The 72,089-nt window shown below is 39.1% G+C and overlaps 1 protein-coding gene across 1 annotated transcript; it reads left to right on the forward strand.

The window, feature by feature from the left end:
* Positions 1-6,043: 6,043 nt before the first annotated feature.
* STMN2 (stathmin 2) lies at positions 6,044-55,850 on the forward strand. The gene is made up of 5 exons (XM_025478067.3): positions 6,044-6,324; positions 31,802-31,897; positions 34,837-35,009; positions 45,470-45,661; positions 54,484-55,850. The coding sequence occupies exons 1-5, from the start codon at positions 6,306-6,308 to the stop codon at positions 54,541-54,543; spliced, it is 540 nt and encodes a 179-aa protein (XP_025333852.1). The 5' UTR covers positions 6,044-6,305; the 3' UTR covers positions 54,544-55,850.
* Positions 55,851-72,089: the final 16,239 nt, after the last annotated feature.

The following is a 72,089-nucleotide window of genomic DNA, read 5'->3' on the forward strand; positions in this document are numbered from 1 at the left end:
TCCTATTTAATTAGGTGGGCCGTCCATGCTAATGACATCAAGATATGACTTACACTTTGAGAAGATCATACTGCCTTTCTGAGGATTCAAGACAAATCCCTCTGCATCCCATATTTTTGGTGAAAAGCCTAGCAAGGTAACTTATCAGAAAAGATCCAAGACACCAGATATCATGAAAATGTCGTCCTTGGACTGAAATCTGTGATCCCAAATTTATAACGGACTATAACTAAATGACAAATAAAAGAGCTTAAGCTTTAGAAGTCCACTCAACCCGCAAAAATTTGTTGGCTAGCATAGTTCCAGCTAATAAAATCGTCCCTGACTATTTACAGGCTAACCAAATCCTGAGTCAATACAATAACTAATGCCTGGGGAAACAATTCAGAAAAAGTGGAATCATTTAGTTGCAGGGAGGCGTGGTGGTAGAGAAAAAAAGGCACATAGTTTTAAAGTTTGGCCAAATTGATCCATGAGACTTATACTCCTGGTTGGTTCTAGGCCAGTTAAAAATTAGATACAAAGTAGAATTGCAAATATTCCTTTTAGAATTATGATCGTCCTCATACTTCTTGCCTCTTCTCCAGAATCATAAGCTTAAAAATGACCCCACTGCCACTATGCCAGTGACACCTGCTGATGTTACAACCATCAAAACAAGTGAAATCATTACAGCTCACTTAGTCCTCTTTGACTAAAAGGAAGATAGTGCTATTTTAAGAGAGAAATGGCAGTCTTAGTTTAACTAAGGAGAAGCATGTAGCAAAGTCCACCCAAGAGTTCAGCAAAGCCATACCCAGAAATAAAACACATCATTTTCAGTCACAAGAGTTCTCAGAAAACTCCTAAATAAGTACAGTTGCTTTCCCTGATAAATGCCAGTTTGCTTCAAGAAATATCCCCCCCGCCCCGGTTAAGTTTTAACTAGTAGTTAAATCCATGATGCTTGAGCTCAAGGCTAATGCTACTGTCAAATTGAATTTTTGATCAAATAGCTTTTTAAAAATACTACCTACATATATTAATTCAATTCCATTTGATAATAAAGCAGAACAGGAGTAGGATAAGTTCAGAGGGTCAGAGGATAAATTAATAAATGATTAATGGAAAAAATATCCCTGGAAGGCAGTATAATAAAATGCTTTTGCTTTTTCCCCCCTAATTCCTCCTTCTGGTTGTAATTTAAAATAAACAAAGTTCTTAGGCAACTACTGTTAATAGTATGTATAGTACAATGCTCATAGTGGGACTTCTGTTTAAAAAATAAAATAAAATGGGTCCTATGTGATAAATAGAGTGAGTCATACTTCTCCTAGATTTCTCCTCCAGACACTTCAGTATTGTCTCCATTGTGTTGTAAGCTAAAATGCTGAGTGGAATCCCAAGGGGAATCAACTTCCCAGTTTCAGTGGTGTCCAACTAATGTTCTCCTTGGACTCAAACTGTAAATCAACTCATAGAGAGAAGGAAAGAGTCATAGTAGTTGCTGCCAAGATAGCAAACAGTCTTTCAACATACCAATTTAATGTAAGGATTCAACTTATTAAATTTATATTAAGTCCTTCTTATGATTAGAGCAAATTCATTTTGAGAAGAGTTCAATTATAAAACCATCAATAGGACTTACTAATTTCAATAGTCCATTTTGCTTCCGGGTAAATTATACAAATGACTAATATGTACAAGTCCCATTTGAACTTTCAGAAAACCCCAGGTACAAAAAAAAGGAGATAATAATTAACTAACCATTCTTCATCTTTATTTTTTTTTTTTTTTTTCATTCTTCATCTTTAAACAACTGATCAAAGAAGAAACAATAAGGTATGTTCATTCACCATTGCAGAAAACAACTCTGACATGTTGGAAAATTCCTGAACAATATCGATTTCACTGTTAAGAAGGAAAACTATCTTTTCTTCCTCAAAATGACTTTCTTTTTAAATAACCCGTGACATATTGGACAATGCTATTAAAGGATGTTTGATTCTTTTTTTCATTAATCTGTAATAGGTTAAATATAGCAAAATAGTCAAAATGTTAGTCAATTAGCCATTTTTTCATCTTACTATTTTAAATGCATTTCTAATATCTTCAGCTATAACTGCATTCCCAACCACCTAAAAAAAATTCTATGGCCTTTTTTTTCCCACAAGCTTCCCTTGTAATCAACTGAGGTCAGATCAAAACAATTAATTCAGCTCTAACAGTATTTTTCATATCTTACTAACTTTTAATAATTACTTTAGGATTCTTTCCCAGACACTTGATTATTAATAGCAGAAAATCATATGACTACATTAGATTACATCAGCTAATCCTCCAAAGCAACTGTTCCTCTCCAGTTTGGGCAGAAATCAACACCTCAGGCCTCACAGAGATAATACACAATACACTGTAACCCACAGTAATTAAAATCTCTGTTAGCACATTTTTTACTTCTACAACTTCCTCTTACTGCTGTTAAAGATTTTTAAAGGTTAGCAAGGGTCTTCTACTGATTGAGTCCTATCTACCTATGTCCTTTAGGGAATGGGCAGTATATAAATAAAGAAATAAGAGTAAACATCTTATTCACTGCTTCCCACATGGAATTAGCAATCCTTTGCCTTTTTCTCAAATGTCAAAAACCACAGTTTTTGGATGGCTCTGGAATGGAGACTCAGGGAAATCACAGAAGTGTTAAATCAACAAAGATTAAAATCTCCATGAGAACAAGGTCTAAAATCCTTTTCACTATTCTGTCCTCAAAACTTGGCACAAAGCAAAGAAAGGTGGTTGAAAGTATCACTATTACTTCACTGGGTTCAGTCATTTTGAATTATGTTCAAATGTTTTATTATTGCTGTTGTTAGTTCACAAGCATTTGTTGACTTTCAACCATGTGAATCATGAAGCCAAGCACCAAAAAGGATATAAAGATATACACTACTCAGTGTCTACTCTTAAAAAGTTTAAATTTGTTGGAAACCATAAACATAGCAGCTACAGTTATTAAGTAACCATAGTGAGGGGTGCTTGGGTGGCTCAGTAGTGGAGTCTGCATTTGGCTCAGGGTGTGATCCCAGGGTGTCAGGGTGTGAGGGTCCTGGGATAGAGTCCCTCATCCGGCTCCCTGCAAGGAGCCTGCTTCTCCCTCTGCCTGTGTCTCTGTCTCTCTCTGTGTGTCTCTCATGGATAAATAAAATAAAATATTTTTTTAAAAAGGTATCCATACTGATTTAGGCAGTTTATACATGAACCCTTTAGTCTACCCCAAATCCTGGGAGATAGGTACTTTTGGCTTTATTTTACATTTTACAAACCTAGTACCTATTTCTTAATTTAGGTATCCCCTCATCCTTATCCAAACCATTTGCTTCAGGAAAAGCTGATTCTTATTTCCGGAGTGCTAGGCCTACTCTACCTCTGTAGTTAGATGAATCAAAAACAAAAACAAAACAACAAAAAGAAAAAAGGATCTTTTACTATCAGAGCCAGTTTGGTTGTTTTTTCTATACTTTGTAACCAAAATGCTCTAACTGATACACAGGATAATATTTGCCCTCCAAAATTAATAGCATTTTCTTGAAGAAGTGGGGGTTACCTTTTTTCATTGCATATTTTTTAGAAATTAGGGTGAAGGTTGGATGACTTCATAATATAGAAGCCCAAAATTTCACTAAATAAATATTTGTTGGGTGAATGAATACCTGAACAAATGAACATATAATGAATAAGTTATTAAATATAAAATAATTCCCTGTTCCTGATTATCCCTACCCTCCCAGGCCAAGATCCATGATTGAAATTGTTATGTTAAAAGAAAGAACAGGAATTGATTATAAGTCAGCTCTTTGAATTTATTTAATTGTTCTTAGCCAGTTGATGACAGCCTACTATTCCTATATTGTATAGTAAAACATACTAACCTACCCTCTCCCCTGCTTAGCATTACTTGAAAATCACACACAGCTGAGGTTAGGAGACTAATGCCCAGTAAGTCAGAAATAGAAAAAAAGACACACATCTAACACTTGCCCCTATATATACTGACTTCCTTCTCATATTCCTATCCATTAGTAAGTAATGTTCACCATAGGATTAGAAATTAGATAGTAGAATGTGTGTTTGTTTTGTTTTGTTTATTTAAAAGTGCAAAAGATCTTATTCAACTACTAGTGGTAGTTGTTAAAGTCCTTAATGCCATGACTTAGGGATCTTGTTCTCCAAGGAAGCTGAAGAATATGTAAAGATGATACATAGCCTGAGGGGAAAGGGTGTGGTGGGGAGAAGAGGAATACTCTAAAAATATGAGTCACACAGACATGCTGAAGGTCCTTCATCTTATGGCTGATAAGTACTCCACTGAGAAGGAATTAGCTCTCACGTTTAAAGTGGACAATGACCATAGAAAGGGAGAAAACGGTTATTTCCAGATGCTGGCAACTTCCATGCTGCTCTATTGCTGTGTCATACTCACAGACCTGTACAATGACGAGAGGAATAATTTCTAATCTTCCTGTTCGAGAAGTAATTTTATTGATCACCACTTTATGTTTTATTTTTCCTATGATTCAGCAGGTCAGAATTGCTCTAGTTCCAGTACTTTCCATCACTCAGCAAGATGTCTATGGGGTTTAAATGTCTTACAAGTTAACAGGAGGTGAAGAAATTTATTTCAGCACCAAGGAGAGTGCCTGTTACTTTCAAACGGTTTTTTATGTGTTCAAAACTGCGTTATTATTCATGAGGCTAGAAAAAAATTTTGAAATGTGATTTAATAGAAAGCTGCTAAGAATTTACTTCATTCATTAGAATAATCCCAATCATTTCTATAAAATTTAAAAATTGCCAGGATTTTGTATATGTTCATGATTTCAACAATGTGCTATTCTTTTGGCTTTCAAATGCAATAGAATCCTTTGCCTTTTCTCTTTTCAAATGTCAAAAACCACAGTTTCTGAATGGATCTAGAAGGGAGGAAGACTCAGTGAAATCACTGAGTTAATTTAATCACTGTGTGAATTTAACAGAGATTAAAATCTCCATGAGAACAAGGTCTAAAATCTTTTTCACTGTTCTGTCCTCAAACCTTGGCATGTGATAAATGCTCAATTAATATTTATGCGAGTCTTCTAAGAAAGAATGAATTAATGAATGAAGTTCATTAAGTCAATAGGAATGAATTAGTGAATATCTTCTCTCTACCGAAAGGTCACATTTTGCACCTGGGAGTTCCTCACACACCACATTGCTCAGCCTGAATCCCAAACACATCTTTCTTTGGCCTATATCAATGAAGTCTCTGGATCTCTGAAAAACCATGCTCCAGATCACACCTTTCATCTCGGATAGGTTTTCAGTATAAAGGTTTCTCTTTTGAGACCTGCAAGAGTCACTGGGGTTTCAATCCATATTATCCTACATCTCCAAGGCAGAATGGCATTACCCACCTCTGGTTCCTCCAACACTCAAGCCAGTCAGCCAACCTGGTTCCTCCCTGTAAGCCCGTGGACAAGACACAGACACAGGTCCTCCTCCATAAGGTCCCCAAGTAGACCATAACTATATGTACCTATTCCTCAGCAGCCCAAACAGCCTCTTCCTTCTGTGCCAAGAGTAGAAAACACCAGGCCTCACTCTACTGAGAGACCTTCAAGAGACCAAGCTGTGCTGAGAGACAAAGGACGACAATGCAATTCTGTTTCAATCTGCCACCAATAGCCAGGCATGGGGTCAAGCTTAAATACCACAAACTACCAAACCAGGGCCAAGGGTGAAAGAGAAACCATGAGCAAGTAAAACCACAAATGTTTCCAATAGTCAGCATGTTGTGAAGACTTCTCAAAGCTCTAAACCCCTTTCCCTTTTTCTGTTTGTGCGATAAAACATGTGTGAACAAAGTCAATCCTCCTGGCTCCCAGGTAGGCACAGCCCAGTTCTTAGCTCCTAGGAGGCTTCTGGGCTAAGGCTCCACTCTACTTGGACTGTACTATCAGGCCCCCAAAACGGGGGGGAGCTGCCAGGGAAGGACGGATTTCCATTTCAAACTGCATTCTGGTACTTTGTACTCCAGCACCATTGGCCGATCAATATTTAATGCTTGGAGATTCTGACTCTGCGGGAGTCATGTCAGGGGACCTTGGGAGCCAATCTGCTTGAGCTTCTGAGTGATAATTATTCATGGGCTCCTGCCTCTTGCTCTTTCTCTCGCACGGTCCCACTCTGCAGACTCAGTGCCTTATTCAGTCTTCTCTCTCGCTCTCTCCGCTGCTGTAGCTGGACCCTTCGCCTTCGCCGCCGCTCAGCATCTGCACATCCCTACAATGGCTAAAACAGCAATGGGTAAGGCATCGCGCCCCGTTCTCCCTCGGCTCGACCTGGAGCCCACCTTTCACCTTCCTTCTTAGAGCTTTGAAGGCATTCGGAAATATTTTATAGAGAAAAAGACGTTAATGGTAAAAAGAAAAGAAAAAAGAAAAAAAAGAAAAAGAAAAAAAAAAACAGGAACCGGGAAGGACGAAGGCAGTTCTGCGGGTTTGGGAAGGGCAAAGAGGGGGGTCCCTGGAAATCTAAAACTAAAATTTTCTTTTGGAAGGTAGAAGCAGGTAAGTTGCCCTCCCGTGGGTAGAGAATTTGTTCTGTTTCTATGTTTAAAATTAGGGCCCAATAGTTGGGGGGTGGGGTGGGGGAGCTACCTTTACTGTTTGCCTTAAATGAGGTTAAGGGACATTTTTGGAAAGTGCTTCCTAACATCCTTTATTTCTTCTCTAGTTTAAAAAATAAAAGAAAGAAAAAGAAAGAAAGAAAGAAAATGGGGAAGAGGGGAGGGAGGTGGGGAAAAGGAAAAAAAGAAAAACGCGAAGTCAAATCGGTCCCTTCTAAGGTTGTTTGAAAGATGGGTGGAGACGGGGGGAGGGGGGCGGCGGGCGGAGAACGGGGCAAATTTTATGGTATTGTCTCGTCGGAAAAACCGCTAGTCCTGGGGCGCGGTGCGGGGAGGTTAGGGCGGGGGGTGGGGGTGCTACGCTCCTTTGTTTTAGGGAAAGGGAGGGGAAGGGGAGAGGAAGTCGGGGAGGGCAAGGAGGGCGCGGGTGGGCAGCTGCAGGGGCGGGGTAGCGCGCGGCGGGGCGGGGTGGAGGGACAGCGGTTTCGCAGGCGCTGGGGTGGGGTTTCTTTGTGTGAGGACGAGCGGTCCCCGGGGGAGGCACCTGCAGCGCTGGGCGCACAATGCGGACGGCCCCACCCTGTGTGAAGCCGCGCCGGCGCCCTCCCTCCTCCCCCCTGCCGGGTGCAGCAGCTTCAGCCGAAACAGGGCCGGGGTGGGGAGCGCAGCGCGACACCCCGGAGCCCAGCCGGGGGGGGGGGGGGGGGGACAGCAGAGCCACGCCCCGCGCTGGTCGCTCCTGCCTCCCAGCCTCGGCTTCCCAGCGAGCCCTGACCACTGCCCCTGCCTTCCCCACCCCGGCCTCATTGTTCTGTTGAAGGGAGAGGAGGCCAAAAGTGGGTTAACATTTTTTTTTTTCTTTTCAAAAACCCACATTGCACACAGAGGGTGACTAGACATTGACGCGGAGAAAGGCTTCTTTGAGCCCATTGATCGTTCGGGGTAAAAGCTTCGGGAACCTGGGTAGGTGTAGATGCAACAACACAGTTACAAAAGAGGCCAACTTCTGAGATCGAGCCACGTGAAATACCGTCTTCTAGGTCAAACGGGACCAAATCACCACAATTTCTATGGGCTCAACCTAAATACTACATATAGGAGAGACAGTTGAGACACAGAGATTCCCCGGCCGGTCGTGCGCCTCTAAGCGCCCCCGCGGTTCCAGCGGCCGCTGGGGTGCAGGGCAGGGAGGGGCCCCGGATCGGGCGGCTGCTGAGGCTCCCCTCCCCGGGGACCGGGGACCGCTGCGGGATGCGCCCCGCGCAGCTCCGCCCTGCCGCACCCTTTCTGCCGCGCTGGGGGGACCTCGGGCTCCGAGGCTGGGCGTCGAACCCCGCCGGGGAGGGGCAGTTACGCGCTCTGCAGACCCAGGGCCCCTTTTTCCAGCCCCGCAGCCCGGAACCCCCCAGACGCCCCGCGCTCTGCGGTGATGCCCGGGGCCCCGGCCCAGGGGTGGCTCTGCAGAGGCCGCTGAGCCCCGCCCGGCCATACAAAGGCGCCGCCCCGCCCCAGCCGGCCGCAGGACCGCAGAGGTGACCCCTTCCCGGAGGGGCGGCCGCGGGGTTTCTCCTCTCGCCCTCCCGCGGCCCGCGGAGTTCAGGCCGCTTTCTCCCCCCAGCTGAAGCCCCGGGCCCCACGCGGGGTTCTCCCTCGGTTCCCGGGACGCGCGCCCTTTGCGGGAGACCGCGGCCGAGCGAGCGCGGCGCCGCCCCACCCCACCCCACCCCACCCCTCCCCTCCCCTCCGGGCTGCGGCCCGGCCCGGCCCGGTCCGCCGCTGGCCGCTGGGGGGCGCGCTTGGCGAGCCGGCGCGTGGAGCGCTGCCAGCCCTGCAGAGCCCCGCGCCGCGCCCTGTGCGCTCCCCTCCCCCGAGCTGGGCGCCCGCCCCCGCGGGGCAGCCGGGGAGACGCGCTTCTGCGCAGTGTCCTGAGCTACCCCCGCGTCCCGCAGGTCGCGATTCACCCCGAGTCCAGAGAGGTCCCCAGGCCGAGGCACGCGGGGCGATCTCGCTCTGCGTTCTGCACCCACCCACCCCCACCCCCACCCCACCCCACCCCACCCCACCCCACCCCACCCCCACCGCCGAGAGGTTTCCGCTGCAGGAGGGCGGCCGCGGACTCATCGTTATCAGTATTATGTCAAATCTTTCTAATTATTCTTATTACTTCGTGACTCAGTGGCCTTATTGATCCAAAAGGCTTGAATGATTGAATTTCATTAAGCAGCATTAACCCTTGTTGCACTCACTTTTCTTCCTCCTACTCCTCCGTTCCTTACCCTCCAGCCTTCAAAACCAAGAATTTTTTTTGTCCTGTTCATTTTACATTATAAAGCGGAATGTATTTTCAATTCCTGTCGGGATTACATATGTTCTTGTGGGTCTCATATTATGTGCAGGTGCTTACTAAGGGTAGAGTTTGTGTGCCAAAGATTGCTGGAAAATTCTCCGCAGATAATTGTTTGTGACTGCAATGGGTAAAATTATACATATATAATTGAGATGTTAGGATCTTCACTGCATATTCCATAAGGTCATATCTATCAATAAGTATATAAATAACAGGTGATGCACAAAATGTGACCGTTTCTTTTCTTTTTTTTTTTTTTTTGAATTGTTCTTCCAATTGCTGATTATTGACAGTCTCAATTCTACACAGAAACCTGGATCGTGAAATGGTAGACACCATCCCATTAATAAAAATCCCACCCAAAATATGACAGTTGCAAGGGTCCTTTCTGCCATGAGTAAGCTGAATTTGCAAATCATGAGAAGAAGTACAACCCCTGCAATGCTAAAATAATGGATTTTGAAATCATTTCAGTTGCAAAGCATAATCAATTAATCACCAGGGTGGGTGCTTTTTCCTGATTCATTAAACAATTATTCAGCATGATTGTGCTAGGTGCATATAGTATTCCCCATTATCTTCTCTAATGAAGTGGGTGCCTTCTAAATGGATATATAAATAGCCGGAAGCGGAAAAATGAGAATTTGGTCAGGATTGCAAGATCAAGCTGAAAGAGAAATAGCAGTAGCTTATCAATCAATTCTATATATGGTTAATTCCAGCGGAGTAAGCTGAGCCTGCAGTAAGCATTATGTGAGCCAGTGTAGCCAATACAAATAGCTAGTATGATGGTATGAATTAATATACCTGGTGGTGTTGGTCTACACAGGTTAAAATTCTCTGAAAGCATATTTTAAAATAATAAATAAAGAAGATGGAGTGGTTTTTAGCATTAAAGTCTGGAATTTTGTTCAGTCACAATTTGCAATGGTTTTGTGAAGTGACCTACAGGTTTTAGTAAACTATTCTATCCTAAGGAAGGGGGAAGGGAGTATTTTTATTGTTAGAATGATTGCCTCTGCTCTTAGGCATTTACATTTTTAGCGGGATTTTATTTGTTGCACTAAAAACACATTTACTTTGGGGATTTTTTAAATTATTAATAGAGAGATTATACAATAAGCATTCAGTCATTTGGCCCGGTATGCCTTCCATCAAATAGCCTCTTCTCTACGGTTTAAAAAAAAAAAAAAAAGGAAAAAGGCTGCAAGAGGCTACATTTTACTCAGATTCAAGAGTGCCTATCAGTCCTTTCAGTTTGCCACAAATCCGATTCACACAACATGATAATCTTCCACCCTACAATTTAGGATCAAAATAGTTACTTAATTCTCTGAATATCTAGTAGTTACTATCATCCAGAATTTCAAGTTAAATTTGTACAGTTTAAAATGAAACTGGAGATGAATCAAGCATATATGTAGTTGAGCATTTTTGTCATTAATGAATCCAGACCATCTTTAGGAAAATTCCTGATTTGTCAATCACCACTGTTATTTACTCCAACTGAGTAGGACTGACTATATGCCCCATCCCACCCCAGGAGTTGATGCCGGCCCTGAGCAGGTGACTGCCCACTCCGGGTGAGGCCACTCCCAAGCTGCAGAAATCTAATTCCAGCTCGTACCAATTTCCTATTTGGCCTTGGAGAAACGCAAACTATTCTGTTGTCAGAGGACCTGTGACCTTATATGAAAAATGCAAGATATTTGCCAGATAAGAAGCAAATACCAAATTAGCTGATGCCCCAGATGTTTCCAGAACAGAGGCTGGTTTTCTTTCCTGGTTCTCTGAATTGGAAAATCTTGGAGTTCACATTAACTTTCACCCCACTAGAGGGCAATCAAGTTCTCCTAGGAAATAGGTGATTTTTTTAAGCCAGTTTCAAATACTATTTAATAAAATCTCTTTTTTAAAAAATCTGTAACATTCAACTGCTTATTCAATAAATTAATGCCATCCTTTACTCTAGTGGATGAAAAGGATTTGTGGACCTTTTCAAGGAGATGGATAAAATGAGTGGAAATGGGTGTAAATCCTGGTTAGTTGTTCTCTTATGATTTTACTTTCTGGTTTCATTCCATTGCTATTATAATTATCGTTGATGTTACTTTGGGGAGTTTGTAGTGGATGAATGGTAGAGAATGGTCAGTAGTAACAGCAAAATTATATAGGAACAGAATATTTTAATGTTTAAATAAAGGAATAAATTAACAAAAATATTGTTTACTTATTCATTTATTTAAAATGTGCCCGAGATGTTGGGGACATACCCAGATGTCAATGTCCACCTCCAGGGAGCTTGCAGGCTAGCAGCAAAAACACAGATACAAAGTGATACTGAGGGAGGAGTTCCAAAAACAAACATGAACTAATTTTTAGGATCATCAAAAGTGGATTTATTTCCATGTTTGCACTGGCAGGGATTTTTTTTCTCTTATGTTTCATGTAACTATAATCCATCTGTAAGATATTTAATAGTCTTATATTACTGTGCTCCCCAAATTTAATGTGCAGATGAATTACTTGTGATTTTCATTAAAATGCAAATTCTGATACAGTAAGTCTGGTTGAGGCTAGATATTTTGCATTCCTAACAAATTCCCAGTTGATGCTGATTCTAACCACCAAACATGTCAGTTTTAGAAATAGAGAATTGTGATAGGCATGTTCCTCCCATACTAAGGTTTGGTATCGGGTCTTAATATTTTCAAATGCATGGCAATCTTTACAAAATATTTCACTTCCAAACTCATACTCTTAGGGATTTTATTCCTCTGGGAGTTATGTGTTCTCTGCCATCACGCTCTTAATTGGATTTTTAAAAATATATTCATGTTGTAGGACTCAGCAGAAGACCTTCAAGAGAAATGTGGAAAATGAGAATTTGGCTCTGTGTGTGTGCGTGTGTGTGTGTGTGTGTCTAAGAAAAAAACAGATATGGCTTGTGGCACAGTTGAGCAAGATGATGAATCAATATTGCTAGCTTACTGTTATTTACAAAACAACATGCAGAACAAAGAGTTCAACTCAAACCTTTTAGTTATGGAATAATCTAAAATTTGCCTAATTCCATTTGCCATATAGCAAATTCGCTACAAATATTCCACATACTGTAGAAACTAAAACAGAAGATTGAACAACACTAAAATTGCCTTTAAACAGAGCCCATACTTGTTACTTACCAAATTATTCTAACAGACAATTTCTTCCATGTGAGAAAATTATTAATAATGTATCGAGTATGGGTGCATCTTGAAAACAGATTATGAATGTGTTTTCTCTTTACTTCAGCCAATGAAAGACCTCTCTTATTCCATATTAACTTTTTAAGAAAGTTAGCCAAAAGAAAAAAACAAAAACTGGTCTTCGAAGAATAACATCAAAAATACCATATGTCAGTGTTCCCATCCAGTGGGTGCATTACCACATTTCTGGAAATGCTGTCCTACAAAATTATACTATACATAAAATATCTCAAATTAGAAATACAACATTTCCCAAATAGGGCACTAAAAACATAGTCCCAAATAAAACTGGCCACAGAGTGGTAGGATATAACGTTATGCAACCTAAAGTGGGATTAAGCCCAGGGTCATCCATTCCTTTGTTGTTGTTGTCAATCAACACTTTTCCTCTGCCACTGTTCTCTTTCAAGATTCATTTTTCTGGCATAGACATAAATTTTAGAGTGTCTGCAAGAAATGACTTTTATTGATTGATTTAATCCTTATATAGCATATATAACACGCTAGGCACTAGCGCCTTACAGATATTAGTCACGTTAATCATCCAATAATCTGAAAAAGTAAATACTTTTATGGATAAGGAAACTGAGGCACAGAGAGACGAAGTGACTTTTACCCAAGGTCATACCATTAGATACAGAACTTGAGCCAGGCCTTCTGGTTCCAGAATCTGTCTCTCTAACCAGTACCAGCTACTCTTATATATGCTCCATGTCAGAGGTGTTCCCACCATGGAGGGCAAACTTGTGAGACCACCATTTTGTCTAACAAGCCTGATATGGTCTTATATTTTCTTAGTACAGACTCACTTTGAAGAGGAGATACCTTCAAACTGGCGACTACTTTTAATTGCTAACTTGGGACTTATTAAAATAATTGCCATGATTTAGGCTTTGGGGGAACAAGAGCTCTGAGACCTTGGGGGTTGTAATGTATGGAATACATGGCTGTCTAAAGGCTCAGCTAAGGAAGCAGCAGGAAATTCTGATGTGGACACACCATGACGACTGGTTCTGGGAAAAAAAAAAAAAAACTTAATCAATGGCATTGTGTTTATCATATTTTAAAATGGACCCTTACCTCCCTCCATAGATACTTAATATTTAACTTTTTTTAGTATTTTGTTTTATGAAATAAACCTAGAACTAAAAGAGATATACCACCCAGGCATCCACCTTTAGTATAATCTTTAAATATTACTTTAAGACTCTTCCCCTTATTACCTCAAAAACAAGCAGGTAGGAGGAAGGCTCTGAATCCCTTGTGAAACATTTTTAATTATCTTTTAATAAAGGAATCGGGTCTTGTCATTTGTCAAGGAGACATTTACAGTAGTAAAACCTGTATTTATATAACCCATTTTTATTAGCCATGATTAAAGATAACATTTTGTGTACATTTGTTCTCACAAAACACTTTTATGTGAATATAAAGGTTAATTAATGCATTCTGGCAATCATTTTGCTAGTCATCTGGAAATATAGCTTCTCTAGGAATTGTACTTAAGAGAAGCAGCCATACATTATACTATAAAACTGTAACAAAAAATTTTTAAACTTTCCTCATTTGTAATTTTGTCGACCTCCAGATTAAAATATTTAATACTTGGAAAAAGTACAAAACTCAAAAAATTTGACCAGAAATAGATAATTACAGTTTTTGTATAGTACATTAAAAATAACATTGCCTGGGACTCTTTTTTTTTTCATACAAAATCATAAAGCAATGCTGGTATGAGTGCTTATTTAGCAGTTATTCTTTTGGAATAATTGTACTTTTGAGTTCAGAGTGTACACCATCCATAATACAAATGATTAGTGTAATAGTAGATCATCAGAATATCAATCTGTCAATCTTTCAACCTTTCAAGTTGGGTCTTTGTATCAGGATAAAAAGAAATGGATGAACTTTATCTAAACCTAGTTCCACAAATACTTGTACAAGAGAGCATTTTAAACTTTAAATTTTTGTTTGCACTCTTCACTTCCTCTTTTGGAAGATTTTTTTCCCATGCACTGCAGTCCCAGTCTGATTTCCATTCAACAACAACACCCACGGTGAACCTAACAATAATCTTTCAGTTCCAGATTCCTCCTAGATAGAAGCCTAACTCACGTGACAAAGCTCAGCCCGTAATATACTGACTGTTGCAAAACTGAGACCAGAAAATCTCATCTAGACGTTACTTGTTATCACTTCCAGTCTCTCACGGGAAAGAGCACCAACCTAGTCAGGCAGTTGAGCAGACACTAGAATTTATTGCTGTTTCCTTTGGAACCTTGCTATGGAACATATTGCCCTTATGAGTGTAAAGTTCTTTATTATTCCTAACACTAATATCTCTTTTTGTAATTTAAGTCTTGCAGCTTTATCTGAGAAATGCCAGTTAACATCCTTCTCATTATCCTCATTCAAACACATGAAAAATTACCAGAGTCAATTCTAGTCTTTTGATGTACAAATTATATGACCCAAGAGTCCTGTCACTTTAAAAATCTTTTCATTCTACTTCAGGCTTATCTTTTCCTTTTATATTAAAAAAAGAGAGCAGACAAACATAGATTGAAAAATGTAAAATGTTCAAAAGAAAAGTTAGATAGCATGATCTTCTATAATGGACCTTGTAGCTCTTAGAAAATATTTACTTGCTCTGTCCTTTTTAATCTGGATATAGTCTCTATGAAATGGGCCTAGTATACATGTTGCTCTGTTTAAAATGAGTAAAGTTAAGCTCAAAGAATTTACTCAGTCAAGTTCATATGTGGTAAGCTTCAAGGCCAGGGCCAGAACATATGTCAAATGAAGATATATATAGAGAGAGATATACAGGTATATATAATATATATTAGATAAGCATTCTATTTGATTATAATAGTATAATATATGCATGTAATAAAAATAAAACTAATAAAGTTTAGCACTTACTCCTGTAAGTCCTGGAATCAAATATGCACTCAGGAGGGAAGTCACACACTAAACATATTTGCCTTTAGTCACAAGTCATTAATAGTTAATAGTTAATGACAAGACTTATCAAAATAAAATAGATTCAAACACCAATTCTCTTCTGAAGTCTATGTCTATGCTAAGTGTCATGAGAATATAAATAAATATGATTCTCTTGCTGGAGGAATTTAGTCTTTTGTAGAAGACAAGACTCTATACATACAAAAAAGTTGAATACTAATAGTAATAATTTATAACCGTAACTGGAAGTCTCCACCATTTAAAAAATTTTATTATACTACACTACAATATTACAGGACAGCTCATAGTGCTACACAAAGAACATCAGTTAGGAAGTACTATGATCTACCCAGAGGATACAAACTTGAAATATCTAACTAGTGTCTTCTATCAACCAATCCAATCCCTTAGTTAAAATGTCTCTCAACCTTTACTGCACATCAGCAGCACTCAGATCCCACCCCAGAGATTCCGATTCCATGGGTCTGAGGTGGGTCTCATTAATTTGCAGTTCTAACAAGCTTCTGGATGGTGCTGATGCTGCTGGTCCAGAACCACACTTGGATTAAATCTAATGCTGGTGATCAGTGGGGTGTCTGGAACAGTGTGGGGAGTAGCATGGTCCTCTAGTGTAATTTCCCTCCTCTGACCAGCTCTGCAACTAGGAACTCAAAAGAATAAAGGACTTAAGCCCTAACAGCTCCGCCCCTGTCCACATGCTGCTGGTGCTGCATTGCTGGAAGAGCCAAGGACAGGATTCTGAAGACCTGAGCCCTCGTCTTGACTCTCTCAGCTAGCCAACCTTGGTCAGGTCCCTTTTCTTTCTGTGCCTCTATTGTAGCTCTGTAAAGGGGCAAGTGTTTGTTTCAGAGGGTCCTTTTCAGAACCAAGGAAACAAATGTGAAAGTGATTAGTGTCTGTCAAGTACTATATAAATGCAACTTGTAGCTTTTTTGTCATTAGATAGAACAACTCGATATTTTACTCATGTACCCATGCACATTTAGAATGAATAATGAGGAAACAGGGAGCACAGAAACTGAGTCATTTGTTTAAAAAAAATACTTCCTAAATAATTTTAAATTTAAATAATAAGTTCAATTTATTAATTGAAATAAAATGTTGAGTGAATTGCTTGGGCAACAGTATCTGATATTTCAAAGGGCTTATGCTTAGGTCCCACCCAAGATTCTTCTTTAAAATTCTTCTTCAGTGAATGTTGGCTGAGAAGAAGCAACTCATCCAAAGTTTAATCTCTCACAGTCAATCCCCATTTTTTTTCCCCAACCCAATCTTCTTTAAGGGAAGGATGGTGAGAAGTGGCTCAAGATGGCAACCATCAAGCTAAGAGAATTACTGGGCAAAGAAGGGATACCCTTGCAAATAGAAATTAAAAATGCGAGAGAGTTGAAAAGGAAAAGGTAAAACTCAGTACAAATTGTTCTGCCCTTTGCCATACCACCTTGACATTCTCTACCCTCTGAGTCAGCACCATTGAGCAACTGTACAAGCCCACCTTAGACAAAGCAACCCAAGTGCACACATTCAGATTTGCTGAAAGCTTGGTTTAAAGTGGCCTCCAAAAGTTAAAAACAAAAGGGAAAAGCTTTGTATGATAAAGAAAAAGCAACTTGTCATGGAACTCAAAGGAGTGCAAAATGCTATGAAAATTTAAAACAATACTATAAATCCCCCCCCCCAAAAAAAGCTTAGGTCAGCAACATTACTATTATATGAAAGTGAGCACTCTGGCAGATTAGAGGTGGGTTGCATATTCAATGGACATAGTTTTGAATCCTGGCCCAATACTCACTATCAGATAATCCTTGAGCAAATGATAATTTCTATACCACAGTTTTCTCAATTATGAAATGGGGAAAATAATACTACCTAAATCACATGGTTGTTATGAGGCTTAATTAAACAATTGAATGGTAAACAATCTGTAATAAAAAAATGAATCTCTTTTCAAGACCCCCTAAATAGATAATGAAAATACTAAATAAGAGTAATTATTTTTAAAGGAATTATTTAAAGTAAACATCTAACTTCTTGTGCTTTGTGATTTTCTACATTTAGTAGCAGCAACAAATCTAGTAGAAATTACTTGAAATTAAAGAAATGATCGCTATTCAACAATTCTTTGTGATGGAGGGAGAGCTGATATTATATTTATGATGCAGCTGCAAGTATAGTATATCTCCAAGACAAATCCACTCTGGGTCATGCCAAAATTCAAAGTACACTTCTCTTGCATTTATTTCTCATTTCATGTTTCACAGTCATATTTCATATCTCATCCTACTTCAAATACATATAACACTTCAATAAAATTGACCATTCTTATCTGCCCAATAAGGCCCAACTACATAAAATTCATTAGAATTAAAATAAGAAATAGAAATAAAAACTGATTCCAGAAACACTAAGATGTAAAAGTCTACACTGAGGTCTCTTAAAGAGCAGAAAAGGGGGCACCTGGGTGGCTCAGTGACTTAAGTCTCAGACTTTTTATATTAGCTCAGGTCATGATCCCAAGGTTGTGAGAACGAGCCCCACAGCAGGTGCTCATGCATTGGGCAGGGAGCCTGTTGGGACTCTCTCTCCCCCTCTCCTTCTGCCCCTCTCTCTTCTCTCTCTCCTAAAAAAAAAAAAAAGAAAAGAAAAGAAAAAGCAGGAAAGGGGGAATTGTATCATGTAACACACACATGCCACACACAGAGTCTCTTGCAATCTTATCAACCATCAGTTTCATCTGAACTCAAAAGCACTTGAGTTTTGCACCATTGCAAAATCCCTCCTCGCTGCTTCTCCAGTCTCCTCCCTACCTGGCATTCTCCTGGTGTCCTACTTCCATTTCCAACCCCCTTCCTCCAGCGAGATTTTTTCTTTCAGAGATAACTCCAGGTACTTTCTTATCTGGATCAATTCAGCCTTCCTCCGCTCCATCCATTAGCAGATAGCACAACAAAGCACAATAAAGATACTAGAGCCAAACAGTACAAACATAATATTCCTTAGACACAAATGTGGTGGGAAAAGCCTATGGCTTTTTTAAGCCTACTCTACTCTAAGTAGAGTTTCATGTTATTCTTCAGTCATTCATGACTGTAACCCCTTTTCAATCAATAGTGTTTCAGGTACCAGTCAATGTGAATCTGGAAGAGGTTAGCAGACTGTAATCGTTAGAATAATAAAGATACCCTGAGAAATCAAATTAGCATTCATCACGAGTCTGACTTTACAAAGGCTTAAGGGAGGATAATTGACTACCAGTATAAAAGAGCATTTTAAATATTTTACCTCCAAAATTTCATATAAATGTATGGTACATAAACTAGGAATTATATTTATGACATAACTGCAGACATATTAATAGAGATATGTGCTTACATTTACAAGTGTTGTATAGGTCTTTTGCAAATTAGACACTGTTGATTATAGCAATCTCCATATAAAAATACTCAATATTTTTTCCCATTTAAAGGCCATAAAATACAGATAATGATAGACTCCTACTTTCTCATAAAAAAGAATAATGACAAAGGAGGAGCTTCATATGGAAAGCATTAAAACAATGTAAATCCTCACAAGTTCGTTAATACATGCACCCGGTAGGAAAAGATCAGCTTTAAAGAAAATGTAGACATTTCCTCACTTGAAAACACCCAGCAGGGTTCTGAATACCAAACACAAAGTAGAGAGAAAAGAACTTCACATTCTCTATCAACCAAAAACTTGGCTAAAAAAAAAAAAAAGAAAGAAAGAAAGAAAAAAGTTTAGTAGTAGAAAAAATAAAAGAAAATAAAATTCATTATTTAGGAAGAACATCTTTTCTAAGTTCAAGACTAACATGGAAGAAATACTGAATTAAGTAGCTTTGAAGGAATTGGATTTCGCCCACTGCAATTTTTCTTAAGATGAAATCTTAAAATAGTGTTCACAGTTGCAGTGTATATTGGTTACAAATTGCCGTAAGCTGTGCTACAACATCCAAGAGAAGAAATACAGAAAACTGTAACTTGCAGAGAACACTGTCCTGTTTGCCTGGCGAAATGAAAGCTTACTCATCTAAATTAATTGCAAGGGGGAAGCCGTCACTTCTGACAAATAACAAATAGCCCTGAAGTTTTTCTATCGAAAAAAAACACACGTTTTATCACTTCTGATAAATTTTAGAAGTGAATGGGGAAATATGTAGGGTAGTCAGCTCCGATCCATCTATGCTGAGGGCTTCTTTTAGTACAGAACCATGTTCCACTTCCTTCGTCTCCCCTTATAGCACCTCTGTGGCTGGTGCTAATACTACTACTCTCAGCTAACATGTATTGAGTACGTAATCTGTCGGGTTCTGCGACTATGCCAAACACTTTACCAGAGGTATTATCTTTCAGTTTTCACAGGTGAGAGAGGGAAGGAGAAAAAGTCACAGACAACCAATGAGTGGTGGGCCAGGATTTAAGACAAATCAGTTGAGTCCCAGAGTTCAGCTGGTTAATCACCAGTGTCTCTCTTAGACATCATAGAAGCTCTGACTGTGTTCATTGATGGATGAAATAAGGATGAACAAAGAGAAGATGGCAAAATTGTACAAAATAAGGCTCCTTGACATCTCACTATAGCCAAGACCAGTAAAACTTCAAAAGGTCACTCAAAGGGGATCCCTGGGTGGCTCAGCAGTTCAGCGCCTGCCTTGGCCCAGGGCGTGATCCTGGAGTCCCTGGATCAGTCCCACATCAGGCTCCCTGCATGGAGCAGGCTTCTCCCTCTGCCTGTGTCTGTCTCTCTCTCTCTCTCTTTCTCTCTCCATGTCTATCATGAATAAATAAATAAAATTTTTTTAAATAGTCACTCAAAGACTAAAGATCAATTTATAGAAGAATCATCTTCACTAACAATATCTTGTATCAGTACAGCATTTCTAATTCAATCCTTACAACAATACCCTATCTCCATTTTGTGGATAAATAAACTCCTGTTCAGGTTTAATAAGTTGTTTAAAGTTGAAAAGAGCATAAGTCTTCAGCTCCTATTCATATTCTTTCCATAAGGGGGGGGGGGGGAGCAACACAGCATATAAATGTAGAGGAAACATTCACTTGCTACCTTTTTCTCCTTGAATAGAGATAGTTGATTACCAGCTGTTGTGAAGCATAAATGTGGTAGGGCTTTCTTAAATTTTGCTAGGGAACCAAGCAATCATAGTTGTGCCATTAGCTAGTGCCATTAGCTAGTGCCATTTTGAAACTGTCCACGCAGCTACAGCTAGGGGATAAGTGCTAAGCGAGAGAAGCAAACAACTTCAAGATGCAGAAATACCAGTCTGTAGCATAAAATGAAGCTAGTATATTTAGTAGAGAGAAAAGTTGAGCTCAACCTGGCTCTAACATCTGGTCTCTTTAAACCCCACTCTATACCTAGTTTCAGTGGGAAAGCCAGCTGGGCCACTGATCATTTCAGGTACCATTTGCAGCTGATGAACAGCCCCACCCTGCTTGGCAACCAATGGAAGTGTTCACAGAATGCCTAACTGCCATACACACTCCTACATGTGGAAGGAAGATATAGAAAACAGTAAATTAGACACCTTCACTCATCCTCAAAAAACTTAAATATAGTTGGGAAGAAACAATTAGCAGCAAACAAAACAGTAGAGGAATAAGGGCTAACCACTGTGAAACAAGCCAGGGAAATTATTGTGTTTGAAAAGAGAAGAAACCCAAAGGCCCTTGTGATGGAAACCATTAGGTTTAATTCATTCCTGTATTTAGGGAGATACAAACCCAGCCTTATGGAATTTCATGACTCACAACTGTTGGAGACATTTCTGAATTGGCACCACATGCTAGTACGCAGATCCTCTAACCTGCTCTATCTGTTATTATTTGGCAAGTGTTTTGAAGATGTGAGCCACATTCCCAACCATACATCCACTCTTTTATTTTTTTTAAGATTTTATTTATTTATTCATGAGAGACATACAGAGAGAGAGAGAGAGAGGCAGAGATCCAGGCAGAGGGTGAAGCAGGCTCCCTATGGGGAGCCCGATGTGGGACTCATTCCCAGGACCCTGAGATCAAGCCTTGAGCCAAAGACTATGCTCAACCACTGAGCCACCCAGGTGCCCCAAGTCCACTCTTTTATGAATAATATTCAGGCAGAGTAAATCTAGAGGAAATAGACCATAAAATAAAGTCAACATTGTGCCTTTATATATTATGTATATATAAGTGATGATTTTTAAAATAATATCAGCAACTTATGCCAAATTCCAATCCACATTTGTCTATGCAGATCAAACATTTGACTCCATTTTTGCTTGCATTTTTTATTGGGAATTTTTATCACCAAATCATATGGCATTTGCTGCCAAAAATAAATAAAATATATAGGCTATTCCAAACTTATTCAGTCAGCAAAAAAACATGTAATCCTTCTCATATCTTGTAATACTCAAAAATGAGTATTACAAATTCCAAAGGAGTTTTAGATGGTATCCAAAAAGCTTACACTATGTGCATCATTTATTCTGCTTCTAAAAATGAAAATTATATATTTAAAGGCAAAAGTGAATCTTAACATGTAGTATATGGAAAAATGAAATTTACTCTAATAGTTTGACAATTTAAAACATGAATCGCCTTATGAAGCACGTTATATATTTAATAGTATTTTATATCATATAATTGTTTATTATGAAATACCAAAACTTGAAAAGAGGAAAAATTTTGCAAAGTAGAAAAAACTTGAAAAGAGGAAAAATTTTGCAAAGTAGAAATTTAAAAGTAGAAAGGGTAAGTTTGTTTTCCTTTTCTTTAAAATTTAGTAATGCCTTAAAATAATTTGTTTTTTAAAAATGTAGGTAAAGAAAATGCTTATTACAGAAGATACAAAAAGATGAATCTACAGGTAATGAGAAAGTTACTCTATTTAAAGGCAAAATTGCTAAATTTGTAGGATCATAAAATTTCAGAGCCTGGAGCTATTAGTTATAGATGAGGAAAAGTTCCAAAATAGTTCTTTCTCAGGGTCATAAAATTTTTAAAAATTAAAAAAAAAAAAAACTAAAGTTCCAGAAAGATCTTTAAGGTCCTATAATGCAGTCATTCCTCCCTTTCGGGTGTAGTTGATTCAGCCAAGTGCTACTGCACAGGATGATAGTTGCACTCGAAAGAGTCTCCACACATATCATAATTTTATAAAGCAAAAGGAAAATCAATTCTTCCTAAAAATTCTGTGACTAGAAGGAATTCTGGAAGTAATACGGAGTACACATATTGCATTGGTGGGTAGAAGCAGCTATAAACATGATATATCCCAGGCTTTGTATCCACACCTGAGTGGTAGGCTTCACACGCAGAAAATTTTGCTTCCCAAGAGGAACTAAAATATACGGCTATTTTTGAAATGCTGCACCCAAGTGCTCTGAAAGAGGAGATTAAAGACTTCCCAGGTCTCAGAGGGGGGAAAAAAACCCTGCCACAATGCAAAATAAATTGTTTTTTATTGCCCAACATCAAAAATGTACGGACAATTTAGAAACGCAAGACTCAAATATTGAAGGAAGCCATTGATTTATTAAAAGCCTACCACCACTTTGATTTAGGACACTCCTGTCCCACTTCTATTTTCCACTTTGTCTCTGCCACCTGCATCACTCTACCACCTATCACCCCCAAGGGGGCCCTTCGGAGAAATAAAGGTTATTAAATCTGATTTCTTCATCTATAAAATGAAAATAGCAGATGACTTGAATGATTTTAAATGTTCCTTCCAGGCCAAAAACGCTGTGGCTACTAATTCTAATTGCGTTAGAATAAATTGTCTTTTATATTTTAATCCTTTTTGTACCAGTGATGACACCAGGTGACTGCAGGCCGCAGTGGCTTCAGACACGTTATGCACTCACTTTGTGTGTTGTTTCACGTTCCCTGCAGAAAACTACACTAATGCAAGTTGTAGTGTACACTCTGATGAATCCTATTTGAGCAAACGAGTCTTTATGTGGCAGATCTTGAGGATGTAGCATTTAATTTCCAAAACAAAAAAAGCAATGTTCATCCCATAGCTCAATTAACGTGAAAGGTTTCTTTCATGTTCCTTGGCTGCCTTGAGAATGGCCACTGAAGATCCCACTGTGGACGCTGCAACAGTAAAGGTGCTTCACACTCATCTCCAAGGCTCTGGTACTCCCCCCAAACCCCCACAGCAACTCAAAAATAATAGTGCTATCATAATTCTTTTAATAGCAAGTAGTTCTAAATCTTAACAATATGAATATTTCCTATTTTTAAAAGATATATTTGTTTATTCTATTCTCTGTAGCATGTATGAAGTGTGAAGGGCAAAGTCAGGGATTTACTTTGAGTCGGAGAGCAAAATTACCTGCCTGTTCAGTTTTTGTTCACTGTACCAATTACAGAAGCATTTAATGTGTGGCTTCTGAATGGACAGCTGAAATGTAACTCTACTGAATGTGATTTTAAAATCTGAGTTTTTAGGCCACTATTAACCAATGTTACGTACTGTGCATTTTACAAAATTTCATTAAATGAGACCCTGGAACTCTCATTAGGTTCTTGGAAACAAGCAAAATGCTTGCCCTTACATGAGGTTTTTGTGGCCATCGACTGCAATATTTTATATTCATTATTTACGTACCATTTATTTCCTAAGAAAACATTTAGGGAGACTAGTATGAGTGCAGTTTGTATACTATCCAGATAAAGATTCTATCCAGTGGAACCTTAAGAAACATTTGGCAATAGCACCCAGTTAAATACTTTTATTAGCAGTCGATGCTAGTAACTATTCTAAGTAGCATGTATTTTGTAGGACACACTCAGAACTAAAACAACATATAGAGCTTTTTTGAATGCATAGGAACTTTGCACCTTTCCAAGGAAGTAGAAGTTTACATAGAAACTCTTCGAGAAATATGCTTTCAACTTTTTTAAGTTTTCAGACCAATAGAAGAGTTAAATCAAGATTAACTTCTAGGGTTTGTCACCCAAATTGCTGTGGAATCTGTGCCTAATCCTGATCTGTTTCTTCGCAATGTTTTATATAAATTAACATGTTTCATTATATGAAGACATGCAGCCCCATCTTGTGATTGACAGATAGGATTTTCTCTGAATTCATTTTCCATATCCTCAGTATCTAAATCACTGGTCCATTCAGGAGGAATGTCAATTGGCCCATTAACTGAGATAAAGTCATCTGAATCTTATATGACAGATTTTTTTTTTTGCACGTGTGATAAAAAGTCTTGCATTTTCTATTTCTGAAAGTTCTTGCTTTCACTGAGAACATAGTAGGTAATTTACTGTATTGTAGTTTCATACCACTTTATTCAATGCAAAGACACAAGTCATAGACTTAATTCTAAATCCAACATCCTTATCATTGATAACTAAAACATTTTTGATTCTAGAAATTGAGCCCACAAATGCAATCATTAGTATACATAGGAAGTGTGAGTTTTGCTGAATTAAGAATGGATGGCAAGTATTTTCCCAGTCATCAGCTAAAAAATTTAAAAGTAATGGGAAGGGAAAAAAATAATGGGGAGTGATTTAAATTACTTGGATGAAGAGGAAGCCATTCAGAGAACACCGTGGCAACCTCAGATGACAGATGCATCCAGCTCAGGAGGCTACACCGAAGAGAAGAATCATTCCTACCTGAGACCTCTACTCAGACAGATCGACAGACTTTCCAGTGTCTGAGATGGCTTTCTCTCATTTAAGTCCTAACCAATCTAGCTATCATTTTAGGCCACACTACTACCTGGTAGTGTTGAGGGCTTAAGAAAAAAAAATGTCTTTTAATACTCAAAATTAGATTGGCAATAAAGTCTTGAAATATAAACAGAAGTGCTTTCATTACTCCTATAAACCAGTGTAGTCTGATCTCCACATAGGACTGTAAAAATTTCTTTCATTAGAGGGAAAGAAAAAAAGGACAAGACCCTGCATGATATAGTGGGATTCTCATTAAACTCAGCAGGAGCTTTAACTGGAATCAAGGGTAAGGTGAGGTCTCAGATTGGTACAATTTACTGCTCTTACTACAGTTTTGATCACAAGAACTGATTCATGTCATCCATCCAATTTCTTTTCCTTGTCACAATTGCTTTGCCAAGAATCAATCGAATTGAAATTTAAGAGCCTCATATGTTTCTATACAACACATGAATGGGTTGTACAGCTTTGACCTTCTCAAATGCCCCTTAATTTGATTTGATATCTATTTCTGCAGGGAAAGTATACTGCTTCAGCTGATCAAACATTAATCTTTCAGACCCTCCCTGGTCATTGTATCTTAGGAAACCATAATTTTGGCGGTGGGGTGAGGAGGTGGGTAGAATGAATGTAGACTGAATCCATTTTTGTACTAAGCCAATTAGCATTACATCATCTTAACAGAAATATCTAGAACATTACCTCATATCAGTGATCTTCTGGGATGTTAAAATAGATCTTCAAAAATGTGAGATATATTTTTCATTTAAATGTTGAGTCCTCAATTACACATTCATCAACTATATTCATCAGCCTTTTTTTTAAGGTCCAAATTCAAGCTAACATGGTATACAAGTGTTTTAAATAAAATCCTTCTTCTCTATTTCATCTTTCAAGAAAAAAATCACTCTAATAGAGCTCCCAAAAGTATTTCTAAATGGGATGGCAGATCTGACTTTCAGAAAATAATCTGACTTCAGGCCCTAGGACCCCAAAGCAATTGAACTACCAAATGTAATACACACACACACACACACACACACATACACAATATGTTCAAAATCAAGTTAAAAGGAGGATGAGAAGCTTAATTTATGACATGGAAAAAGAAGATGCCAAGGAAAGATGTAAGATCACTGATGTTGATCTATGTGAGGATTACATGTTTAGAATAGTAAGGAAATAATTACTCTATTTGTTTGTCTATTTCATATTTTTAAGTACACATAACCTCTCTGCTGCTTTAATCTAATCTAATCCACAATCTAATTTGACTATTAAATTTTTAGTACTGATTGTATTATTCTCTTCGATGCTCTTTTTTCTTCAAACAAAAAATACACCTCAGATTCACACACACAAACACAAAAGAAAAAGGGAAAAGAATGAGAAAATTCAAGTAATTGCCAGCCTAAATATATCACTCTTAAAATATTGAAATAAATGATGCAAAGGTTTTTTTCCCCTTAGGGAAATTACTTAGGTAATTACCACTTTCTCCACTTACCTCATTAGCTGTAATATAAATGTATAAGGATATATTCAGTCATATTAGAATATATACTCAGGGATCCTTTTGAGAAACTGTCCCTGAGTTTTCTAGCCATCTCTGCATCAATATTTACTATCCAAGTAAAACATGTTAAAAAAAAAAAAAACACTTATACTTTCTTTCTGTAAATCTCTGTACTTAACATATAGTCATGTAGTCAATAAGCCACATATGGGAATTAATTAAAGAACAAATGCCAAAGGAAAATGGGAAGAGAGAGAAAAAGGTTTTTGGTTCTCTATTTTCAAACTCAATGGTAATACACATTACTTTCTTGCTAAAAACAATATGTATATGCTGAAGGTGTGTATGATGCATCTGAACAGATTGTTGGAGGAAGAGAATGGCATTAAGAGCAAGGCACAGAGTCAGACAGGCCTATATTCCAACTGAACCCCACACTTTATGATCTATTGGATATCAGGCAAACTACTCCACTTCTCTGCATCTCTTTCTTTCATCTGTAAATCTAGTCTAATTATATCTTTCTCATAGCACGATTGAGAAGATTAAATGAGAAAATGCATACAAATATCTTACCACGGTGCCTGATACATCGTTTGTGCTCCAAACCCAAAGAGCAACTAGCTACCATTATTCATAGTTCATGGTAGCCCTTTGGAAGAATGGAAAAACAGTGGGTGTTCATACATCATTAGGTTAAATGGATATTGCTCTAGAATCATTTTACATCATTAGGGTATACATTATACCCATACATCATATGGGTTGAATTTTAAATGAATTCACTAGAGAAATCACTAACTTGCAAACATTAATAGTTAATAGCAAATGCAATCAACTATGGGAAAGATTACACGGAATTACTTGTTACTTCTCACATCCTTACAAACATGCACAGAACTCTACTTGGTGTTGGAGCATAATGAAAAAATGAGTATATGCCGAGTTCCAAAAACCAATAAAAGGGATTGTGAATTCAAAATATGAAATATCAATAGTAAAATCTTATTAGCACATTTCTAATAGTCTTCACATTTGCTTGGGATTTTTCATTGTTGATTTTTTAAAAAGTTTATCCAAATTCCATATATTTCAACCCACACCCTATTTTCTGCTAGGCCAACCTATCCTATGGTACTCAAGCTTTAGTGACACTGTCTGGAAAGCTTCCTTGGCCGCCTGTCTATGATTTCTTGCTCTCTTCCCTCTGCCCTTGACTCTAAATACAGTTATTGTTTACAGTTATCCATTCTTCTTTTGTTAAGTCTCATTTCTTCCCTTTCTTTTCCCTTCGCCATTCCTTACTCTTTTCTTAAGCCATACCACATTATTTGCTGAATTTCAGTCAGTTGTGTCTTAAGTGTATCTCCTGCACAACCAAACGGCTAGATAAATCTTTCTAAGAAGAGGCTTTCACCAGGTAACCCCCCTTTCAAAATGTTCAATGGCTCCCTATTGCTAAGATCATTGTAGTGGCCAAATTCTGACAGTGAAAAAAGATATTGTTAATGGGCTTCAACCAGAACTGTGCAAGCAAACCAGGACTTTCAGCTAACTCATTCTCACCTCTGTGCCTCTCAGACTTTCCACAAAAACATACCTGAATGTGGATTCAAAACCAAACACTCAAGCTAATATTTCTTTTAAGTAACATGTTGAAAATTTATGATATCCTGACATTCTGGAATGTCAGGATATCATATACCTGACATATAAATATACATAAAAAATATACCTATGGTTTTCTTAAGGTAAACACAATATCTTACTTAAGTCATAACTTTTTCACATGAACAAAAATTCAAAACTTCTTACCAAATGTCTTAGAGCAAAATTGATCCCCAGGAAGTCTTTCTATCAGGACACAACTCCTAAAAACCTCATTGTAGTGCAGCCCATGAAATATCACATAGACACATGATATTCTTAGATAGACAGTCGCATTCTTAAAGACCGTGAAGTGAATGATGCTCCCTAGAGTTTAGTGATCATATCTTGCATGAACTCAACTCACTGTCCACCCATAAAAACCTTCCAGATAGCTTCTTCAGAACCCCATTTCCATGCCAACAAGAATAAACATACCTTCTCCCTTCCTTGCTTTCCTTAACACTATTCAGTCTTTACCATCCAGATCCATTTACTCTGGTTGCTGTATAAAATACAAGTCACCCAGTTAAATTTGAATTTCAGAAAAACAAGGAATTATTTTTAGTATGTCCCATGCAATTAAAACTTAACTAGGCATCCTGTATTTTTACTTGTCCAATCTGGCAACCCTAACCGTTAAGCCATTCCTAACCACTCTCCCCATAGCACCAAGGGCTTTGAGGTTCTTCTCAATTTCTAATACAAGTCACCTGCACCTCCATCCAACACCCTATTTCACATTTGTTTCTATCCATATATTCCATGTTTTTATATCCATCTACTTCACTTCCCAGATTTGAAAGCTTCTTGAGAATGAGGATACTATATATCTCTTCGTAACTCCATAATGCCTCACGGAACGCCTGCCCATAAGTTGTGATCATAAATATTTGTTAATTGGGAGAGTGACTTAAAATCAGTGAGCAAGATAGCCAACAATTATTTATTAAGCAATAGCCTTCTGCTCCATCCAGACCTGCCCTGTGAACTTTTTCATAGATAAATAAGATGTAGCATTTGCCTCCAAAGAGCCTATAGTTTTGTAAACAAAAACTACACATCAAAACCCAGTAGTGACTGACCCTAGACAGTATAGAATCACATTTAAGAGTATATAATCAAGATTGTATAGTAATCATGCTATACAGCCCTTGCCCTAACTAAGGGCAATAAGAGATCAATGTGGGGAGTACCCCCAAGAGAGGGAAACACTGAGGAGGAAGCATCTGAATTGGGATTGAAATTTTGGCAAGAATCTCCATGAGAGGAGAGGTTTAGGAAAGGCAGTGCCTCCTGAGAAAAGTTTGGGCAACTGCACCAAGTGAAGAGGAAACCCTTCACTGGAGAGCATGACTTTGTTGCAGAGAGTCAAGATTTGCTTGAGCTGTGGTTGCCAAGTGGTTTTAAGGAGCTTCCTAGGATTCAGAGCAACTATGTGAGTGAGAATCAATGCAGTGGCTGTGGGTGAGTTCATGCCATGGAGAGTCGTGGCCCTCTATCAAAACAATGTAGGGATTCTCTTAAGTAATCACTCACTGAGGTCGATTGAGTTTTGTCCCCAAACCATCCAGGAGAGGAAAGAACAAACTTTTTGTCAATCTTGGTTATACATTAAACATTACACATAGGGCTCTACAGTGTTGGTCCGTGACAACCTTTGTATCTCCTGCCTTCATTAACTTATCAAGCATGACAGAGCAGTGGCCTTACTAAAAATTATTGAATTTCGTTTCTAAGAAACTGAAGACAAATGTTGGGGAGTATTATTTTCAGTAGAAATTCATGTTTTCCTGCAGCTGTAATCTGTTACTGATCTATGAGATAGAAAAATCTTATTTTATTTTTATTTTTGGCTTGGTCCTGTCTAATAAAGTTGGTATCTTTAACATGTATGTGCTCCTAATATGTGCTTAATTTTGCAAAATATTTTGGATATCATAGTGCTTTCTCTTATTTAAAAAAAAGGCACCAGCCTACAAAAACTTGCTGTTTTAGGTTTTATTCTTCATGGAATTAAATGTATTAAACCACCAAATGCTTCTACCTATCAGAAACTGTGATTCACACTGAGCATCCATGTAAAGACCTGCCTGGACCTTTATATACAAGTGACATGGTTTTGTTAACTAAATAGACAAATAAGAGAAAGAAATACAATTTCAGCCTTCTAAAATTCCGAAGGCCTCCAATATAATCTCTCAAAGTAGGTGTCAGCAGGACTGTTATGGCAAAAGGCAAATTGTGTTGCTTATTTTAAAGGAAATAAGCTAAACAGGGAGAGAAATTCTCTTAGACCCTCTGGATGTGTCACATTGAGCCATATACAATATGGCAATATTTGATCATTGCGTGTGGTTCAGTGATATCAAGTATGTCCAGCCTTGACACATTGAACCTCATCCTGAAAGCAGAGATAGAAAAAGGCCTCTTGGCAATCTTAATATTGATCCATTTACTGCATTTTTATCTGGAGGCCACATACAACTTTAGCCTCTGGGGCCAGTTTTATTTACAAAATTGGTGGTGGGGTGGGTGGACAGTTAGCTAAATGATCTTTCAGGACCCTCTTAATCTAACATTCTGTAGCTCTAAAGCATCTGGGTGTTGATGCTGTTTCCAGTGAGCCCACAAAAGATGGATTTGGCAATAATGCCCAAAATAACCTTCTGGGAATTCCTGTCTTCCCAATGTATTCACCCTCCCTTGAGTAATCGTAATGATCAGAAGCCCTGCCAAGAGGTAAATATTACCTGTGAGATTCAACATGCTAGGCCATCATCACAAGTTTATGCTTTTCCACAAGTTGGTGCAAAATAAACCTATCATTTTTCTTCCATTTTTCTTAATTTATTGATGATCAACAATGGTGAGAAGAGTCCACCTCCCTATACCCCCTCTGGTCATCTCTTGTCCTGGTGACAACCAGCACTGAGGAGATGCCTTCCAAGGTTACCTGGGCAGGAGGCCTCTTGACAGAGAAAGGGAAAAATGAAATAGGGAGGGGGGGTGAAGGAGGAAGGCGATCACTCACTGAACTCCTGTAGCTTGCTTGGCAAGGTGGGCACCCAAACCAGGTTCTGTAGAGGAAAGGAGAGCCTAATCAGATCTCAGATCTATGATTACTGTGTGTGTGGAAAGAAGCTGCAACCAAAAAGTGCACTTGGGATCAAGAGAAAGCAGTAACATAGGTCCTTGGAGGATGTATCTGCTTGAGAACCATCCTGATGGGTTCCCTGCCTGTCCCCCACTGAACATGTGGCCACTTGGGCCCAAGCAGCAAGGGACACCTCCTGAATCCTACGTATGCCCAGTAGACCAACATACACACATACTCGAACGGACCTATCTCTCTACTAATTTTGTCTGCTTTTGCTTCTTCCGTGTCTTTTCTCTCCTCTCTCTGTCCTGCTGGATCTTAGTTCCTCCTGCTTTCCTTTCTTTCTCTAACTCCCTTTCTCTCATTTTTTATCTAACGGGCTATAATGTGTAATTCATGGCCTCCGTAATAAAGAATATGCACTTGAGGGTCCTGTTTCAATCTTCCTTTTATTTATATTTTGCAAAGCTATGCCCCTGACAATATTCATTCTGCAGCAGGCTGTCATTATTATTCAGACTAAAAGAAGCATTAAGAGGAAATTCAGAAAATGAATGCTACTAACTTTCAGTCTTTTATTTTAGCCTACAAGGAAAAAATGAAGGAGCTGTCCATGCTGTCACTGATCTGCTCTTGCTTTTACCCGGAACCTCGCAACATCAACATCTATACTTATGATGGTGAGTTGCCTACAACAGAAATGCTCCTGCTAACATAATTTGAAAAAGCTTAGATACACTTGTTTCTCTTTCATAGCTCCTGATATAATTAAATCAGTATCTTGTAGATCTCACTATTGACTTTCGTGTCTAGCTATTAAGGTCTTATTGATTGCCTGTTGCTCAGAATAGTTCAAGGTGTTGTGTTTTGTTTTTTTTCTAAGTAAACTCTAACCCCATCGTCAGGCTCAAATTCACATCACTGAGATCAAGAGTCACACGTTTGGGGCACCTGGGTGTCTCAGTCTGTAAAGCATTGGGCTCTTGATTTTTGCTCAGGCAGTGATCTCAGGGTCGTGAAATCGAGCCCCGTATTGGTTTCCATGCTCAGCAGGGAGTCTGCTTGAGATTCTCTCTCCCTCTCCCTCTGAGCTTCCCCCCATGTACTCTCTGTCTCTCTAAAATCATAAATAAATAAATCTTTAAAAAAAAAAAAAAAGACACCTTCTACTGACTGACAAGCCTGCCTCCCCTAAAAGAGTTTGAGTTTGATGCTAACAACAGCACATTAATGTCTCTTAAGGAACATGGCTAGATTGCTGTTAGCACCCACATCCAGCATATCAACATCGATAACATGTCTAAGGCTTTTCTTTGCAAATAATATAATATGCTAAGCTTTAGCTAGGCCAAATCATAATTTGCAAGAAAATGCTTTATACTTCGAAAACTCAAAAGAAAAAACATCAACAACCGTCACTGTTTTCCCCTTATGATAGTCTTAATAAAGTTCCCATATTTTGAATATGCATGTCAACAAGCTAACAAGTTCCCATGATAAAAATGACTTATGACGGAGGCCCCAATAATGAGATTTTTTTAAAGATTTTATTTATTTATCCATGAGAAACAGAGAGAGAGAGAGAGAGAGGCAGAGACCGAGGCAGAGGGAGAAGCAGGCTCCATGCAGGGAGCCTAATGTGGGACTCGATCCCAGGACTCTGGGGTGATGCCCTTAGCCGAAGGCAGACGCTCAACCACTGAGCCACACAGGCGTCCCCCCAATAATGAGAATCTGAAAAAGAAAGCCTAAAGAATTGGCATGACTACAAACTTCATTGGAGTGCAACACTTTCAGTTTGATTTATCCAGATTCATTCTACTCAATTTGGTTTTCTTCCTGGCTCTACCATATTTGCATGACCTCAAGCAAGTTACTTAGATTTTTTCTCAGGCTTATTTAACTCTGTATCTTCCTCCCAGTGTAGTTGTAGGGTTTAAATGGTCTATGGAGGGGATCCCTGGGTGGCTCAGCGGTTTAGCACCTGCCTTTGGCCCAGGGCGTGATCCTGGAGTCCCAGGATCGAGTCCCACGTCGGGCTCCCTGCATGGAGCCTTCTTCTCCCTCCTCCTGTGTCTCTGCCTCTCTCTTTCTCTCTCTCTCTCTCTCTCTAATAAATAAATAAATCTTTTTTAAAAAATGGTCTATGGAAGGCAAATGCTTAACACCAAGCCTGACCCCTGTAAGCAATCGAAAATGGTAGCTGTCATTACCAACAAGATTATCGTCACTTAATCCAGTCAATCCATTTTGATTCAATATCAAAATGTTTGATAGAGTGATGTGTCTAGCAGTTAGAGCCAAGGTATATTTTGGTACCTGCTGGCTTATCATTTTTCTCTTCCATACGTGTAAAGACAAATAGTGAGGACAAGCTGAAGGCATCTGTAGCACTTAACCCTGTCTGTGCCTTTCAAGCCTGCTCCAGGGATGCCTGAGTGGCTCAGCAGTTGAGCATCTGCGGGAGTTCTGGGATCAAGTCCCACTACGGGCTCCCTGCGAGGAGTCTGCTTCTCCCTCTGCCTATGTCTCTGCCTCTCTCTGTGTGTCTCTCATGAACAAATAAATAAAGTATTTTAAAAAATAAAGCCTGCTCCAGGACACAGAGGCTTTTTCCTTCCAAAGTTATGCTAACACAACACAAATGTCCTAAATGCTAAGCAACCATTTCTAAGGCAACAGCCTTCGTGTGAAAGGGTTTCAGTTTCCAACCAAAAGTTCAGTAGAATGCAGGCCCATGCCCATTTTGTATAAGCTCATTCAGTCAACAGATCAACCAGAAAGATGTTTCCTCTGCTGGATACAGCTGTGAGGAGTGATCCAGCCATGTTTCTTCTGGGATTCCAATATCTCACACTGTGTTGCCACAGAGGCTCCAAAGATAAATACGGAACAGGCCTCTCTTTGGAGGAACTTAGAGCCTATGAGAAGAGACATATGTACAACATACAAACAATCAGCAAACAGAACCCAGTGTGGTTAAATGCTAAAAACTGCAGATTATACAAAATGTACTAGTAAGACAGGGAAGACGGTGACAGGTTCTGCAGCTTTAGGGATTGAAGACAGAGGGAAAAGAAAGTCAGAAGTTATGTATAAGCTGAGTCTTAGATGCTAAATAGATCATTCAACATTGCTCATGCATTGCTTTCTAGAATTGGTAGAGAATTCCAAATTTCCGATAAATCTTTGTTATTTTTTTTTCTCTGTCATTTAGCCTAAAAGTGCCTCCAGCCCTGGTAATTTAAAATAAGATAAATCTAAATCTGTGCCACTTTATTTTCATGTGAAGCTCATGTTTATTCAAAAGATAAAAAGTTTAGTTTAAAATCAATCCAGGCTATTTCTTCCTAAGTAGGCCTACCATTATTCAATTCCCTATGGACATGTTGAATTTCCCAACACTGTAAGTATTTATTCTTCTAGAATATATCTGTAATTATACAAAAGAAAGAGGTCTTGTATGCTCAAATCAATGTAGAACAGATAATCACATGCAGCATTTATTCCTATTTGCCAGAATAACAATGCAACCTTCAAATGCCAGAATTCAAATTGTTTAAATAAACCCATGCTTCACCTCTCTGTATGCTTAACATTCTCAAATATTCATTTTCAGATATGGAAGTGAAGCAAATCAACAAACGTGCCTCTGGCCAGGCTTTTGAGCTGATCCTGAAACCACCATCTCCTATCTCAGAAGCCCCACGAACTTTAGCTTCCCCGAAGAAGAAAGATCTGTCTCTGGAGGAGATCCAGAAAAAACTGGAGGCTGCAGAGGAAAGAAGAAAGGTAACTTTTCCCATAGGTTTTTAAATTCTTCCCTCTTTTTTCCCTCTCTTCCCCCTCTCTCCCTCCTCCCCTCACCACCCACACATCCTAGCAGAGGTTCCAGGGGACAACTATGTGTGAATCTGCAACATCCCAACACATGTACATCTTCCAGAGACATACAGCCAGGCTATTTCAAGTAAATACTGCTTTTAAACTACTTAGAACCAAAGATCTTAGACACTAAAAGAGCTTCAATACCTTAGTGCCCTTCTCCCTCCCTTGGATCCCTTATCATAAAAAATTGCCCTACCTTAGTCCATGGTGCATATCCAAGAAAGCATAGCTTTCGGTAACTTAACTCCAGGGTTTGGAGGTGAGGGATGCAGAAGTGATGATTCCTCCCTCTCAGGGTCTATGTCCCATCCCCAGTGTAGTGCATGATTTTCCTTGAAACTATAGACCATCAGATCCTCCCTCTGAAATATCTCTGCCCAGATGTTGCTCTGCCCACGATAAGTGCCCTGAGACTGCTCTATCCTCCTCAAGGCCTTATCTAAGCCTTGATGGCATTTTTCTCTCTTTTCCATTGGCCGTTGTTTGTGTTAGAGCCCTTTTCTTTTCCAAAATCTGTAATTTTTCACAATTAGATGACTAGGAAGCCAAGGGTATTAAAAAATAGGAGTGCAATCAGAAATTCCAAGGACTCTACACATAAAGATAGAGGTCTGAATACATCTGTACTGACCATGTGACTGTTTAAGTTCATCCCACCAAGATGCTCTTGATCCACCCAAATGGAATTATTTTTAGGTAATTCTTTCCTATATTGTATTTTCCACTGAAAATCGTAATGCATTTTAGGGAGCATGTAGTCACTAAGGATATGCTCCATGCACAGGTTTATATGAATGGAAACTGCATTTTTATAATAATCTTTTCTTTTATTAATATGTTGTCTATAAAAAGCGAATACATTCAACACCTTTATATAGAATAGTTACAAAGAAAACAAAAATAGTCTTTCTCCTAAAAACTGATTTCTCTAACAGTCAAAATGGGACAAAGCCAAACATGTGTCTCTTCATGTATGTGTGTGTATAACGTGTGTGTGCACATATGCGCACACACATATATACATACGTATGTAATATCAGATAACAAGAAAGACTCGAAGATTGGAAGTCCTCAGATTAAATTTCTTGAACTAGAATATACTTTATGTTTTGGTCCTTATACTTGAAAAATCTTCTTATGTCAGAAAAATATACAAAACACAATTTCAATTTTCACCAAAGGGTGAGATTCTTCAAGCATCTGACAAGTATTTCTTTATGTATATGTTTATTATATTTGATCAACTACAGTTATCACAGATGTGGATTTTAAAAGGAGGAAATTGAGCTACTAACCCAAGTCTATGTACAGGAAGTTGCTTTAAAAAATTTTAACAGGGTTTTTTTTGTTGTTATTTATAGCTTTTTTCTCAGTTGTAAAGGAAAATAACTTACAGTTAGCCCATCAAGACTTTGTTGCCAACAGATATAAGTAACTGAATACAACAATGAAGTATGTTGCTTTCAAGGCAGTTCAAGTTCTCTTATAGGTAAGAGGCAATGGCAGGTCCCAGGCTGCCATATAGAGATGCTGTGACCTGGTTAGAATATAAAGTCAGTGACTGAGCTGAGATTAAAACTTTGAGATGAAAATTCAACATCATGGCTCAGAATGTTGCTGGTGTTTCTAGGTAACGTAATTAATTTGAAGGATATTATTAAAAGGAAAAGAATAACACAGAGATTATCAAAATTAACTAGGTAGTCTCATAAAACTCCCTGAGTTAGCTAATTCTGATAAAATTCCTACACTCTGACAATGATAAAGTATCAAAAATTACACATTTATACAATTGAATACAATTGAATTGAGCTAGAAATTGGTCACATGACTAAAAGATGTTTTACAAATATAATTATCCAGCATTATGACACCAGGAACAAAGTTCTTTGAAAGCCTTTAGAATCAGTATTCCTTCACACATCTGGTATTACTTGTTACAATTTTCAAGGCAAAAATCATTATATAGATTATGTCCTGGTAGTAGGGTTTTAATTAGAAGAAAATATAACTAATTAACGGAAAGTACCAACTTAAAAAATCATTAATTGATTTTATTCTATTGGGTTGTGCCAACTTAATTAGTGCTCATTAGAAGAATTATTAATTCTCCTCAAAGAGCCTCCAGCCAGTGCATATATCTCAGTGATTACCTTCGTGAGGACATGCATATAACCAAAACTCAATTCGACTAGCTAAAGCACAAGTGGGTGAGTGACTAAAACATCTAGGAATGGTTACTGCTTCCAAAACAGCTGGATCCAGATCAAGCAATATGGTCAGATAAAACCTTTTTATATTAGCATCCATCTCTTCCTGCATCTAATGGGTTTCAAGACCCAGAACGTTTAGTTTCCGGTGGTGGCTCCCAATTGATTTTCCTCACAAATTAGCCACTCCAACAGGAAGAAGGTTTTTCTTTTCCAAGAGTTCTAACAAAAGTCCTGAGATTGAGCCTCAGTGTCCTGTCCCGGGTCACACACCCAACCTTGAGCCCATCCTTGTGGCCAAGGGGATGCAGTACTTTGATTAGCCAGCCTGCATCACATGACTTGCAGAGGCGGTGAGGTAAGTCCCTGCAGAGATATGTGGAGGAGTAGAGCCCTAAAAGAAAATTGAGGTGGTGTTATCCAAAGGAGGAGAATGGACTTAGACAAGCAAAATTACGGATATCTACAATTTTTATCTGTAGGGGTTTAGTGTTAGTATAACAATTGCAATAACTATTTAGCTCATACACTAGTGAATCAGTGATTCTCCTAGCCCTGCCAACAGGAAAAAAGACAATCTCTGCAGCTATGTAGAAGAGTGCTGTCCAACAGAAACATAATGTAAGCCACATATATACTTTAAATTGTTCTAGCAGTCACCTTTTAAAAAGTGAAAAGTAACATGAAAGAGCCATATGTAGCTAGTAGCTACTAAGCTGGACATCACAGATACAGATAATTAGACCAGGAAAATGTTAGTGAACTATGGAGGCATTTTAGGCCTAACTTTTTCAAATTGGTACCAGATAATTATTCGGTTTCAACTTTACTATTTTTTTACATGTTTTCTAAGAATAACATTGACAGAGAAACTCCACAAGATACAAAGAAACTTCCATGCTATGATTTCAATCTGTACATGATCAGAACCAACCCAGGTGAAGTTTAGGACCTACTGTTAAGTACCAGGATCTCCTAAATCTCACTCACACTTTCTTATTTGGCTTCCATTGGCTCTGCATTTGCTTGTCAATCCTCACGGTGAGGAGAGAGCTTCTCAGACCCAATTTTCACCTGTTGGTCTCTCTTCTGGTATTCAACTTTATTATTTTTTTTGTAGCACTTAGCACAATTAGTAAGCATATGCTTATTAGGTCCTGTATTCCCCTCCATTAGATTATAAACTCAATGAAGGTAGGAATTGTGTCTTTTGTTATTCGTCCCTAAGGAATAGTACTACAAATATTTTTAAATGAATAAATAAATGATAATTTTCAGAGCCAAACATTAAAGTAGCAATATGTAACTTGTTTTGACTTTTTATTTCATCTTCAGATCCTAAAATAAAATTATAGTCAATACATTTCCAAAGGATATATTCTGAAGGGCCCTAAATAAACTCTACCATCCACAGAATTCTTGGTCTGGGAAAAATCACTCAATTAACAGATATTTATTAAGCACCTACTATTTAACTGGCACTGTTCTAGCTACTAAAGATGCTTTATCAATCTTATTCCAATTGCGAATAAATAGCTAATAAATAAGTATATAATACATCAGATAACACCAAATAAAGCAGGGCAAGGGTAATTAGTAGTGCAGAGTGAAAGGCACTATTCGTATGGGGTGATCTTTCTTAAATATGAGAACATTTGGGGGGAAAAAAAGCATAAAGGAAAGGATTAAGCTCTACAGCTCTTCTCCCAGAGTCGAGCATTTGAAGTAAAGAGACTAGCAAGTACAAAGGCCCGGGGGTAGGACTGTGCTAGGACAGTTTAAGAAATAATACAGAGCTCAGTGTGGCTCTGAAGCAGAAGGACCAAGGGGTGACTAGTAGGAGGAATTGAGGTCAGCAGATAACATTTTAATGACTTGACTTTGACTTCAGCTGAAATGGGAGACCATTGAGATAGATAAAACCATTTCACTACTTGATGTGAATCACAGCATTTTTCAGAAAAATCTGCTTAAATGAGCTGAGTGACTACAAAAATAAATAGTGTTAGATAAATAGAGAAGACATGAAAGTGTTCTAGACTGAGAATGGTTCTGAAACTAAGGATACTCAGAGGTAAGAATACATACATGACATGTATTTTCAGGGCAATGGATAGACCAGTGAATTAGTGGACTTGGGTAGGGAGTTGAAGAGTAGTGAGGTAAGGTTGTGGAGGGCCTTGAATGCCAGATTAGGCATACTCAAACTCCATTACAAGAAACATAAAAAAATCGCCAAAGGCTTTCAAAAATACACAGATGTCCAACCTGACCCAGTGGTCAGCAACATTTTGTCCTGGATCTATTTCCTTTCTCATAATTACAAGTTTTAAAAGATTATGCCTATCAAGCATACTATTAATGTTAATATTAATATTAATATTAATTATTAGCAAGCATACTAATGATATTAATATTAATAGTATTAATAAATTAATATAGTAGTATTAATAAAGTCCTTTTGTCATGGTTATAATCAATGGAATCTACAACTGCCAATTAATATTTTTGATTATCATAAAAAATAAGCATTTTCTCACTGACTTAATTCTAAGTCAATATGAATATAAAATTAGACATAGACATAAAGGCGAAATATTATTTCTGATAAGGCTTTTAAAACATTAAAAAAGCTTATGACCCCCTCTCCCTTCCTTTGGTACCATCGAAATGCCTGCTTCTGGGGGTTTAGGGACCACATATGGGAGCCAGGGACCTAGGCTATGTCGTGGAGGCCTTCTGGGTTTTCAGCTGGAGGGCTACCACCGAGTCATCTCCACATGGGCTCAAACTCACTTCACCATAAACATTTTGGCAGTGTCCCCAATTCCTCACTTCATCTGTGGACACTAATGCAGCATTGACCATCTGGTTACTAGGTTGGACAATCCTCCTTTGAACCAGAATTAATGCCCCATTGATTGGTTCATAAAAGAAATTTGTTATACAAGAAATGAGCCTTTTTCCTGCTTTCTCTCCTCTCTTTGATTATCTCTGGGAATCAGTGTTTGCTGCCATGAGACTGTATTATCTCATGAGGTCAGCTTGAAGCTCATATTTTGAAATCAAAGTTTCCATACTGCAACTGACCCACATGGGTGAAACAATATAAACATTTTCATCCATCCATTCAGCCAGCTGGCCAGCCAGCCAGCTGGCCAGCTAGCTGGCCATTTATTCATTCAACAAACGTTTAGCAAGAAACAGCAGAGCTAAGCTAACCATATCCCAGTTGGCCCAGGACAACTCCAGCTTATTCCTGCTTGTTGGATATCATTATTATTTCAATTTCATAAGTGCCCAAGTTTGCACAGTAAATTATATGGTCATCCTAAGCCAAGCATAGTGTTTAAAAGCATCTTTAAATGCACAGTGGATAAGAACGTATGCTTAAGTCAATACCTGTGATCTAAGTTTGGTTCTACCACATAATAGCTGTGTGACCTAGGACAAGTCACGAACCTGTCTATGTCTTATTTTACCCTTCTATAAAATAAGATCAAAAATAGGATGCTTGTCATGGAATTAACGTGAGAAACAGAAGTCTTATCTTACATGAAGACACATGACAAGCACTGTGGGACATTTAGCTATTATTATGCAAAAACACATCTGGTTCCTGCCCACAGAGACTGTATAGTCCAGCAAACTCACAATATTTTAGAATTTTATTTTACTTAAATTCAATAAAATAACATATAATGTATCATTAGTTTCAGAGGTAGAGTTCAGGGATTCATCAGTTGCATATAACACCCAGTGCTCATTGCATCACACAGCCTTCCTTAATGCCCATCCCCCCAGCTACCCCATCCCCCCACTCAGCTCCCCTCCAGCAACCCTTAATTTGTTTCCTATAGTTAAGATTCTTTTATTGTCTCCCTCTCTGATTTCAAAACTCACAATTTTATAAAGAAAAGAAGTTCATTATTAACAAAGATATTGAAATATTACCATACATTTCATAGATATTTTCAAATATTATAAAATATTTATGAAGTTACAAAGAAGGAGAAACAGTTTGATAGGTACCAAAGTATATAAATAGGTCTGCCCGAAACTACCAGTGGCTTGAAAAAAAAATGAGTATTAGGAAGAAATGATGAAAATGTGAGCATTCTAATGACACGGATAACATCTCACCCTAACATAGGTTGAATCACAAAGAGCACTACTCAAACTAGTTCATCGAGATAATTGGCATACTGACAATATTGGCACATATCAACTCCAAAGTCTCTGAATCTCTAAAAGAATGATGCTTATTTTTAACAAAATGGCATAAAGCGGACCATTAGTCACAGAACTTGGTAAACTTTCATTTTCTGTTTGTTGGCATCGCATAGATGACAATTGAAGTTGCATCCAGGAAAAGAGAAGGTGGTTTGTACAGCCATGGATTAGGAACTAAATTGTTAGACTATTTGTAGTTCAACATTCGGGAAAGCATCTGCTCCTTGGAGAATGGGACACCTGGTCCACAGAACCCTCATGGGTGCTCTCCCCTCAGTGAAGAGCACCCCCCGTGGTTCTTGTCCTAGGAGCTCACTAAAGTAAACACATTACACGCTTTAGCAGAAGAGCTCATTCTAAAGGCCTTTGGGTTTTAATCGTTTTTAAATGTTTGTTATGCTTCTCATTCTTCAATACAAAGTGAATATGGCACCCTTTTGTTTTACATGATTATATTCAATCATCTTATTTTAACAAGACATTATTTATGGTTCCAACTGGGTCACTAAAGTTTTTTCATCATTAACAGTAAAGCCAATAAGTAAAGACACATCCTCTAACCTAACATTGTAAAGATGCTCAGGTACTAGGGGATCCAGTGTCTGATAAATGGTTCTAGTTAATGGCAAGTAATATATCCAAATGATGAAGGGGGACAATAAAATGAAGGGCTAGAAATGTGTTCACTTCCAAAATAAATGAAACACTAGCACCATCTAAAATATAGTCTTAAATCTCTTATGTGTGTGTAAAATAAAGTGAGTTTTATATACCACTTAACTCAAATTTATCTTCCATTTCATTTGTATAGTAATTAAATTCATACTCGGTAATACAAGGAATAGTAATGAACCCCTTTGGAAAATGTTAAAGTGTTCCTAAATGTATAATAACTCTTCTCTCTGTCTCATTATTTTTCCCTTCACGTAGGTCTCATGCAATCATTTCAGTGATACTGAGTTCAGTTGAGGAGGTTTATGCGTAGAAAAGGTGTTCACCAATTCTCGGTCTCCGTTATTATAATAACAAGGTGGAGAAGGATCCCTAATCTCCCAGAATGTCATGTTGGATGTCTCAGTTCTATAAATAGTTTGTCTTGACGTTTGCATTATATCAGCTGATGATTATCATGCCCTAATTTTCCACTTCAGTGTTTCAGTGATCTTCTATATTAGGTACATACTGTTCAGAGATGGTCCTCCATGGTCAGGCCCTTTTCCCTCAAACAATTTATTTTTAACAACTTTTAGCGAATCCTACCTTTCAAGCCTCCCAGTGGGAGTTCTTTTCTGCTAATCTGCCCAAGCAAGGAATAAAATAAAAACACCTTTTCCACCATGTAGTGAGAACTTTACTCCAGCCAAAATGAAGGGAAATGCTTCCACTTTTGTCTAACACATATTTTTATTCTACATCCTCACATGCACATTATATTTTAGGGCAGTTTTCTGAACTAAATGCTCATTTGTTGAGAAATATTAGAATCATAACCAATTTTCTTCCTTGAGGCTGTGACTGGGAGATAAAGGTGTATTTTTTTTTTAAGATTTCTTTATTTATTTGAGAGAGAGAGAGAGCAAGAATGGGAGGGAGAGAGAGAAAGAGAATCGCCAGCAGACTCACCAGTGAGCGCGGAGCCTGTTGGGGGGGCTCGATCTCACAACCCTGAGATCACCACATGAGCTGAAACCAAGAGTCAGAGGCTCAACCAACTGAGCCACCCAGGTGCCCCTGGGAGATTAAGGTGTATTTATGAGAGAATCAATTTCTTCTCACGAATAAAGTCAGAGAAGTTGTAAGCAGTAATATCTGGGTGCTAGGCTGTGAAAGAAGGAAAAGGAGCATGATTGTCTTCAGCACTGGCATAACGGAGACCTTACAAGCTGAGCAAGAGACCCCAAGACTGTTAGCTCTGCTGAAGAATGTGTGTAAAAGTTGAGTATTTGTGAGGAGAAACCAAGATAGGGCACCATAAATATTTTCCTCAGTGTGCCATTCTTTCCATAATCAACTTCATGTCATGTATTTTTTTAAATGGACATGAGGCTCAAATATTTGAAACACAGGTAATCATTAAGTCCTAAAAATGGATTAGTTGAGACAATGGTGACTACAGTGTTCCCTCTGGATGACAACAGGCACTAGAGGCAGGAGCAGCCCTGAAGTGGCCTCGCATGGTTTGGCAGGTCTTCGTCATTTAGCAGCTGCCTCACATGCGAATGCTCTGGACTGCCTTCTGTTTCTGTTTCACCCCATTAATTGTGCTAAAGAAATACACTTGACACCTATGCTGGGTAAGCTCATTTAGTCCCAATGGCTGCAAAAGTACTAACGCCATTAACGGAGGCATTTCAAACGCAGCCAAATGCTGCACCCAGTAAGGCAATAGGCCTCTCTCCATTACTGATGATGGGGCCTGTGGGAGTGTTTGTCCCCACAAACCAAATGTGCCCCACCAAAGAATGACGTTTTGAAAAGGCATGTGCTGCAATATTGCCCTTTTAGACCCCAGGGCTTCCCTTCTCAATTCCATTCGCCTGCTGTCTCCTGGCTGTCTTTTTTTTTTTTTTTTTTAAGATTTTATTTATTTATTTGCTTATTCATGAGAGACACACAGAGAGAGGCAGAGACACAGGCAGAGGGAGAAGCAGGCTCCCTGCTTCCCAGGAAAGCCTGATGCAGGACTCAATCCCAGGACCCCGGGATCATGACCTGAGCCCAAGGCAGACGCTCAACCACTGAGCCACCCAGGTGCCCCTCCTAGCTGTCTTTAGGTCTTTTGCAAAAGAAAATTAAGAATGCAAATATAAACTATAAATTAAAACACAGTTTTAAAAGTGCCACAGTAAATTTGAGCACCTGAAAATTAAGTTACTCAGCTGCCCCTTGATAATGACCCATGGTAACTCTCTCTGTGAGCTGCTACAGTGAGGAACAGCAGACATGTTCCAGGCCCCTTGCCCTGGATCCATCAGAGAGAAACTTTACACATACACACACACACACACACACACACTCTCACACACTCACACACACACATCTTTAGTCCGTCTGTCTCTGTCAAAATTCAGTAGTACTGGAGCTGTAAAGAAGCAAAATCAATGTAGGATGCTTTACCAATAGTCCCACCTAGAGGCGGGAGGATGAACCAGCTAGAAAATACTTTTTCATTTCTTCCCAAAAGGCTCTGTCTGAATTTGAATTTATTCTGTGTTAACACTTTCTTCATCTGGCTCTGATGCTTCTGCTCTAATCACTAAGTAACCACAAGGTTTTAAAGATGACCCAGATGACCTCAGCATGTTCAAGTGGAGGCCAGAACAGAGACTTTCTATTTTCTGTGGCCAAGTGGACATTAACTTTGCACTGCTCACAAGTCTCCAAAGAAAATTTGGCTAAAGAAAGAAAAACAGGCAGGTTGGGGTTGGGGCGGGGAGGTATAGGTGGTGGAATGAACTGAGAAAATGAATTTGACAATTTGATTGGCTAGAGTTGAAAAGCTTACTGCAAAGAACTCAGTGTACAGGTGATCAAAAAATGGGGCAGGGAAAACACTAGAACTTGCCCCAATCTTCCCGTATTCTCCTCAGGCTTCAAAGGATGCTGCTATCCAGTGATTAACTGCAGCATTCCGGGTTGCATAAATGCTTAGCAGAAACAAAACCAAAAAGTCCTTCATTGGGATTAAATGCTTCTTCTAAGATGGGGCATCCAAAAATTTCACAGCTGAAATCTCAGCAAACCCCATCTCCCAGCGAACCACATTCTACAGAAAGCTCTAAGCCATGCAGATGAGTACTGAACAGTGCTCAAGGCTAGAAGTAGTGTTCATTTGAAAAGAACACTCTCGAATCAGCAGACCACTGTTCCACCAGGCTGGCATTTGGGTGACCATAAGATGGATTTGTTTTTCTTCCCCAGTCTCAGGAGGCCCAGGTGCTGAAACAATTGGCAGAGAAGAGGGAACATGAGCGAGAAGTCCTTCAGAAGGCTTTGGAGGAGAACAACAACTTCAGCAAAATGGCGGAGGAAAAGCTGATCCTGAAAATGGAACAAATTAAAGAAAACCGTGAGGCTAATCTAGCTGCTATTATTGAACGTCTGCAGGAAAAGGTAATCCCGACAAAGTGGGCATTAGCATGCATTCACATGCAACACAGCTGGGTGGCTTTCCAGTTCCCCGGGCACCAGAGACTTAGTCAAAACTTGCTTCAGGTGCAGAGACAGCCAACCCCTTGGGCAGGTTCTCCCTTCATAGCATTGACTTCATTGGCACTGCAACATGGTAGAGGAATGGGGATCCAACACTAGAGCTAGAATCGTGTCAGATTTTTTAGTGGTGAAGGGATTCAGGGAGGCCGATTCATGCTTTTCAAGTACATAAAAGATTTCTGTGCAAACCTTAAGAGCTGATCTATTAGGAAAATAATAAATTGGAAATATGAACCATGCCATACAAATATATAATATTAATAAGTAGTGATAATATATGATAAAACAATATGTTCAATATTTACTATTTAATTTAGATGTAATATTAAATACATAACAATTTGGAAAAATGTGCTTGTCAGAAAAGAACAGAATATCTATGAAAAATGGGAAGCTGATACTCTCCATGTAGGAAAAATCTACTTGGCAAACTAGAGTATGATGATCGCATGGACCCAAAGCAAAGGGGACCTAGTAGAGGATGCTCATTTCCTCAAGTTCTAGTATCCTGGTGCCTTTCTGCTCACCAGCCCTAGCATATACCCACTCCCCTCCATCGGGTTGAGCAGTGCTGGAGAGCCTCTGGAAAATGTTCGCTCTTTCCCTTGTGTGGGCTCTACTGCTGTCTATCCACCACCACCACCCAGAAAACTTTCCTTTGAAAATGTATAGTATAGCTATGAATAGTTTAGCTTTGTCTATCTCCAGAAATTGGATTAAGCATGAAGAAATATGACTTTTGAGAAACGATGTCTCGGTCCTTTTCTGAGCAGTTGCCTCCTGCGCCAGTAGTGAGTGCTATCACATGTTGGCAATGGAGAGAGAGGTAGGACTGTCCCTGTTGTCAGAGCATATACAGTCTAGACAAGATCAGCCTCCTGTTTTCTAAGTATTTCTTAGGAAGACTCGTGTCCTCTATTAGAATTAGCCCATCTCATCTAAGAATCAGGCAGCCCTACTCTGATGTTTGCATCTATTCTGATGACTCTGTTTTCGATCTCATTCTCTGATTACAAATATCCGGCCAGAACCAAAGGAAATCAGGTACAAGACCTAAAAATATATGCCCTTAATTCTATGGAGATTTTTGTGGGCATCTGAGCTCTTGAGGAATTTGTGAAAGCATTGCTGGTGAAGCATGTGTGGGCTCTGAGACAGCAGTAGGACACTGAGGCTCTCAGATGTGTGTAGAGAAAGTGCTAGATGACCTGGGAAATCCACTTCAAGCCTTGGTCAGAACCTAAAAGTTAAAATGTAATTCACTTATATAAGCTAGTGCTTCCATACTCTCAGAACATTGTGTTTCATCTAAGTGCATCAGGTCAGAATTTGAAGGTGGCACTTCGGCTCTCTGCATGTTAGACACGGTGGTACCATAGGAAGTGCTTTGCTGAGATGCAGGAGAGCAAAGGTCCACTGGCTAAAACTTATGCCCCTCACCTTGAACCATTCAGTCTTCCTCCATTTGCCCTCCGTTCACACATTTCTGCCCAACCAAGGAGATTCTTGCTGACTGGTACTGGTACCATGGACAGCAGAAGACCACCATGTCTTCTGTTCTGGATAATTATGACTCAATCATCTCATATCCTTGGCCCCTAAAAATTAAATCGAGTGGAGCTTCTAGGAATGGGGCGTGCTGGTCATATTTCAGGATTTTCAATTAGGCCTTAGTATCGAGTACAAGATTTCTATCATTGACAATAAGGACCATTATTGGTTTTGAAATTACACACATGTAAATATACAGCACGTCCCTCTTGATTTCAATTATAAAATGGTACATAAAATTTGCATGTTTTAACTAGTATTTCCAGAAGTGTTGGATTTTAATAAGCAATTTCTTTTTTACTGTGTGTTTCTTTTCACTCCCTCCCTGCCCAGCACCTTGTTGCCTTCTTCCCCATTCTCACCCAGATTTAATCTCCACCCCCTTTCAGACACACATGCATACAGACATGCAATTTGTCCTAGAAATAATCAACCTGTGGACAGTTTAGCCTTCCTGACATGAAGCTGCAGAATCTCCACAAGTGGGACCCAGGCACCTACATTTTTTAAAAACTCTCCAGATGACTCCAGGTTTGAGAACTAGGGGTTTATAGCCCATTCTGACTTAAATCTCAGCTGACAGTATTCTATCTCATGCTGAATAATGCAGCCCAGATCATTTTTAAGACCACATTTCCCCTGGTATTTCATTGCCACAGAGACGTTTTTCAAATCTAATAGGATCTTTGGCCAGAGTTAGCCAAGATCTATTGCCTTCTCCATAAAGAAGAGAGATTCCTTGGGGATACCAAATTTACTTCCGTTACTTCCTACGTTTTCTTTTTGCTAAAATAAGACAAAGTAAGTTTCTTATTATGACCAATATCTAGCCTTTTGTCTGAATGAAATTACTACAATGAGATTAAAATTTTAAAAAGAATCAATAATAATAGTAATGTTGAAAATACGTGATATTGCTAATACACATAAGCTGTTGCGGAATCTGATGCATCAAAAGATGATTACCACTGAAAATGAGATCTATTAATGAGTTAGTTATTCACTGAGTATTTATGGAGTACTGACTATGTGCTTAGAAATCTGGAAGGGGATGTAATATCAAAGAGCATTTACTAACCATCTCTTTCCCCGTGCAGACAATATAAAGCCCAGCAAAAAATAACAGCGGCAAAAATTAGAGAATAAGTTAACATATATTATGGACCAATATAGATAGTAAATACAAAAGCACTGGAAAATGTTGGTAAAAATAAATCCATGTCAAGGCTAAGACACAAACTTTCCACCATTTTGACAGGCCTCACTAACCCTATCAATTAGCCAGAGACGTGATACAATTTCATGTGAGCTTTTGCCAGCACTCTGCCTCCATCTGCTCCCCATGCCCCTCTTGTACTCAAGTAGGAGAACAGAGCATCCAAGCAGAGCATGTCTTCCCATGATGTCCATGTTTTTTTTTTTAGTGTCATTCACAGGTAAATTCCCACAAACTTCTTGGAAACCCAGCCATGTTAGCTCAAAGTCCCTAGCTAAAACCGAAAGCCTAAAGCGAAAACAATCTCAGTTGAACTTTAGAACATACTGAAGTGTTCTTTAAACTAAGAGATTTTTTTAAAGATTTTATTTACTTATTCATGAGAGACTGAGAGAGGCAGAGACATAGGCAGAGGGAGAAGCTGGCTCCCTGGGGGAAGCCTGATGCAGACTCAATCCCTGGACCCCGGAATCACACCCTGAGCCGAAGGCAGACGCTCAAATACTGAGGCACCAAGGTGTCCCTAAACTAAGAGATTTTGATGTGATTGTCTGGGTGGAATTCAGAGATCAGTATTACTTTTAATATTTGCCAGTAGGTGCTAATATTTAGCAGGAATTGAGAACCACTGAGCTAAAGACTTCTTAAATATGCTTTGTTATGTTGTCACAAATTATATTTAAATATTTTTTATCTTTGTGCTATAAAACTGTCCCTTTTCCTTCAGAAACGAGGGTTACACTTTTTTTTTCAATATCTGTTTTCATAGCATCTCATATCAACACTCCAGCTTATTATATAGAAAAGAATCAAATGTGGAGAAAGGTGTAGAAAAAGGAATGTCTATGCCAGAAAGAGCTACGCTAGACTGATCTGTTTATGTCACTCAAATTGAAATTACACATACCCAACAGTCTTCAAATTGAGTGACATAAATAGTCATGTGGACTATGATTGACACTCTGGTGAAGTTTACAATGTTCCTATTCTTGGCATAGTATAATAGAAACAGACACTGAGACAGAGATGGAGACAGAAAGAAAAGTACCTGTTCCTCCATGCAGAAAGGATTAAAGAGACACTTTCTTCCTCCCTGAATGTGTCCTTCCTCTCCTAACACTCAACAGTATCCTGTAGAAAATTCACTCCCTGGCCCATCAGAAACCCTGAGTAGCAACAGCTGTCCATCAAACTCAACCAGGATCTTAGTGGATAATTCTGAAAAATCAGCTAAAGCAGATATAATCATTTTAACAATAATACATACATTCATTAAACAAAAAACTTTAATATCAAACATTTAAATGTACAGCCAGTTACCAATCTTTTGATATAGGCCAAGACCTTTTTGAGAAATGAATCAGTCCTTGTCCTTCCCCCCACTTTCCACCTATATCATATTAGCCATGATGTACAGTTTCAATTTCTGTAAAATTGGATGAGGACTAAAGATATCTGCAAAATCATATGGATATATATAAGATCTTAACAACTTTTCTTTTTTACAATTTCCCCTGGCTTTTGTAGTTGATCCAATATCTGATCATAATACCCTTTCTCAAGTATTTCCAAAGCTTTCCCTCCACCCTGACAATTTTCTATTACTGTAATATTTAATTAAATTATGTAATTAAATTTTCAACTAGCTAGTCAAACAGGCTGGAAATATCATTGACCACAAGCAATATGTAATTCAACTAGGGAAAGGGAAAAGTATGTGGAAATAAAAAGGAAGAGCCTATAGCTTCACAAGCAACCCAACATTTAGGAGATACTAGAATGATGGGGGGGATGGAGATTGTTGGCTAACCTAGCAGGTCAATTAAAAGGACTTCTACTCTTATAGAAGTTGAATTCTTATTGAATTATCCACTTAATTCAATGGTGTCACATCTTCTTGCTTTTATAGCTGTATCCCACCATTCACTAGCCACTGCCAAGACTACCCAGACCATAATATTGTAACAAAGACCAAAGGAACTTTCCATAGTGTTCAGGAGTGAGAGAACCAAAAAACGCAGGCAACCTTGACAGCTACTTTACCTAGCCAACCACAAAGGACAGTACTTAGGAAATAAGAGACATTGTTTTAGTATAATTGATCATTTCACCTCTGATACAGAAAAGTTGGAGTGAAAACACTGTAGCCATTACTTCATTGATTATCACATCGCATAATATGATATAGCTTAAAATAATAAAAATAATTTGAGGGACTAGGATTCTGTGATTCTTTTCCTAAGGCACAATTTTGATGTTGTATAACTCTTTAGATAGAGATCTCAACCATTATTAATTTTCATCTATTATCAATTTTTATTCTCTTATCTGATTTTTGTTTGGGGGGGTCATTCTCATTCATGAGTGCCATTTACGTAACTATTTACCATTGAGCTTGTCTCATGAATGAATAATGAAAGGAAAAGAGGAGTTAAAACTAGCCCTTACTGATAGCTCCTTGTGGGCCAGCCATTTTGCCTGTACTAATGTATTTAATTCAAACAATAACCCTGTAAGGAGATACTGTTATTGTCCTCATTTCACATCTAAGGAATTTTGTCCTTAGAGAGGTTAAGCCATTTGGTCAAGATCACAAAGCCAACTAGACCACAGAGTCTGGATTTGAAGCTGTGCCTTTTTGATTCTCACCCTTTATACTAAGCTAAAGCTACAATTCCTTGCCAATCTTCAAGCACTGCTCAGTAAGCAGGCTTGGCAGTACCACTGGAAGTTTTTATTCCGGTGACCACTGTCATCTTGATATATGACAATGTGCCTTCCTGGCACTAACAGCTCACTCCTGACCCTTCTTTTGTTTTGCAAGTGCATGGTCATTTGTAAAAAGAATTCTTGATGATATTGATTGACCTCATCTTGCATTTGAAATAGACTCATGTAGCAGAATTTCATAGATGGAACTGATACTCTAGGTCATCTGATTCAAGTCCCTGGTTTGTGTTTGATACCTAAGGCAAAGGAGACATTAAAAGGTAAAGAAAAAAAAGAACACCTCATATTCCTTGGCTTTGACCCAGAAATCTCTCTAATCACATTTTCTTAGGGAATCAGAATTTTTCCTAAAACCACCTTTCATACACTTTTGCATATCAAGGGAATAGTTGCATGCAATGCTAAAATATGATTTATTACACCTCCCTTATATTGATGGAAGGAAGGAGGGAAATTGCAGAGAACTTCGTGAATATAGATCTGCTTTAGACTGTCTCGCCATGTGTCTGACAGCGCCTGATGAATAGTAGAAGCTCAATAATGAAATGAATGTTATCAGAGACTAGCCTTGACTGTTTGATGAGCTTTCTCAGAGTATCACAACTACCTTAGTAACTTCTGTCAACTGCAATTTCCTGATTTAAAAAAAGAAAAAGACTATGTTGAAAACCACATGCCTTCTGCATGTCTGCCCTTTGATTCTCCCACGTTCATATCATAAAGTCAAATTGCAATTTCATGGTTATTTATTTGGTGATTTGATGATTGCAAAGTTTTCCAAATAATAGATTTACCAAAATACCTGAAATAACAATATTTTTCCTAAAAAGTCAGAATGTATTATTTCCCTTTTTTATGTTTATTTCAAGCTCACAGATCTATTTGTTCTTTTCTGTAGCAAAACCCATTTCCTTACGACTAATTTTGAGTTTAATAAGAAGTGTGCTCCAGAGCAGCCCAATAATACTAATTTTAATGCTCCCTACTATATTATAAATTTGAATTTGTATCAATCTTTAGACGTAGATCTCTGTTATTTTGTTCTAGTAAACTGATGGCCTGGGCTTTTTCCTAATTTTTGTCAGAACTCAGCTCTCACTAATTAGTTTCTTTGTGAGAAAGATTTTGCTGCATCTTTTTCCTCATAATGGCAGGACAAAAAAGAAGGCAGAGCCAGCTATAGCCACACTACTTTCTCTGTGACATTTCTAAATGGGACACATATAACTTCCCTATATGTCTTTATCCCCTTCTCGACATGGCTTTTAAACATACATAAAAAGCTCTTTTAAAACAATTAAATAAAATTGCATTTAAACTCTCTAGAGTCAACTTCCTGCTTAACTCCAATTCTGTCTTTCAAGGAAGTATATAAGATGTTATATGCCTTTTTTCTCCCAGCACCTACATTTGAAAAGACACATTTTCCATGCAACTATTAAATTTTCTCTTTCCCCTAACATTGAGCTTACATAGCCGTGATTAGCAGAGTGGGCTGTAGAACCAGGCTGTCATGGGGTCCCAGCTCTGCCGCTTGTTAGCTCTGTGATCTTGGGCAAATGACGTACGCTTTCTGTGCCTCAGTTACTTCATCTGTCAAATGGGAACCAGAATTACACCTCTACCATGGGACTGCTGTGAGGAGGAAGGGAATTTAACAGGTAAAAATCTGTATTCATGCAGAACTGATCACATGTTAGGTGCCTAATCAATGCTCAGCATTATGAAGAACACAGTAAACAAAGACTCATTGAGATTAAGAGTTTAATGATAAGATTTACTTTATAGCTGGTCAAGGTCTTTGCCCCTGAACTAAGGGAATCTACAAGAAATTTCTGGAGTTATAGGAGGAAAAAAATAGCTGTGTAAATAATACACTAAGTAGAAAAGTAATACTAATAATCATCAGCATTTTGAAATTTCAATTCAAGAAGCAATTATTTAGTACCTATGGTATGCAACACAATGGGCATATAGTCATTTAGTACAGAACTATGTACATCTACCTTTCCTCTCAGTTCCCTCCACAGAAAGTTCAGTTCCCAAACCAAGCTTAGTGCCTCAGTTCCTCAGGTAAATAAACATCCACCAATCACGGGCTTAGTGCAAAACACTCTACTATGCCCAGCAAGTATAACTAAAGTGAGAAAATGCAGTCCTGCCCCTGAGTGAGTTTATATATAAGCATCTACTTAATATGGAAGATGAGACAAAAACAGAAATACCCAGAGCAGAAGTTAAAATAAAAGGGCTGCCACCTATTTGCCACATAAGCAAAGATTTGTGCAGGTGTTCAAATGGAAAGTAAGGTTAATTTTATTTTGTGGTCTCCTAAAAATCTTCATGGAGGAAGATGTAACAACCACATGCTTTAAAGAGTAAGTTATGATCCTGACCAAATAGAGACAAAAGACTAGGAATCTCAAGCATTAAAAATTGCATGAAAAGACAATTTCATTATATGGAAACATCAAGTATGTGTGTGTTAGAGAAGAATGGAGGGTAAGGCTAGAAAGGTCATTTGGAGTCAAGTTTTGAAAGGCCTTGACTATCAGAGCAAGCATTTAGGAGGCATACAAAAAGTCATCTTCCCGCATCTAATCCTCTCAAAGTGTCCACTGGCAATTATAAAGCCCTTAAGGGACGCCTGGGTGGCTCTGTGGTTGAGCATCAGCCTTTGGCTCAGGCCATGATCTCAGGGTCCTGGGATCAAGTCTCACATCAGGTTCCCCTCGGGGAGCCTGCTTCTCCCTCGGCCTATGTCTCTGCCTCTCTCTTTATGTCTCTCATGAATAAATAAATAAAATCTTTTTTTTAAAAAAAAAAAAAGCCCTTAAAATATTGGGGAGGAGGAAAAACACCATTAAAATGAGAGGGCAAACAACAATGTGATATTTTAGTGCTATTTCCTAGATTTATACAGTAGCCGTCATATTGAAAATTCTCTGAATCATATGACCTCTTGATCACAGTTTTGATCAAATGCAGCATTAAGGTTTTTTTAGACTCTGTAAGGCTTACAAGATCCTCTGTAACGTAACACTTCCTGGGTCTCTTGTTGTCATTTCTCGTGAAATGAGAACAGTCCCTAAAGGGAGACACCAAACACCTGGGTGATTTCCAGGGAGAATGTGTATCGTGTACAGGAGTAAGCAGGCCTTCCTGGTTCTCTGCGGAGCAGACAACCAGGCTCTGTGACGTTGCTTCTCCCTTTGGTGTTTTCCAGGAGAGGCATGCTGCGGAGGTGCGCAGGAACAAGGAGCTCCAGGTGGAACTGTCTGGCTGAAGCGATGGAGGGTATGGCACGCCCTACCATTAGGAAATCCCCCTGCCTATATTATAATGGATCATGCGATATCAGTATGGGAAATGTATGACATGGTTTAAAAAGAACTCATTATAAAAAACAAAAAACAGAATCAAAAATTAAAAAAAAAATTCAATGCGGTCTCTTTGCAGAATGTTTTGCTTGATGTTTAAAAAATACCTTGGATCTTATTTTGTAAATACTTACATTTTTGTTAAAAAATACAAGTATTGCATTATGCAAGTTATTTCATAATCTTACATGTCCTGTAACAGGCTTTTGATGTCGTGTCTTTCCACTCAAATGAATTTGCTAGGTCTGTTCTGTTTGAAGCCCTCATGTTGAACTCCATTCCCTGCCCTTTTCATTCCAACAGAAAAATGAGGTCAGTAGACAGTCTATGGTGCTAGAAACCCACCATTGCCTAATGACCTAGACGGCTTTGTAATCTCTGAATTTGACTAAGACCATACCTAGGTTACAGGTATTATGATTCCACGCAAACCTCCACATTTGTTCACTCATAATCTACTAACTGCCTAGAAACCACAAAACCAGGCTAAGAAAAGAAAAATACACCAATCATAGCATTTACTTCTGCTTCTACTGGATTATGTGCTACAAATGTGCTTTGGCGTTAGAAAGGGATGGATGAGAAGACAGATCTGAGATCAGTCTGGGTAGAAGCAGAAAGCTGAACCTTTTAAAACTGCTGAACACAGATCCAAATCCACATGGTTCAAGCAGCCGTGAAATCGCTCTTCATGAAGTGGGCTTAATTCTCTAGTTTAAGTTCTTTTGATGGAATGAATTAATTAATGTGTCAGGTGGCTTATTTGTGGATGCCATGATTGATGATGTTCATTTTAAGCTCTTACCTATAGTACAAGTACATGATGCTACTGAATATTTTTCCACTTGGAAACTGTGAGCTGGTTGTTGCATTAAAACACACGTACAAACAAGATCAAAAACACTGCGGACTTTCACTCAAGCTGGTCTTTCTTCCCCAGTGTGAGGCAATCCTGCCTATTAAAATAAAAAGAAATTACTCCATCTGTGAGGGCTGATACAGCTAAGGGGGGTAGGCAGGGCGTTTGTGCCAACTAAGAATCACCAGACACCCACCATAAGTACCTATCGCAGTTTTGAAGTCGTTTCTCCCCCAAATCCCAACTCCTGAAGGTTGCTGCCTGCATATTTACTCTTCATTAGTGCTATTTTCCTGTATGTCATTGTGAGCAAGCTGTGATTAATAAAGAATTGGAGTTCTGTGAACTAATAAAGGTGCCGTCTGTTCTCTTGCCCCTTCATGGACCCGACCCCGGAGTTCAGATTTTTAAAGGGTGCCCATTGGATTAGCCAATCTCCTAAGCAAAGAGACAATAATTAGAGTTTGAAGGAAACCAGTGCCCTGCTGATTCACTTCCCTTCTGCAACAGCAGGCGGCATCTCTTTTCTCTCTCCTTCTGACAGGCCAGCACTGCAGGAGAGGTCTTCAATCTGTTCCCCTTAAAAGCATTCAGGACTGAAGGAGATAACCATAGGTTCGGACTAATAATTCGGAGAAAGAGACCCCCTTTCAGAGCACTTGGAAGGTTCCTGGCACACCTCACACTCTCCCATGTGGCCACAGAACGCCTTTGCCAGCCTGTTAAATGTGATTGCCCTGCCATACTGCTGAATCTTGCGCTGCCGATAAGCACACTGCACACATGGACACAGCAGGGTCCTGTCAATGACCCAGATGGATCCTACAGGACCAAAGGAACCACGTCCAGTTTTAGCAGAAAATCATAAATAAATGAAACCACACAGACTTATGAGTAAGTACACTGGGCTGTAGTCCATAGAAGCACTATCCAAGCCAAGTTTGGAGGTGAGGCCACCTGGTCCCTATCTAAATATCCTTTATTTGTAGGAATCTAACACAGCAATGATCAGTACACATGCTTACAGACGTGAGCTCCATGATCTTCCTTTGGGAAGTCAATCGGAGCTTCTGATTGGCGTAAGAGACTCTGCATTTTCATACTGATTTTTATGTAACTTAGTTCATAATTGTTTCTGATAGAACATTATTTGAATGGCTCCCATTGGGCCAGACCCTGTGATTAAGCCCTGGAAACATGAAAATGAATGATCACAAGAAGCTCACAATCTACTTGCTTATTTTTGGCTCAGAACTAGCAAACAGGATATTTTGGTCTGTCCTTGCAGCAAATTAAGGGAGAACATAAAACTTCTGTGAAGCTTTCTGAAATATTAGAAATAGTTGACAAACATTTCACGCTACTTTGTGAGTCCCAAAATTGGAAATACTGACCGATCCAACTGCCTAATCCCAAAGGTGAAGAAGCTAAGACACAGAGAGATGAAGAAGGATAAGTGATTTCGTTCCAGGTCACCCTATGCCCACTTATCATGATTTCTCTCCTTATTAATAGCTCATCAGCAGACCATCCTCAAATCTTACCACACCAGTGAGGATATGTTATGTCTTTGAAGCTCCTCTAGACTAGTGGTTCCCAAATTTTGGTGTGCTTCCTAGTCATTTGGAGAGATTTTAATAAGCTTGCTGAGCTCCAACCCCAGAATTTCTGATTCCTGGGGTCTGTGTGGAAGCCTGAGAATATGCGTCTCTATCATGTTCCCAAGTAATACTAACACAACTTATCTGCAACTTCACTTGAGAGACCCCACTACAAAATAGAATCAATACAGATATGTGGATTCTTGGTGATGGCCACAATGGTGATGGTGTTTCTGTCAGGGCATGTTCCATTGGGGTGGGGCTTGAAAAGAAACTCATACTATGTTATTCAAAAAAGTAGAAGTGGAACCCAAAGGAACCCAACAAGAAAAAAATGAACAACTACATCTTGCAGATTAATAAAACAATAGAAAGAAAACATCTAAGAGACGGATAACGCCAAGGAAACAATAGTCTTTCATCTCTGACACAATGTATTTCACGGAGTCTGGCTTCTTCGGGACTGTGTTTAAATTGTATATATGACTTTGAAATGCATTCTGAAGAAAATTCACGTACTCTCATTGGTTTAACGATTTACCCTGCTCTCCTATCTCTTCTATACTCAAAAATACACAGAACACATGAAGGTTGACAAATGTTTTCTCTGGAGGCAAGCACCAGCCTTTACAACACTTCTGAGGAGAAAACAGAAGTAAAAATGTACTGATAGCTACACTGCACCACATCCACCCCCATCCCAGTGAGGGAGAGAACAAGAAGGAGGAGATATGGCACCCTTGACCTTAGCTACCAAATAATCGATCACCTTTTGTGTTCCCAGCCCTAAAAAAGCAATTATCCTTGACTTCTAATCAGGTGCTTTGCTGGAAATTCTTAAGGCAAACACAGAGTCCAAAACAAAACTAAGATTCCCAAGCTCCTCCCCCAAATTACTGCAGAGTCATCTTGGATCCCTCACTGTCCTCACCACCCACCTCCAATCAGTCATCAAATAGCATCAATCTGACCTCCCAATTTTTCTTCATTTCTCGCTTCTTTTCTATTTCCACAATCACTGCCCTACTTTAGGTTTTATTAGATTTTACAGCAACCAACACACATCCTTCGCTCCAATCTGCAGGCTCCTCTACACTCTGTCTCTCTAGTCCTCTACTATCTCTTCCTGCTTCTGGATCAGAATGAAATTTGCACTCCTATGCATGGCATTCAAGTGCCCCACTATCCCCTCAATATCTCAAGAACATTACTCCTCTTGGACACCAGACTATTCACTTTGACAAGAAACTTATGGTCTCTGGAACATGCTACATACTCTGTCTAGAATTATCTTTGCTACAAATTCAAACAGAGATGCTAGATCAGGCTGTCATAAAACCTACAAAACCTCAGTGAGGCTAGTAAATCACAGAGCTTGTTTCCTACTCCTGATTCATGTCCAGCATGGGCCACTTGGACTCTCATTTCTCACTCTGCGCTAAAGGCCAAGCAGTTCCATGGTCACACTGCTGGTCACTACGGAAGAAGAAAAATGGAAGTGGGCAAATCACACACTGGCCCTCTTAAAGCTTCTACCCAGGAGCAGCACACATCATATTTCACTGGTCAAAGCAAGCAATATGTCCACGTTTAACTCCAAACGGGAAGGAAAGTACAATCCTAACATAAGCTCAGAAGGAGGAAAGTCAGAAATATTTAATGAAGAGCACCAGTGACTACCACCCTACTGGTTACCACGCATTCAATCACTCTCCTTCCCACATTCACTACTGTCCCTAAGATAAAATCCCCAGGTCCATTTGACCATAGCAGCAAGCTCAATATCCAGGGTCTCTGGGTGATGCACAGTACTCTCTCTGACAGATGTGGATGTGAGCCCTCTTGAACAGAAACAAGTTAATTAAGACGACAAGTTATTTTCCTCAATAAATTCAATATGCAATGATGAAATGGGGATAGGATGATCACAATAAACACCTAAACACCCTTGTTTTAAGAGGAAATGATAGAGGATATATAGCATTCACTGACAATAGAAATTCTGGCGAGATATTGTGAGTGCTCTCTACCCTTGCGATAAATAGGGAACATTCTTTGCTCCTATCTCTATTCTGATACCCAGAAAGAAGCTCTCTCATCTATGGCTCTTGGATCATGGCTCTAAATAGATCTGCTTGTCCTTTATTCTCCTTGGCCACATCCACAGGGGCACTGGAGAATATGCCAATGGAATATTGGAATCTGAGCAGTCCTCTCAACCAGCTGGCTACCCTCCATGTGGATTCAAGAGTTGCTAAGTTTTTACTGATCATCATATGGGTCCAGATCCTGGCAAGAAACAGATGATACATCACTATAAATAGGTAGATGAAGAGAAATTAATGAAGATTCTATTGCAGTAGGATAGTATGGACATATTGAAAGAAACCAACTAAGGATGGTAAAACACCGAAGGTGTACTAACAAAGAGAGAAGCCATTTCCAAACACCTCCTAAAGACCCAGGAGACAGTTGTTCCTATAGAAAAAGACTACCTGGGCAGCCCCAGTGGCTCAGCGGTTTAGTGCCGCCTTCTACCCAGACCTGATCCTGGAGACCTGGGATAGAGTCCCACATCAGACTCCCTGCATGGAGCCTGCTTCTCCCTCTGCCTATTTCTCTCTCTCTCTCTCTCTCTCTCTCAAATAAATAAATAAATAAATAAATAAATAAATAAATAAATAATATTAAAGAAAAAGGCTACCTAATCTGGGGCTATGAGAGGCTATGACCTTCTGAAAAGGAATTTAGCCTCTAACAAATGTAGCCTGTCAAGGAAGGATTGGGGAAACATCTTTCTACTCTCATCCTTCAATCTCTAGCCAAGGCCTCACATTGGCCAAATGCAACCAGAAACCAAAGGGGAAGTGAGCTCAGTCAACACAGTGCATAGATGTCAACCTCTGAGGCTGAGCAAGAAGAAGAAAGGTAGAGAAAGACCGTGGAGGGGCAAACAGAGTGTGGCCACCTGCAGCACAGATCACAGTCTGACTTGGCGGACAGCACTGATGACAGCTAAGATGCCTTCTCACTTATTTGTCATTAGCACTGTTCACTAAATATTTCTGGCTTCCTTTCAGGATTGTACTTCCTGACACTTGGAGTTAGGTAAGGTTGTATGAACTACATTGGTCAGTGGGATATGAGCAGAAGTAACGTGTGCCCCTGAAAGTGAAAGCTTTAAGAGCAAACTCATGATTCACCAACCTGTTTCCCTCCACTACTACGACCTGGAATAAAGATGAAGGAGAGCACAGCCCCATCAGTGAGAGACATGTAGCATGAGTGAGATGAACTCTTTTTAAAGTTTTGAATTTTGGAGTTGTTATTCATTAACAAGGACTAGTGGATTGAAACTCTTCACCATCACACAGGTCTCTTAGGTCCATATCAGGTCCATATCATCTTCAGTCTGAAATTGAATGTTTCAGCAGCTTCTGAGTGGCTTCCATATCTTCAATTCATCTGAACCCTTAAATGCCAAGGAAACCAATTAAAGTCATGATATTGGGAGGGAGACCTGATCTAACCAACTGAATTATTTATATCAGATAATAAAAGGCAAATTGAATGTTTCATTGGTTTATTATGATGATAACTAGAATCACCTGCATTGTTTTAAAGGGTAAGAGAGCAAAGAAGTGAAAGAAAGAAAGAAGAAAGAAGAAAGAAAGAAAGAAAGAAAGAAAGAAAGAAAGAAAGAAAGAAAAAAAGAAAAAAGAAAGAAAGAAAGAAGAAAGAAAGAAAGAAATCTCACAGAGGAAGACATAGACATGGCCAACAAGCACATGAGAAAATGCTCCGCATCACTGTCCATCAGGGAAATACAAATCAAAACCACAATGAGATCCCACCTCACACCAGTGAGAATGGGGAAAATTAACAAGGCAGGAAACCACAAATGTTGGAGAGGATGTGGAGAAAGGGGAAACCCTCCTGCACTGTTCATGGGAATGTGACCTGATGCAGCCACTCTGGAAAACTGTGTGGAGGTTCCTCAAAGAGTTAAAAATAGACCTGCCCTACGACCCAGCAATTGCACTGCTGGGGACTTACCCCAAAGATACAGATGCAATGAAACGCCGGGACACCTGCACTCCGATGTTTCTAGCAGCAATGTCCACAATAGCCAAACTGTGGAAGGAGCCTCGGTGTCCATCGAAAGATGAATGGATAAAGAAGCTGTGGTCTATGTACACAATGGAATATTCCTCAGCCATTAGAAACGACAAATACCCACCATTTGCTTCGACGTGGATGGAACTGAGTGAAGTTATGCTGAGTGAAGTAAGTCAATCGGAGAAGGACAAACATTACATGGTCTCATTCATTTGGGGAATATAAAAAATAGTGAAAGGGAATAAAGGGGAAAGGAGAAAAAATGAGTGAGAAATATCAGAAAGGGAGACAGAACATGAGAGACTCCTAACTCTGGGAAACGAACTAGGGGTGGTAGAAAGGAAGGTGGGCGGGGGGTGAGGGTAACTGGGTGACGGGCACTGAGGTGGGCACTTGACAGGATGAGCACTGGGTGTTATTCTATATGTTGGCAAATTGAACTCCAATAAAAAATATACAAAAGAAGAGAAGGATTTGGCCTCTAGAATATCCACCATATCCTTGCCCCTTGCTACAAGATAGATTATTGGGGGGTAAGTAAGGAAGATAGAAGAGTTGGATATGACTCAAAAAAGAGGGAGAAGCAATAATTTCCATGATTGTGTGTGCCATTGCACACTAACATGTGATCTAGCTTAGCATCTGTGACATAGCATATAGAACTGAACTGATACATTTATTTAACTTGCATTCGGGATCTGTGGTAACATATTTATTACAAGTAGGTGTGAAAAGGCTTTCCAGAAGTATCCATGGATTTAAATGAAATGCTAGTACACCTTGTGTCTCCCTTTAATACACAAAAGGATCTATTGAAACCTCAGTCACTGGATTTGGTGTGTTAGGAAATTATAACTTTTAGAGGTAGTTGACAAGTATGCATGCGAAGCTTTTGTATGCTAGAGTTTTCTCTATTTTTAACTCTTTGAGGAACCTCCACACAGTTTTCCAGAGTGGCTGCACCAGTTCACATTCCCACCAACAGGGCAAGAGGGTTCCCCTTTCTCCACATCCTCTCCAACATTGGTTGTTTCCTGTCTTGTTAATTCTCCCCATTCTCACTGCTGTGAGGTGGTATCTCATCATGGTTTTGATTTGTATTTCCCTGATGGCAAGTGATGCGGAGCATTTTCTCATGTGCTTGTTGGCCATGTCTATGTCTTCTAGAGGTCAAATCCAAATCCAATGGTGCCTCTCTACTAACTTTCATGTTAGCCTTAAGCACTCAGGTCTTTGAAGAAAAAAAAAAAAATGCTATCCTCTACCCTACTCCAATCCTATTTTTCCCTATTCATCTCAGTCAAGCTTCCAGAAGCTGTTCCTCTCTTTTACTTCCCATGCACCCCTTAGCCTGCTACCATTTGCTTTCTGTTCTCACCTCTCCAGTAAAAGTACCTAATGCCCTCTGTGATGTTAAACCAAATAGAAACTCTTAGACTGGCCAAATACTACTAAGGTCACCCCCAGGTCTTACCTTCTCTAAGAGCCTTCCTTCACACTCCACTAGACTAGCAAGCCACCCTCCCCCATCCCAAAGCACTTGTGCAAAATAGTGTAGTGGGCAAGGGCATGGTCACTGGGGCTAAAGGTTCCTGGCTCTCTGGCCCGGGGCAAGTTGCTTGTTTTCTTTAAATTTCTCACCTATCAGTTTGGGATAATATAATACTAAATGCAAATGGCTGATTGAATCACTGTTCTCAATTTGTTAATCTCCCCATGTGTCCTTGACATTTGCCATGTGACTTGCAGGACCTCCCACTACAGGAGAGAGAATATGTTTTTCTATCCCACTGATGTCGAGTTTGACTATGTGTCATACTTTGGCCAATTGAATAATAATAAATTTGACATGAGTAAATTCTCTAAATGTGCAGAGGCTGGCTAGCTACCTTATACTCCTATAATCTGTCATGAAAATATGTCACAATAAAACTGCTGTAACGAGAATGTGGAGACAATGAGCAGACTTAAGTCCAATCAAAAGCCTGGAGCAAGGCCAGCTAACTGAGCCCCTAAAACAGAAAAAAATATGCAAGAAAAGTAAATATTTGCTGTTATGAGTCCCTGAGGTTTGAAATGGTTTGTAACACAACATTATTACAAGATGATTAATATAATGTGTGAGAATATTGCTGAGAAGACTAAATGAGCTAATATAAAAGATCATCCACAGCCCCTGGTGCACAGTAAATATCCCAATAACTATTAATTATTAACCTATGTCACACTACATTATAATTTCTGTTTGCTTAGATGTTTTAACCATAAGCTCCTCTAAGATAGAGTTTCTAATTTATTGTTGAATCCCTAGTATTTAGCAAGTATTACACACACACACACACATGCACACACACATTTCTGGTGAGTTAGTGAATGAATGAACAAAATGAATTAATGAACCCATTGACAAAAATACTTACACAGTACCTGGTATATAGAGCCATTTAATAAATATTAGTTCCCGTCTCTTTCCTCCTTCTGTAGTTTGATAGTGCCTGTTTGGTTTTAAATTATTTATGTCATATAAAGGACCAATTTAGATAATCAGAAAAACCAACTTCTGTGAAAAATGGAAAACTTTCTTACATCTAACCACAAAGAAAAGCAGAATAAAATCACTTGGGGATAACTCTTTGACCAGAACTTTACCACCAAAAGCTTCAGCTACACACACCATCAAACTAATACTGGTCCCAACAGACCACACCACCTGGGCTGCTGACTCTGCTTGCAGGTCATGCCGTTACAGGCTACTGCTAGTCCAGGTCTCTGAAGCCTCAAGATCCCATTTGTTGCTGAGGAAATGGAGTCTAGATGAACTAAACTATCATCGGAAATGGGAGAGTATCGCATCAGCACAGTTCGTAGGGTCTGGTAATAAACCCCTGGCATTTGTGTCCTGAACACTGGATGTGCTTTGTCTCCTTCAAATCACAAATTCCCTCTGTTCCCAATGTAAACCCCTCTCTCTCCTGAGTACAATTTTTCCTCTGCTGGTGTCTCAAGAAGACATGCTAAGTATCAACCTTGCTCTTGTTTGCCATATCTAGATCATTCCACTTCCTCCCTAAAACACTGTCTTTTTTTTTTAAGATTTTATTTAATTATTCATGAGAGACACAGAGAGAGAGAGAGAGAGACAGAGAGAGAGAGGCAGAGGGAGAAGCAGACTCCATCCAGGGAGCCCAATGTGAGATTCAATCCCGGGTCTCCAGGGTCACACCCTGAACTGAAGGTGGCGCTAAACCACTGAGCCACCGGGGCTGCCCTAAAACACCCAGTCTTGAAGCTCATGTTACCCTACTATTCAACTTCTTCATCGTTGGCATTCACTACCAACCTCCAGGTGATGTTGCCTCATTTTTCCATTATTTTTAGTTCTTGAATCACTGTAGTAACTCTCTTCAACTCTACTTCTGTTCTAGTGATTGGCAATTTTAATATTCACACAGTTGAGGCTTCCTCATTCTGCTTGGGTTGCTTGGCCTCCCCTCCTCGAGTGATCTTGGTCTCTCACTTTTCCTCATCACTCAGCCTTGTGGTTATTCCCTAGACCTTCTCATTATCAATAATCCAAATCCCACCATTGTCTCCATTCCTTGCATCTCTTTGACCACCACCTGCTGTATCCAGTTGAATCTCTTTAGAAACTTGACTCTTCCCCTTCAACCACACTGGAACTCCAGTCTCTTGACAGTAACTCTTCATGTACTTTTCCTTCCTTAGTCATCATTTCTCTCCCCCTTACCAGCCTATTTTCCATGGGCAATCCTTGCCATCTCTCTCTTTTTTTATATCCTTACCCTCCCTGAATGTGTTGTACTTAGTTGGCCAAGCCTGTAACCCCAGATAAATTAACTCTCCATATGGTCCATGCTTGTACCCATGCAGATGGACATAACTGCAGGAATCACACAGCTATTCTGACTGACATTTCTTTAAATTCATGGACATGATCTTCAGTGGAGTCCTTAATTTTTTCTGACAATCACATTTTATTTCTCTGGTTTTATCTTTATGTTCTTTGACACTGCCTCAAACCTCCAACATCTCCTCTCCTATGTTCACACTTAGTTGATGACTCTGCTGCCTACTTCACTGAGCAAATGAAGTAATTAGAATATAATATCCATCAACTCCCACCAACGCATCTATCCACCTACCACGCTTATGTTCTGCTTTCCAGTCCATTACTACAGATGAGCTTTCCAAAGCCAAGCCTTCCATTGGTGCACTAGAGTCCATCTCCTCCAACCAACCCAGATACATTGCTCCAAGAAGTCTCCCCTCTCCCTCCTATTTCATCATTCTTTTTCTTTCTACAATGTCAGCATACAAACATGTTACTACCTTTTCCATCATAAAAATGTTTTCTACTCCATTTTCCACCAGCTACTGACATATTTCTCTGCTTCACCTTGCAGCAAAATTCCCAAAGCATTTTCCCTGCGCACTATTTCTCCCCCTTTCTTCTCTCATGAGCCTCTTCAAGGAGGCTTTTACTCCCATTCTACTGTACCTACAATGTTCTCGTCAGAACCAACAGGGTGCTAAATAGGGTGAATGACAAAACACTGGACCCATACAAATGCTGAAATTTTGAAACATCCTGTCCTTTAAATTATCAAGAGAGGTAAAAATAGTTTACCTACATAAGAATAAAAATCAGATTGCCTCTGACCTCCCGTTGGCAACTCTGAATGCTAAAAGCTAATGGAATTTTTTTTTTTTTTTGCTAATGGAATATTTTTAAAGTCTTGAGGAAATAATGTAGAATTCTATAATCACCAAATAATCAATCAAATGTGAAGGCAAAATAAAGATATTTTCAGAGATATAAAAACCATAAGAGTCATTGTCCATTTCTGAAAAAAGTACTCAAGGATATACTCTGCCAATACAAGAAACCAGTAAGATGTATGGATAGTCTGATTATTGTCAATGAATATGCTAGATATCATCTAAAATCATTCAGCATCCTCCTCATTCCCTCTGTGCCATCCCCAGAGACTAGAAACTTGTGAACCACATTTCCTTTGCCAGCAGAGTTCTCGATACTCTATAGATCCTGCCAATGATATGCACTTATATCAGATTTGGAAGGTGGAAGAGAAGAAGGCATTCTTTTCCCTCTGGAATTAGCAGTGGATGTGTGGGCTTCGGCTAAACATGATCTTCTGTAGCGGTCACATATCCCTGACAATGCCCCACTTCAGGAAAACTGTGACCACGGACATTGGCCCTTCCTGCCATCTCTTGTTTCCTGGGTGGCAGTGGCAAGTTTCTGGCTTTCTGGACAAAACAGCTAAAGGCCTTTTGGCTTTCATTCTTGCAGGTCTTCCAAAGTTCAAGTAAACACTGAATTCCCTTAAATCTCTTTCCCTTTGACAGAACTGGTTCCTGACTGAATTTTGACCAATAATGGCCCTTTTTAAAAGTAATAACAATTTGGAACCTTAAAAAAATGTTATCCAGAAAAGTATTATTCATAAAGTAAAACTGTCTGGAGTTCAAGTTCAAATCAGGTTTCTTCTCAAGCCTGTGATCAGGCTACTCACATCCTATCTCATCTTTAAGAATTCAGCAAATTTGGGCAGCCCAGGTGGCTTAGCGGTTTAGCACCGCCTTCAGCCCAGGGTGTGATCCTGGAGACCTGGGATCGAGTCCCACATCAGGCTCCCTGCATGGAGCCTGCTTCTCCCTCTGTCTGTGTCTCTGCCTCCCTCTCTGTGTATGTGTGTCTTTCATGAATAAATAAATAAAATCTTAAAAAAAAAAAAAGAATTCAGCAAATTTAAAAATACATGAAACCTTGGGATGCCTGGGTGGCTCAGCGTTTGAGCATCTGCTGTTGACTCAGGGCGTGATCCTGGAGTCCCAGGATCGAGTCCCACAGGCTCCCTGGGAGGAGCCTGCTTTTCTCTCTGCCTCTGCCTCTCTCTCTCTCTCTCTCTCTCTCTCTCTCATAAATAAATAAATAAATAAATAAATAAATAAATAAATAAAGTCTTTTAAAAAATACATGAAATCTGAAGAATAGATTATTTCTTAAATGCTTACAAAATCTAGAATACTGACAAAGTATTGTGCTAGACTTTTAAATTCTCATGATCTCCAGAAACTACGATAAATTCTAGGAAGATTTTGCCGTGCAGTGAAACTCATTTAGAGTAATATACTCATTAAAAGGCCCATGAATCTCAGTTAGTCTCTGCAAAGAGAACAGCATGTAAGGAAAACTACTGCAAAATGGATATTGCTATATGTATAAGTTTAAGGTAGATTCCTATTCCATGAATAAGTGTGCAGATATTTTTCATGGAAGCACACCAGGAACAAAGCTTATACAGTTTGAATTGGGAGTCAAATTTTAGGAGTGATACCCAGATTTCAGGGTTTATTTCCTCAATCATTTTAGAATTGAAACATTATGAAATGTAGGTTAAAAACCTAAGTACATCAATAGTCTAGGTCTGTATGTGGCACACACTAAGGAATGCAACACCAAACAGAACAAAAGTAGGGCTTGATTAATGCAACTAAAAACACAGAAGAAACCACAGAATCTGTAGGATTTCACTGCCACAACTTCCGCTCACTATTGCTCTGGCAACTAGCCCTAAGGTTCATTGATTCATTCAGCAAACGTTCATTGAGGATCTATTGTGCAGTTTACACAATCTGAGGAAATTGTCACATTCATTTTCAGTCTTTTACTCCCCCTTCTACACACAAACATATGCCCACTCTCTTCACTTATCTTTTACTTGCATCAACCACCCTCAGGAATGTCCTTATTTTACTTCCATTCTTTCTGAGTCGTGTTTGCATTTAACTTTTGTGGAGTGGTTCCTGCACATCAGGCTCAGCATATAAGAGAAACTTATCCTCAGCTCTGGGGCCATCCAGATGGTGATCTGGTTAAAAGTCAAATATAGCTCTCTCACGCTCTTGCAGTGGCTGCCGATTGTCCATTGGATAGTCTTAGTCTTGGCATCTTCCAACATTACTGAACACACGTTCCATGCTCCTTCCCAGGCCCATGGTTTTGGTCATGCTGTTCTCTCTGCTTGCGTGCCTTACCTCCCTGTGCAGCTCAAGCATCCAAAGTCTCCTTTAAGGAACCCTTCTTGAACACACCTCCACCCTGTCCCGCCTCCCCAAATTTGCTGGCTCGCCTCTCTGTTTCTATAACCCTATGTGGTTGCTTCTTTCAACTGAAATGATTTAACTTTCATCCATTCACTCCACAAATGTTAGGTATTACTAAGTGCCAAACACGTGGCTGGGTGCTAAACACACAACAGCAACAAGTCGTCAACAACAATTAAGTGTAAACACACATATGCATATATTCATATCACTTAGGAAAATGATGAGCTTCACACTCTGTTAAAATAAAGAGACAGATAAGATAAAGTTGTCCAAAAATTTCTGGTGGTAGCAAATGCCTGGCATATAGTAGGTGCTCAATATATATTTCCTTGACTATCAAACTGAGCAAGTAAGACTACACTGGAATTATAAAAGTGTACGTGACAGTTACAGTGGTTTATTTTTTTCTTTTATTTTATTTATTTTTTTTTTTTAGTTACAGTGGTTTAAATAACATGGTGGAGAGGCAAGGACAGTAAGGAAAGAGGAAGTGTGTGGGGAAGCAGGGAGACAGAGAGGGAGAGAGGTCCTCAGGCACCTCAGCCTGGGACATGTTGCCTTCCCTTTTTCTCTTTCTGGAGGAAATACGTGATCACTTTGGACCACCAGGGGGCAATGTCTGATCACATGTGAGAACAACTCTTGACCCAGGCAATCATTTTATTTCAGGAGCACTCTTCTGCTCCATTTGTTAAGAAACAGAGGACTTGAACATAAAATATTGTTGTTGTTGTTGTTGTTTTACATTAATAATGAAATACGCATTCCTAGAAGATAATAAATACTGTCGTTAGATTAAAATGTATTAAAATGGAAGACAAAAAGAGGCGTTTCATATTCATAATTTTATAATTATCCTTATCTAATGGAACAAATCCCCACTTCCTAATCATTTCTAATTTTCATCACTCAACTATAGGTCACAGCAGGTATTAATACTGGGTGGGAAGGAGTTTTCCGGTTTCTCCTCTGCATTTATGCTGTTCAAGCACTTCCAACCGCTGCTTCCTTCATATTGAATAATCTTATTTAGACTCATCATAACTCATTCAGATAGATGAGAGGCAATTATCATTTTTGCTTGGCACATGAGGAAACATGGAAGAGTTCTCGGCTGGTTGGGGCAGAATCAAAAATGGCCACCCAAGTTTGACAGGCTGCCCAGAATTCACTCAACTCACCGCCAGCCAGAATGAACAGGCCCCTGGAGCAGTGCCATTTCCTGGCAAAAGTCAACGACCAGGTGCTTTCAAGAGTGTGTTATTTGAGACACCTAGTGATATTATTCCTGTCAGAGCACATCAGGACGTGTATAAAGAGCTTAGAGCCCTTGCTTGGCCCAAACTAAGTTGTTCCCAGAGGCCTCCGCAACATCTTCACTAGGAACCATTCACAGGAGAGGCCAGATACTGTTCCAGGAAATAAAAAGCCATAAATGTTGGAAGAAAATAATCCAGGCTTGGCTACCTGGTTATTCAATCAATGGACGTTCATTAAACAGTACTGCAAGAGTCACTGTGGGCTTAGCAATGCATAAAACATGGTCCTTACCCTAAAGGAACTTAAATCTAATGATGAGAGCATGGCATATATGCGTAACAACATTTGTTAATAATAATAGAAAACAGACTCTACCCCTATGTGGCAGAGCTCAACAGAGATTGTCAATAAATACTTGTTGATTGCCTCCTAATTTCCAAACATAAATGAAATACAAGAGTATATATAAAAGGCACTGTACTTGCCTTTGCAGACTTTACTCTCTAGTTGTAAAGAGTATGAGTTATTCTGTGTATTTATTCAATAAATATTGAGAGACCACCTATAACATATAAAGGATCACGCTAAACAAGAGGGATCTGAATAACCCACAATCACACCCACAGGGAACTCAGTCTGCTGAGGGGAGTGGACCTGTAAACAAACCAATAATATACTTTCAATGTACTGTGTGAATATAATTATATATATGTATGTTATATATTACATAGAATTTATATATTAAAATGGAATTATTTTACATTATATTTTACTTTCTAATTTATAGAGTACACATTTTACTTTCTATTATACAGTATAGAGATTTGTGTATTTATAAAATATATATATAATTTATGTTATATTTATATTTTATTTTATTATTTTATAATATATTATAATGTATGAAAGTTGAATTATTGGGCAGCCAGGGTGGCTCAGCGGTTTAGTGACACCTTCAACCCAGGGCTTGATCCTGAAGACCCGGGATCAAGTCCCACATCAGGCTCCCTGCATGGAGCTTGCTTCTCCCTCTGCCTGTGTCTTTGTCTCTCTCTCTCCTTGTGTCTCTCATGAGTAAATAAATAAAATCTTTAAAAAAAAAAAGAAAATTGAATTATTTATAGATATATAATAGAGATAAATAGAAAGATAATGCATAAAATCAGCATAAGAACTAGAAAAACCATCACAAAACGGTGACATTTAAGGAGAGTTTTGAAGATGTTTTCCAAGTAGACTCATGAGTGAAGACCTTCCAGGTAGAAGGAACTAAGCCTGCAAAAGCAGAGAGTCAGGAAATGGTATGATGATTCATTAATGGCTGAAACTCAGAGTAAAAGTTGAGCAATGATGAGAGACGAGAATAGTAGAAGGACAGACAGCAGACGGCAGAGGGGAAAGGGATTTTATCTTTCCACAGTGGAAAGTCTTTACAATATCAAAAGAGGAGACTAGGACAATTTCATTTGTGTATTAGAGAAATTATTATAATTGCTGCATGGAGGATGGTTTAGAGTAGAATAAGATTAGAGCCAAGGAAATAATTAGGAGTCTATTTCAGTAATCAAGACAAAGCTAATGAGAGGGCTGGGACAAAGAATGATTTAGGAGGTAGAACCAAGACAACATGATAACCAATAGACATTTGGAATAAGGGATGAGGAGTGTCAGTGATGATGTGTTTCTACTGGGTTTTCTTTATTCTACTGGGCTGTGGTTGGGTGTTCTCAACTCACGGGCTGGTAGGCAGCAATAGGAGAGAAACTATAAGAAAGTGAGTCGGGGGGGGGGGGGGGGCAGCCCTGGTGGCTCAGCGGTTTAGCGCCACCTTCAGCTTGGGGTGTGATCCTGGAGACCCGGGATCGAGTCCCACGTCGGGCTCCCTGCATGGAGCCTGCTTCTCCCTCTTGCCTATGTCTCTGCCTCTCTCTCTCTCTCTGTGTGTGTCTCTCATGAATAAATAAATAAAATATAAAAAAAAGAAAGTGAGTGGGAAGAATGAGAGCTAAATAAATAGCTAAAATCTAAGTATCTTGGGTCAAAGGTACATGTGAAACATCTAACGAAGATGACCCATAAATAGTTGAAAGCTAAGGTAGAGAATTCATCCCGGAAACATTTGCATTAATCTAGATCTAGAAGAATAGGCAGCATTTGTGGAGTGGAGGTGGAAGGGAGGAAAAGAGTTGGGAAGAAAGGACATACCAGGTAATATTCTTAATGAAGTCAAAGAGGTGGGAACAAGGGTAGTATAAGAGACCAACTCACACAAAGCAAAGGGTAAAAATAAAAGGCATTGTCCCACAGACAGAATGAATCCAAGTTCATGGTGGAAGTGGGGTGAGGCAAAGGGGGGATGAGTAATTTTTCAGGGCAGGGAGAATAGAAGATAATGTCCTTTCCTTTAATAAAGTAAAATACAGAAACTCCAAATTTTAGTTCCTAAAGTAGTTTCCTG

This window comes from Canis lupus, chromosome 29 (genome assembly GCF_003254725.2).
Source record: "Canis lupus dingo isolate Sandy chromosome 29, ASM325472v2, whole genome shotgun sequence".
Lineage (NCBI taxonomy): Eukaryota > Metazoa > Chordata > Mammalia > Carnivora > Canidae > Canis > Canis lupus.

Excerpts from the sequence above, each read along its gene's own strand:
- STMN2 (XM_025478067.3), top strand. Across the intron at positions 35,010-45,469 it reads CTGCAGAGGAAAGAAGAAAG|TCTCAGGAGGCCCAGGTGCT; the intron begins GTAACTTTTCCC and ends TTTCTTCCCCAG. Across the intron at positions 45,662-54,483 it reads TTGAACGTCTGCAGGAAAAG|GAGAGGCATGCTGCGGAGGT; the intron begins GTAATCCCGACA and ends GGTGTTTTCCAG.